At 42.1% G+C, this 63,102-nt stretch overlaps 4 protein-coding genes and 1 long non-coding RNA gene across 6 annotated transcripts; 2 read left to right on the forward strand and 3 right to left on the reverse strand.

Moving 5' to 3' along the window:
* Window positions 1-969: 969 nt before the first annotated feature.
* elf2a (E74-like factor 2a (ets domain transcription factor)) lies at window positions 970-8,835 on the forward strand. Of its 2 annotated transcripts, none has more exons than XM_061079878.1 (9): window positions 970-1,241; window positions 2,473-2,556; window positions 3,399-3,678; window positions 4,894-5,001; window positions 5,532-5,648; window positions 6,085-6,168; window positions 6,839-7,031; window positions 7,130-7,375; window positions 7,637-8,835. In XM_061079878.1, the coding sequence occupies exons 2-9, from the start codon at window positions 2,482-2,484 to the stop codon at window positions 8,217-8,219; spliced, it is 1,686 nt and encodes a 561-aa protein (XP_060935861.1). In that variant the 5' UTR covers window positions 970-1,241; window positions 2,473-2,481; the 3' UTR covers window positions 8,220-8,835. The 2 variants fall into 2 exon arrangements, with proteins under 2 accessions (XP_060935861.1, XP_060935862.1); XM_061079879.1 differs by having other exon boundaries at window positions 5,535-5,648.
* Window positions 8,836-12,392: 3,557 nt separating this feature from the next.
* nocta (nocturnin a) lies at window positions 12,393-22,366 on the reverse strand. The gene is made up of 3 exons (XM_061079518.1): window positions 22,046-22,366; window positions 13,780-14,061; window positions 12,393-13,646 (listed from the first exon to the last, which is right to left on the reverse strand). Exons 1-3 carry the CDS (start codon window positions 22,248-22,250, stop codon window positions 12,781-12,783), a joined length of 1,353 nt encoding a protein of 450 aa, XP_060935501.1. The 5' UTR covers window positions 22,251-22,366; the 3' UTR covers window positions 12,393-12,780.
* An 8,065-nt stretch (window positions 22,367-30,431) lies between these two features.
* Window positions 30,432-33,602, forward strand: LOC133012135 (uncharacterized). Its single transcript, XM_061080109.1, has 4 exons — window positions 30,432-30,558; window positions 31,788-32,023; window positions 32,127-32,311; window positions 32,488-33,602. The coding sequence occupies exons 2-4, from the start codon at window positions 31,922-31,924 to the stop codon at window positions 33,263-33,265; spliced, it is 1,065 nt and encodes a 354-aa protein (XP_060936092.1). The 5' UTR covers window positions 30,432-30,558; window positions 31,788-31,921; the 3' UTR covers window positions 33,266-33,602.
* Window positions 33,603-34,529: 927 nt separating this feature from the next.
* Window positions 34,530-37,312, reverse strand: LOC133012204 (G2/M phase-specific E3 ubiquitin-protein ligase-like). Its single transcript, XM_061080184.1, has 10 exons — window positions 37,291-37,312; window positions 37,161-37,208; window positions 36,954-37,079; window positions 36,693-36,863; window positions 36,218-36,603; window positions 35,710-36,017; window positions 35,388-35,566; window positions 34,936-35,108; window positions 34,635-34,849; window positions 34,530-34,549 (listed from the first exon to the last, which is right to left on the reverse strand). The coding sequence occupies exons 3-10, from the start codon at window positions 36,984-36,986 to the stop codon at window positions 34,530-34,532; spliced, it is 1,485 nt and encodes a 494-aa protein (XP_060936167.1). The 5' UTR covers window positions 36,987-37,079; window positions 37,161-37,208; window positions 37,291-37,312.
* A 211-nt stretch (window positions 37,313-37,523) lies between these two features.
* On the reverse strand, window positions 37,524-38,137 carry LOC133011351 (uncharacterized). Its single transcript, XR_009680747.1, has 3 exons — window positions 38,068-38,137; window positions 37,757-37,867; window positions 37,524-37,585 (listed from the first exon to the last, which is right to left on the reverse strand). It is a non-coding gene; the product is annotated as an uncharacterized LOC133011351 (long non-coding RNA).
* Window positions 38,138-63,102: the final 24,965 nt, after the last annotated feature.

Consider the following 63,102-nt stretch of genomic DNA (forward strand, 5'->3'; position numbering starts at 1 on the left):
ACAGGAAGGATAAGGATAGAGAAATGATCTGTAGCAATCACTTGCAAACCAATCCCTTTTGGGGTCTGTCTTGCTGTTACCGCTACAACCACTTGTTGGTACTTTCAATTAGTACCAAAGCATGTGAAATTGGTCGCGCTTCCTAAATGGAGTTTGCTGTCCGAGAAGTTCAATTGACTTGGTGTTATAATGTGATAAATAAGTATTCCGTTTTCTTTTTTGAGCAGTGTATAACGCAGGGGTATGATCAGTAGGTCAATTTTTTCATGAAACTTTACAATTATGTTAATTGGTGACACTTGCTATTTTGGGTTTCTTGATTTTGTCTTGTCTTGCATTTATGACATTTTATGTATTGTACTTAATTTTTGCTATATATTTATCTTCAGTTATATCTTTTTATTTTATTTTTATGTTTTCATTTTATTATTATCCAGCGTGTATGTGTGTATCTGTGTGTGTGAGTACATGGGTATGCTTATGTTTGTATACGGTAATTACTTTATGTATGTGCTGTTGAATGATGATGATTGTTGTCCTTCAAATCCCAATAAAAATTTGATCACAAAAAAAAATATATATTTATTCAAAAAGCGTCTCCTCTGGGAGTTATTCCCCTTCTCTCATAAATTTTACTGGGTATATGTTTATTGTTGCTTTGAGTGTTCAGATTCCGATAATACCACTTATCATCATTCTCTTCTCAGTACTTGAAGATGAAGATGACTTTTGATTAGATGGGATAAACCAAAAGGAACTGCGTGGCTCATAGTATTATTCCCTGCTTGTTGCAGGAGTAACTAATCATAAGTAAAAAATATACCATCTCAACGGTCACTTACGATAAAAATATTTGTATCCACCCGCTTTTACTTGTCTTCGATGTGATGATGTCACACATACGATGCTTCTGATGGGGTTTGTCCTCATGACGTCACGAACGTCTGCGCTCTGACCCTGTGTTGTAGAGAAGAGGCGGCGCGTCGGAAAGCTACAGGATAGCAAGAAGCTAGCAGGTGTGAACCCAACCTGGAGGTCTGCAGCGACGCTCCCCGGCTCCAGGCGAACGCGTTACGTCTTCAGGTGTCTCTGAAGTGATTCCCGTCGGACGGAGCAGCTGCAAGCGCCTGTTTACACGAGTCAGCGCTCTGGCCTCGACAACTCGGCTAACAGTAGCTAGCATCAGGCCCCGCTAGTGCTAGCCGCGGAGCTTACTTTCCCGTTACCAAAAGCAAAACAAGGTAAGCGGGGGGGAAACTCGTTGTATCGCGTGTCTCCCACAGACTCACAACACACAGGTGAGATTTGCTCTGCTGGCCGGTCAGCCGCTGTGTTCTCCTTCTTTAAAATGTGTTTTCGCTAGCTCTATGCTAACCGATTCGAGCTCAACAACTAACCCTGATGACGGACGTTGAGTTATTTGGTTGTAGTGGGGTGTCTCCTCGTTAAAGAAGTAGGCGGTGTTTGTTTTGTATTTTATTGATTAGCTGGCGGTACTTAAAGTACATTATATATTAGCTACGTTGGTTTCGTTTGGCTAAATATCGGAATTTTTAGCTAACTAGTTAGCAGGAGAGTCTCAGCGAGGCGAGAAAGTAAACATTAGGTGATGTGAGGAGAAAGGTCAGCTCCTGTCATCTCCAACCAACCAGTCGGGTTAGACATTATAGAATCTGTCATGTTTTCGCGCTCACTGTGTTATTGTTGAATCGAGCCGAGCTGACTTCTCCTCTCTGCATCCCGCGCTGCTTGTTTACAGTGGAGGATGAACTGTCAGAGGAAGCCTCTCCGTCCTATAAGCCTAAACCCATACCGGCTGCTGCTTTTAGACATTCAGTTTTTGTCCCAAGTATAAACGATCCTGTACACTAGACCTCTTAGCCCCCAATTTGCATATAAACTTCCGATCAATATTTCACATGTTATATTTGTTAGTTGAATCTATTATGCTCAGTCTTCAACCACCACACTGTGGAAACAGAAGAGAAGCTTTCAGGAATATCTGCTAGTATGCCATGAATTCCCATCACACTTTACAATGCAGCACTTTAGTTCCTTTTTCTTAGCAGGCACTAACTCCGAGAATATAACATAACATATGTATCCATAATTATAAAAGTCATAATTATTATTCGAGTTTAATCAATTATTGATAAATGTCTGTTGTTAGATCACTTGTGAGTTGAATTAAGCATAAGCCTGAGGTTGAAAAATATTGTTTTGACTGGATTATAAATTGTTGTTCTGTAGTCACTAGAAAGAGCATAACATTACTTGTACTAGGTCATGAGGAGAGCAGGCGCCCCTGGAAATTTCACATGACCACTGCTCTGCACACATACACACACAAACAAATTCCAAACTTGTATACATGTGATATTATTTTATTTTTTACTCATAATGTAAATATTTCTTGTTGTTCGTGCTACCTTCTCCATCCTGACCCACTGTGCTGTTTTCTTTTGTTGGTAGGAATGAGTAATGACTTCTGTGGTAGTGTCAGACGGTGGAGGGAACCTAGTGGAGTATGTCACTGTCATAGAGGAGCCCCAGCAGGTGAGTCCACTCCATACATCTGTACAGCTCCAGGCAGAAAAGCACAACACCAGGTTAGAAAGAGTAGTAAGAGGGGAGAAGTTAACATTACAGTGAATGCAGCTCTGTTCTCTTGTGATGTAAGTTGAGGAGTTCTTCAAACCTGTTGTGCTCAATTTAGATGGAGCCTTGAGTAATGTGATTATTTACCTTGTAAATAATAATCTTAATAATAATATTCAATATCAAACTTAAAGCTGTTCACTTGTGATCGAATCGCTCAGCATGGATGTTAATACCCAGTCTGAACTGGGCCTGAGATTGAAATATACGTCTGAAGGAAACCACGTACTGCTCATCACCTGCTCAATACCATCCCATCAGTGAAGGACGGTGGTGGCAGTACTTCACTGTGAAGGGGGTTTTCAGCAGCAGGAACAGGGGCAATGGTCAGGGTTAAGCTTATTGAAGGAAAGTACAGTGATTTCCTTAATGAAAACCTCAGGCAGGGCCCAAGATTCACCTTCCAACAGGACAACTATCCTGAGCTCACGGCAGATAAAACACAGGAGCAGGTTAGAGACAGAGATGTGACTATGATCAAGCGGCACAGCAGGAGCCCTGACATCAAACATCTGTGCAGAAATCTGAAAATAACTGTTTTCAGTCTCCATCCAAACGGACAGAGCCCAAGAGCATCTGCAGAGAAGAATGGCAAAAACAAATCCCCAAATCCAGTGGTTTTAAAGTTTAAAGAGTCATGCTCAAGATTTGAGGCTGGGTTAACTGCAAAAAGTGATATAACTGAGTATTAAATTATATAAAAATATATATTTTTTTGTCTCTTTCCAAACTGTCTTCAGTGTGAGCAGCATCAAGTTGAGGAGGAGGAGGAAGAGGTGGTGCAGCAGGAGATAGAGGCGGTGATCGTGGGGGGTGGCGAGGAGGTGGAGGAAGATGTGGATGAGGAGGAGGGCGTGGTGCTGCAGGATGAGGGCTGTCCAGCTGTGATTGTGGAGGAGGTGCCCAGTGCCCAGGTGGAGGAGTGCTACTCAGCTCAGGTCCTGGTGTACGACGACGAAACCTATTTGATGCAGGATGTGGCTGATGAGCAGGAGGTGGTCACTGAGGTGTCTGAGACTGGTGAGTTGCTTGAATTCTTGTAATGTCAAGTTTGCCTTCTAAATAGTGGGTATAGTGGCAATTAATCGCATTTATGTCATAGTTAACTCAAAATTAATCGCAATTAATCCTGGACCGGTGCGCTATCTGGGAGCACAAACACACACTCGTCCGCTCCCGCTAACAGTTTAAAGTATACTTAACTTAAATATACAAATATGAGTAAGTGCAAAACTCTTTGCAAATGTATAAAAATAAGTTTCAGTGTAATACAGTAATATACTCCATCTCCAAACTCGTTATCAGTTGTCTCTCTACCGTCGTGGCGTGGGGCGGCAACACTACTGATGCTTGTTCCTCCCTTTACACTGAATTGTTTACAAACATTAGATCCACGTGTTGGTGTTGTAATCTTTTGTGTGAAATACAGCCACACTTTTGACCATTAAGCCTTTTTGCATTTTGTTGTTGGTAAGATTTAATGATCTTCCTCAGACACAAACAAACTCAGTTCCTTGCTGCATCATTCATCCGTTTCATTACCATGTTCTGTGTCATATCAACCATCCCATTTAAGAATGCAGATACTATCCAAATTAACAAAAAAGTTTACAGTGAACTTTTTGATATGTTACATAAAGCCTTGTCATATATATATATTTTTTGCTATAAATAATCAATGACAGCATTAGCTGGATCCCATTTTGCAGAAAGTAGTTAACTCTAAAGTCTTGCATAAGCCTTGTCATTAGCTTTAGTTTTTCTAGTATATATTAAATGATAATAATATTAATGCTATATATTAAATTCAGCTCCAGGTCTGAACATAAACTGCATATGACTGTCTGAAATCTGCACAAGCTTAGTCTTGTTTCATACTCATCTACATTTGCAGTGCTTCAAGCAGAGAAATTCTGTCTTTGCACTTCAACTGCTGTTGTTGTGTATTACACATAAAGCAGTAGACTGCCCCCTGCTGGCCAGAATTATGTCTGACCTTTTAGACTAGATCACAGGAAACAGGAAGGGAGGAACACATTGTCACTACAAACCCAAAACAAGGAAGTCAACATTTCAAAGTAGCTGAGGTTGCAGCACTGCATTGCTGGGTGTGTTTGTCTCATTTTCACAGCAGAACCAATATATTTATCTTACAAGCTGTCTCAGGTCTGGTCTTACTGTCTCCTCAGTGAGTGTGCTGTGTGCTAACAAAGGTTTGTGTGTTTCTATTCTCAGTGGAAATGTCAGGTCATGACATGGTGTGTTTTGACAAAACATTTGAAGCAGCAGAAGCTCTTCTTCACATGGAGTCTCCTGGAGGACTCCACAGTGAACGCAACACAGGTAAACAGCCAGTAGCACACAGGAGTCTGTTGATGTATATTATAGGAATGAGGATTTAACAGGTAGATAAGTTCAGTTCTGTTCCAGGGTTTATCTGACACTTCTAATAGGAATCAGGCTGAGTACATCAGGGTTCATCTCTGTACACTGTCTAATGTTCTAATTCATTCAGTTAAGAGATGTCATAGAGATAAAATATGTCTCATTGGCTGTGTGAAATATAAAATTTGTGGACACGTCCATGTGTGCATTTGAACAAGCAATCTGAAAAGAACTCTCTGTTATGGCGAATATCTCAACCAGTAGTATTCTGTGTCTTGCGAGGTAGTAGCTTATGACTATGAAACTTGTGGTGATATTTAATGTGAGGATCTGCTGTCATGGGTCTCTCTCTTATACACACAAACAGAAACAATTCTACATCAGTATTCACAGGTCTCCTGGCTTTTCAGCCATCTTAATAATAATAATAAAAACCCAGATACAATGTCCATATCAGAGGTAATAGTGTGACTGTTGTTTGACCCCAGCAGAGGATGTGATGATGGAGACGGTGGTGGAGGTGTCAACAGAGTGTGGGCCCATAGAGGAGGATTCCTTCCCGATCCCTCCTGACTGTGAACCTGCTGCCAAGAAGAAGAGAGGAAGTCAGTATCCCTGCTACACACAGACCCCATTCGAACCTGCAGTTGTGTTCGGCTCTGAGATTATCACTTTACACCTGACATTAGTCAATGTCTCCACATGAACAAAACAGTGAACACAACTCAGTGGGATAGTTAAATAACATAGATGATGATCATTTGTTGGTCACTGTTAATAGTGTGGCATTGTCCACAGATAATTATTATAATATCTTTTCTTATCCAGAAGTTCTGGATTCAATGTGAGGGGGGACCAAACAGAAATAAAAACAGAATATTGTTTCCCTGTTATTAATAATTATTGTTTAGATAATTCATCGCGTCTGTAATGATTCTACAATAACATTCATGAGTTAAAGACAAATCCATAAATTCATAAACCAGTGTGTTATAATTTCTGGCTATTGTTTTTGTCACTGTGTGTTTGTTTTGAATGTAGGTGGACGTAAGCCAAAGTCACACCAGCCTGCCTCCAATGGCTCCTTTGACCTGGGAATCAAGAAGAGACAGAGGGAGGGCAAAGGTTTGTATCAGATCTGTGTGTGAAGTTGACAGCCTGTGGCATTCTGACTGCTGGTCTTAGTTCTCTCAGGAGATGTCTGTGTTATAAAATGGAGTGGGATATAAAAGAACGTGTGAGAAACATTGAGTAAACACAATTCCATTCAATCTGTCCTGGCAGCTTATGGGGTTGTGCATCATTTCGTTGTCATGCACTACAGACTCAAAGTGACAGGTATACAGAGATGGCCAGTGCCCACCTACTAAGGACTGCATGCCTCTCGCAGAAACGTGCACAGCTAAAATCATGACGAAGACCAGAAAGATGGATTTTTTGCTGCTTTTAGAGAGAGAGACAGAGGGGGAGAAGGAGAAAATGAGTGTGAGTGAGTGAAAATATCACCTGTGGTTGTTGCAGTGCGTTCAGTCTGTCCCTATGTACAGCTCACACCTGGATTTTCTCTTTTATTGGTGATAGTGTGATGTAACCAGGCCTGGAAACCAACTCAAGGAGAACATTTTTTCCCTTTAATTCACTTGTTACTAATCATTGAAAGCATCTTTAAGGTGCAGTTGACGTGTGTGAGTCTTTTTCTACAGTTGGCCCCTGACCATCAATGCAGTGATAATAACTACAGTATAGGTTGTGGAGCTTCAGAAGTTTATCTGTTTCTGTGCTTTGTGTCCCCCAGGCAACACCACCTATCTGTGGGAGTTCCTGCTGGAGCTGCTGCAGGATAAAAACACCTGTCCCCGCTACATCAAGTGGATGCAGAGAGAGAAGGGCATCTTCAAGCTGGTCGACTCCAAGGCCGTGTCCAAACTTTGGGGGAAACACAAGAACAAGCCCGACATGAACTACGAGACCATGGGCCGAGCCCTTAGGTCACACTTTCTTCTACACAAATGCCTCATAGTGCTGAATGCTGTCTCTCCTGTCACTCGTAATAACTCAGCTTTGGTGTGCGTCTGTATGTGTTTAGGTATTACTACCAGCGTGGCATCCTGGCAAAGGTGGAGGGTCAGCGTCTGGCCTACCAGTTCAAAGACATGCCTAAGAACATTCGTGTGATCGACGAGGAGGAGGGCGAGGAGTTGGAAGACAGCGAGGGCGTGGCCCAGCACCCGGCTCACCAGCAGGGCCCTGCCAGCTTGGGCACCCACTCCACTGCTGCCATCCCGACTCAGCAGACCTACGTCACTGTCATCCCCAGCAATGCCACCACAAGGTCTGAGAAGTCTATTTGGCATTCCCATGTGTTCATAACCACATATTGAATCTGATGTGCTCAGTGTTGATCTGCAAAACTGGTTTATTTAGTTTCTGCTACTCAAACTACAATTCAATTTTAAATATTCAGAAGGAAATGCTTAACATGATTGTGTTTAAAGTTCAGCCATGAGATTATTGATCTTTTCATTTAACCGATAAGAAATGTACTGATGAGGGATATGGTGTACTCTTGTCTGCCCTGTGCCTCCTCCTCCAGACCTTTCCGTACCATGCCAATGGTCATGACCAACTCTCTAGGTCAGGTGACGTTAAACTCCTCGTCCATTCTCACCACCACCACAGGAGTCCCGGTAAGTGTAGCAAACACCTCCGCCAGCACTCCCCCCAAACTGGTGATCCAGGCTCTTCCCACAATGCTGTCCACCGGCTCCAAAGCAGGAGAGAAGATCACCATCATCACCATCCCGGCAAACCAGCTGGCATCGCTCTTGCAGGCCAACTCTTCGGGCCAGCTCACGCAGCTCATCCAGGCCAAACATCTGGCCACGCAGCTGACGCAGCAGGTCACCACTAAGCCTGCAGCCGGCACTGCACCTACGATCCAGGTAATCGCTGGCCGCTCAGCACCACAGCTCATCCTTGCCAAACCAGCGGCTGTGGCTCAGCGATTGCCTCAGCTCCAGGTGAGCCAGCCTCACCCCACCCTGGTGAAAATCCCCACGCAGCCCCTGAAGCCCACCGACTGTCAGCCTGAGGCAGCACAATCAGAAGTAATAGTGGTAGAGGTGCCGCGCCCCTCCAGCCCACCAACAGCATCAGGGAAGACCCCGTCATCCTGAGGGTGGGGGTAGTACAGAAAATGACTGTGGACGCTGCCGTGGAGGTGTAGGGCACAGCCCACACCTCCCCCGCCTCAGAGCAGAGCTGCTCTCTCATTGGCTCTCAGACTCTCAGCCTATTGTTGGTTTCCAAGGAGACTGAAGCCACACAAAGGATCAAAGGGACTGTTGTAAACACACACTCACACAGGTGGTTCAGAGCTCAGAAAACATGGGCAGCCTTAGATTGTACATGAAAAGCTCCTTTTGTAATCAAACCTAATATAAAAGCCCAATGAGACTTTGTTGTAAACAAAAATTTAAAAAACATTTTTTGATACTCAGCAGGTATGTAACAGTACAGGCGTAGTTTGACTTCATCTCTTTCTTTCCTCTTTTTTCAGTCTAATTGTTTGTCTGCAGAGTTCTGTTACTCCACAGCACTGTCACCTTCTCCCAACGTACAGCATCTTTTTCTACTGGTCATCAAAAGAGAGTAAAAAGGATGTCTGCATGGAGATGGAAGAACTTAATGGTGTGCTCCACATTAGAAGTATGATATACTATTTTTCTTGTACTATCAATGTATTGAAGTAGATTTTACTTAATGTGTATTATAAAAGAAGACAAATGTTAATTGTAACTGTCTGAAGTTGTTTTATTGAGCCATCTGAAAAGTGACATGTTCTCAAGTCTATTTAAAGAAACTTTGCAGCTGTATGAACACAGTACCATGCACTGGTCAGTTCACACAGAGGCACTGTGCTGCTGGGAATGAGCAGGTCTCAAGTCACTTCTATGGCCCTTCAAGCCTGGTATTAGCATCTGTCCTGAGACCTCAGATCAGTGTTTAGCTGACTTTGTCCGTTTACACCTATGTGTTTCTAGTGACCACTGTGATTAGACCTCACTTCCCCGCGCTATATTCAAATAGAGATGCACATCATATCTGTTCACAAAGAACGCATGATGTTTTTAGCCAGTCTGAGGATACAGATATATAAGCGCTGATCATCATCCTGTGGTGGTCAGTGTTAAATATTGGGGTCACAAGCAAATCAGTCTGCCAAACAATTAGGTGTGAAAATACTTTTGGTTCATTGTGAAACTCCAGCAGGTCAGAGAGCGTTAGACGAGTAGGTGGTGGTTGTGACGCAGGACAATTTGATGTTCACCCAGCTAATAGAATGTGTCCTAATGTGGTCTGACTGACCAGATATTAAATGTGTCCTAGGTGCATCTTGGGTTTGTTTAAACTTTAAACTTAGAGCAGTCCACTGGCGATGGGATGGATGTTAATACCAGGTCTGAGCAGGGTCTCTGTGAGACCCCCGGTCTCAGTGTGTCCACCAGCTCTGCTGGGAGATAATTACTGTTTACTTGTTTAACTTAAAAAGCAGCAACTTCATCAAAAAGTCATCATTTTACATCCTGAGCATTCAGCACTGCCCCTAAAATCTGAAGGGACCACAAATATTTACCTTTACTAATCAGAACAGAAAAACGTAAAATAAAAACATCTGAAGATGCTTGTTGTGGACAGTAGATCTACATGTGGAGAGTACCGTTTAGAAGTGTAAACACACTTATACTTACAACTGATGTTCCACAATGAAAAAGGTTGAAATGTCACAGTAGCATCAGTGAGTTCACTGCATACTGTGCCCCCAAGCTCAGTTACACTGAACCTGCAAAAAGACCAAACACAAACCCATGAAGATCTTCAACACCATGACAGAACACGTAACACACAGAAACATGGATGCAGCATTCTGTTGGGAGCACACTTTGATATACACTCTCTTTAAAAACATATCTCCTAAAAATACCCAAATCTCTTTTGGTTATACTAAACAAAAGAAGATATCTGTTCACGGCTGGTAGGAATGACTTGCGTACGTATGCATGTTTACGTTGGCAAGAATCCAATCAAAGGATGTGTGATGGAGGAGCTGGAAGAGAACAAAGTAGAGGTTTCAAATGAAATTTAAGCAACAATTATAATCAATGTCTTCGATCATGGCATGTCGTATATAGAGGCCCGACAAAGTACAACCAGGAATGACAAAATGTAAGTTAATGTGACTGTATACCATGCTGTATGATTGCTGTACAGGGGTATGCACTGGATCTGAGTTTGAATCCTGGCTCAGCCGGGGGTCTTTCTGTGAGAGGTTTGTGTGTTCTCCCCCTGTCCGGGTGGGTGTTTATCCGGGTACTCCAGCTCCCTCCCATAGTCCACAGACATGCAGACTGGGGTTAGATGAATTGTCAGACCATGTCAGACACTGTGTACACATAGTGGTGTCCTGAGGTAACTGGGTCGGTGGGCTAACAGGAGAGGCAGCCGGGGGGGTCTACCTTCAGGTTGCGTTCTGTAATGCACAGAAAAGCCCAGGTGTAAAGAGTGGTAATCTGAGTTACCATAGTTTTTCTGACCAGCTCCAACCAGTTTAACCTCTGACCTCCCATCTACACAGAACTGCTACTCACTGGTTTTGGTTCCATTAAGTAAAAACTCTCAGGAAATCAACTGTTTCAGAAAAACTCAAACCAGAAATCATCTCACAGTCAAAGTCAGTGAGATGAGGTTTATTCATCATACTGAGGAGTTTGAATTGAGCATTAAATACTTCAGTTACAGGAGACGTCCTCTTAGGAACAAACTTGATGAATTATTAGCAAATGTTTTCTGTCTTTAGGATGACAGACATTTGTATCATATCATTCACAGTTTAGCTCACAGAGCAGGACTCGTGCTACCTGCCCTCTGACTGTCCGACTGTCAGCTCACCTGATGTTGGTGGACTATGATTACATCAAGACTGCTTGATATACATTATGCCTACTCACATATTCTACCATTACTGGTAATAACTCCTCCATTTCAATTGTCATTGCTGCTCCCTTAATCTCTATCAGATATTTTCTTATGTATAAATACTGTAAACAGACACATTTTTATTATGTTACAGTTTCTTCTAATCTATGTTGTAAATATTGTAATACTGTTGATGTGTTCAGCTACACGTGGTTGTACTGTAAAGTGTTAGAAAAGCGGGGCAGCTGAAGGGTAGAGTGGTCGTCCTCCAACCTGAAGGTCGGCAGTTCGATCCCCAGTCTGACCCATCTGCATGCCGAAGTGTCCTTGGGCAAGATGCTGAGCCCTGAATTGCCCTCATAGAACAACAAAGTGCTGCTAATAGATGCACTGTATGAATGTGTGTGTGAATGGGTGAATGTAAAACTGTACTGTAAAGCACTTCGAGTGGTCATAAAGACTAGAAAAGCACTATATACTATAACTATGTACTTGTGGCACTCTGAGATCCTCGGATGAAGAGTGCCTTACAAATAAAATGAATTATTATTATTATTATATAAATACAAAACCAACCAAACCAAAAGCGCCATGTGAAAACACACCATTAACCCTGTGAATGCACACAGTGTATATTCTTCCCAATTCCAATCCTGCCCATGCCATGAGCACTGTACTTCTACTGCTGTTATCTCACCAGGCAGGATAAGTCCTCAGATCTCTGCTGTGATACAGTGAAAGGAACATATGAATCAGTCTCCTATCCTCTCACGCTCTGCCAACAACTGGGTCCTCTCAATCAAGGGAGGAATGATGCAAACCATCCCCTGCTCGTCTATAGGACTGTTTTTAAATGCACCCACTCGAAGATGTTGTGATGAACTCACCCACACATCTGTTCCAATGTGGCTTTTAGAGAGGGGCTTCTGAAATAGATGCTGCAAAACAGGAGCCGGAAGCCCCAACCCCTACTACTAAACAATTATTTGTGCTCGTATTTGTTGCCTTCTTAGGACTTTTCTGGTATAAACACTCACCTTGTCAGGACCAGTAGACAGAGGTGTGGCAACCGTGGCTCAAGAGATAGGGTCGTACATTAGCCGGAAGGTCGGTGGTTTGATCCCCATCTCCCTCAGTCTGCATGCCGAAGTGTTCTTGGGCAAGATACTGAGCCACATAGGGCCCCATGAAGAAAATGGGGCCTTATGAGGCAAAACATAGTTTCCTGGTTGATGTTAGGATTAAGATGCGAGTTGTGGTACGGTTCATTTTAGGGATTATTTTTTCACGAGGCTTTTCACAATGAATGGTAGTCAATGGTGAGTGCAAACCTGTGTGTATGTTGACAAAAAAGAACTAGATCACGAACAAGGCACAGTAAAATACATTTCTTTATTTATATTTTAAAATGTAACACTTCTGCTCATGTCGTCATGATGTTGTCACAGCAACAACACTGTCATGATTACCATTGTAAAACTGAAGAACCACCTCAGATTACTTAAGTGCAAAGTAAATAATTTAAAGACACTGTACTACAATCTGTTGATTATGGTAAAACCAAATGAAAGTATAAATAATAATTAAATAAAAATTAAGTTAAGATTCTTATGTGCGTGTTGGAGACAAACAACTGCAGTTGTCTTCCAGTCGTCAAACCCGTTAGCTACTAAGAAACCGATCATGTTATTTAAGTTAAGCGCTCATTATACATTCTGGATCAGCATTCTCTCACTCGCCTCTCCTATTGGTCAAGGGCTGCTATGATGTAAGCCTATAGGGTTCCTCCCTGAAGCTGATGTCACAAAGCAGTGATAAATGGTCAGAAGGATAGTGGTAGGAGGGGAGGCGGTCAGGGCCGATCTGCTCTTCAGTGGGAATGTCCAACAGGCAGTTCACACTCAAAGCATTATGGGTATACCAGATGTAGTCAAGCGTATTGCAGCTCTCTCCAGAGGGGCGGATTTTCCATGTGGTATAGGCTGGCTCCGTCTGCCCTTCAGAGCTCAGCAGCTTGTACGCAGAGTTCAGGCCGAGGGAGGAAGAGCTGAAGCGTCTGTAAACATCCTCTGAGGGCTCTGCATTAAAGTCCCCACACACTATTAAAGGGACGATGGTGGATGCTGACTCGCTTTGACTACCAGCCCGGGATGTTATGCTGCGTAGGCTCTGCAGCAGGTCAGCACCCTGCGCACTCCGCAGCCTCTCCCATCCACTGCGAGCTTTCAGATGAGTTACAGCCACACACAGCTGCCGACCCGTTACCCTGCAACTCAGGGTCTGAACAATGGCTACCTGGTTGGTGGGCAGCATCATGGCTGACAGCCGCAGGTGAGCTGCAGACTGGAGGGAGAAGCGTGAGTGGCGATAAAATAGAGCACAGCCATCAGGACCGTTATTCTGCTCTACATCCAGGCAGGGAGACCAGGGTTTTGGCAGGAAGCTTCCGTGGTAACCAAGGCTGGTCAAGATTGGTTGGAAAGTGTCATAGTAGTGGTCCACTTCCTGTAGACAGAGGATGTCTGGTCTGTAGGTGAGAATCTCTTCCAGGATCAGGTACTTCCTTTCCTGCCAGTTGAGAGCATCCAGTGGACAGCGGATGAAGCCGTCCTTCCCCTCACCAAGAGCTGGAAACAGAATCACTGACGTTATAATGCATGCTAACACTGTTAACTGGCACTAAACAGTGTGCAGTTGAGTATGACAAATACTGTATCATTATATTTTCGGGTATTTGATCATTAACCAAGTTAGATGTACCTTGTGCCAGTATGTTCCACTGCATGACCCGTATGGAAGGGTTGTGCTCGTGGTGGTAGGGCGCTGTGCCGCTGGGATGGACCAGATCCCGTTGTGGCCGGGCTGGTCGGCTCTGCAGGGCATCCTCACACTCTCTGAGCAGCTGGTCCGGGTCTACCTCGGCCAGGTCCTGGTCTGGGCTCTCCTCCGGGTACAGCTCTGGTTGGGCCAAGGATGAGTTGTTCAGTGACTGGGTCAGAGTACTAAACAACCTGCTGCTGCTGCTGGCCCCCATTGGACTAACTGGTGGAAAGGAACCAAGAAAGGAAAATGTATTGTCAGTAAGGGTCATCTATGGTGCTGTGAACCTTGTACTTGTTGCTAACATTAGACACCATCAGCTACTGGTCATACAAGACCCAAAGAAAAAATAATCCACAAAACCAAACCCAGAGTGTTAAGACTCGAGTCTCGTTTCAGTGCCAACATTTTTTGTCACTACTGGTTTCCATATTATTCCAGACTTTATGCAGAGCCTACTCCATAAATTACCTTCAATCAATCCAAATACCATGAAGATCTTAGAATGACCTCTCTCAGTTCATGTTATGGCAGAGTGAGGGTTAGCCATGCTGCGTTCAGCTGACAGGACTGTCCCCTATCACTGCCAACTTAAACAAAGACATGTAACAGTACAAAGGTTCTGTTGCTCTTTTAGAGCATAGTGACTTAACGTTTGTTCAGACCCCACAGTGAACCGCTGAGAAAACAAACAGTTCATTATGTTAAGAAGAAGCTGACTGGTCTGATGTAATGAATGCATACGATAAGAATAACATACAGACAGTGGCTACAGTCATACAGTACACTGAACTGCTTTTAGTTTAGTGTAGGATGCTCATTCCTCTTTCTATCAAAAGGAGATCAGAGCATCTCAGACTAAGAGAGAGACGTGTTAAATGTGAGACTAAGTGAAAATGTTAACATTGTAAAGGCAAATTTATAGTGTGCATGTTCGCAGGTCTGCTTGGGTCTACTATGGTCCTTGTGATGTAAATGATTGATAGGCTACGCATGGGCCCCTGTTCAAATGTTCATGTGCAGCCCAAAATGTGTGACGTGCTGACTTTACGCTCCAGGTGCAACCATTCCTGTATCTACCCTGGTTAAAAACGCTATACGCCTCGTACTGATGTCCACAATCACTTTATTCTTTGAAGATATGGAACACCATGAAAACTGCAACAACATAAACACATTTCACATACATTATTTTCACGGACGTTTCTAATTCAATACACAATACTTACATACAATATTATGAATAAGTACCGTTTCGCCTGCTTAGCCAGTAGTAGATAGTCCTATCTCAACTCTTTCTGTCTCTTTCTCTCTCGACGTACTTGGGTAAGCAAAGTGCGTCACTTCCAGCCTCAGACTTCACTGACTATTTCCGGTGGCGTTTGACTTTGACCATTAATCATTTAGATTGACAGCAGAACCATGAACTAGACTCAATTTACTTTCCATCATTAACTTATTTAACGTAATAAAATAAACATAATAAATAACAAATCAAATGACAATTGTACTTGTACTTCCGGTGTTGTCACAATAACACATTGCCGTAGCCATAGCGACAGCTACAATTCCACCTGCTGGAATGGAATCTGGGATCAGGTATGGATGTGTTACATGCCAGACAGCGCCCTTCTTTATGTAAAAATTAAAGTGTGGGAACAGATGAGCAACTCTCAGTGGACACAGTGATTAACTCTTAACAGCTGGAGGACCTGGGCCGACACCCAACTAGACCCTCCCACAGACAGGTCACAGGGCTGGGGGGGGGGGGGGGGGCCGGGGGGGTAGTGACTATACACATCTCTTCAGACCTCTGTGCCATACTATCCCCTGAAATGTATGTTCTTCATAGACATCAGATGTTTATTTGTTTACACAAATGTTACACAATTTATTTACAAGTAGACCATTGTTGCTAAAGAAAGTGCTAATTCTTTCCCTTAAGACTCATGTTAGTTTTTGATTATTTTGGATTATTAATTTTTGTTTAAGCATTATTGTTAGACGTATTGTCCTTCAATAATTAACAACAATAATAACTCTGGTCAGGTGCAGTGAGAGCACGGGCAGGGTGTGCAGACAGGCAGGTGTGTTAGTGACAGACAGACATACAGTAAATGCCAGCCAATCATTTCCCTGGGTCCAAATGACAGGATTGGTTGTGTTTATTACAGACCTGCGCGGGCCACATACAAAGGTTTTAAATTAAACTACTTTTATTTGTTGATGGCTATCAGGATGTGAAGAGAATTTCAACAAACAAGATAATCCATGTAAAAGGGTAATGAAAAATGTATGGTGATTGCCTTCTTTAACTCAACAGTGTATGTATAGTTTAGTAATATTCTAGGATAATAACAGAGTAGCAGATATGAAATATCAAATCTTGTAATCGTATTTAAATTAAATTCGAACACTATAACATGGTTAGAACAGCCTGTGTGTGACTTAATGAGGAACCTGCACATTGTGAAGCCGATATCTGCTTTGGCCAGGTATAATAAAATAAATAAGTGCCAAATCAAGGTCATTTATCAATCAATCAAATTGTATTTAATGTAGCCCATATTCACAAATCCCAATTTGTCTCATAGGGCTTAACAAGGTGTGACAACAGGGTAAAATAAACTTAGAAAGCTCAGAGAGAGCCACATGTGAGGGATCCCTCTCCCAGGACGAACAGAAGTTTAATCACTGATACAAATATCGAACCCCATCTTTTGTCCTGCTTGCTGACTTTAAGACAGTAAGTTATTGTAAATAAACGTTTTACCTATGGTCTCCATATCAGCTCGAATGCTTTCTTCCCTGTTCTCACTAGGTGTAATGAGTGAATTTCTCTGTCATTCACTGCTGCCCTCTTCCCTTTATCCTCTTTCATTACCTGAGCATCATGCTCTCTCTGTACTTATACAAAGTGACTCATCCCTTATCCGTCTTATCCTTCATTATACACCGGTCTCCCTCTCTCTCTGAATCATCACTTCTTAACCCTTCCTGCCTCCTTCTCGCTCGCTGTTAGACAGAATGACACCTCTATGTCTCAGAGTCACCATAGTGATGATAGATGCTCATTGTGAAGAACAGGATGCATCCTAAGATGGGGATGGCAGGACTATCCAGTTTGTGCACGCACCCACACAAACACTCTCACACTAACACAATGGACTTGTTCTCTGGTAAACTTGGGACAGATGAGGGACGGAGAAGACAGTACGTGGGTTGTTCTCTTCGTCACTGACATATTTCCTGCACATGATTTACTTGGACACATACCGTGGACATAACCTTGTAAATTCACTAATCTGATTTCAGTGTTCGCAATTTTCTGTCAGTACTTTCTGGACCTGAGTTGCAAAAATAGTCCATAAAGTGCAGGAGAAAGCTGGTACTGGAGTAATGGGCTGATAAGTCCGAAGAAAGCAAAGAAGTGGTGGTTAGGATATCTCCTTCCCTTTTTCGTCAACACTGTGAGAGTAAAACTGATTCAAATGTTCACCATGCTCACAATGACAATGTTAATGTGAGCAAAATGCTAAGTTCAACTTGAGTGTGTTGTCATGCTAATATTTAGCACTAAACACAACTGAGGATGATAGGAATGTCCATTATGCAGCTAATCCATTTGAAGCTTAAGTACTGAACAACTTATAATTTACAATCTACGAGTAAAGGATGAAACAAAGTTTTTCGATTATGTCTCATGGATTATGAATGTCTTGAGGGGCAGCCAATTTGTTGAAATATTTAAGTTAAAATCCAAAACGATCAACCTCCAGCAAGATCACTGTCATCCCAACACTTTTCTCATGGGAGCAAAAGAAGACAGTAAAAAACAGCCCCTCTAACTTCAGCCTAAAACAGGATCCAGACCCTCTGTTAGGGGATATGAGCTCACAGAAGCAAAGATTTTTCTCCAGATTAATGATAAATAATGGTAGCCTTAACATGAACACAAATATACGTGTACTTACATGAAACAAAACGGAAACCGGAAGCACAAACACTAGTTTTCAGCCTGTCTGCGGCTATATACACAACATAATTCTCTCCTGCCTCAGTCATCCCCCTCTCTTCCTGCTTCCAGCTGAGCTGAGTGGGAGCAGGCAGTCATCTGGACGTGGGTACAGAGGCACAGTTTGACTACCAGTCCCAGTAAATGCTGATGCAGCAGAAGGAGTGACTCCGTCATTGACTGGCCCATTCAACAATGGTATCAGCCTCTCACACTCTCACTCTCTGTTACTCTCTCTCTCTCTCTAACCAAGGGTCCCACACATTTCCCCCACACTGCTAATATTAAAGCTCTATCAGCAAAGCTCACATGCAATACAGAATCTCTCTCAAATCCAAACAAAGTTTATAATGGCCATGAATTATCTAAATTTTAGCTCAGGATGTCTCACACTTACTAGATATACTTTTTGACCAGGCAGCATAAAGACAGCTGGTGGGCTGTTGACTAATGGTGAAAGTGAAGGAGCACAATGTTACCATGTACTGACGCAATGTGGAAGATTACTGTTACATTTTGTAATTTATTTTATTACATACAAAAAAATGTAACCCCATTACTTTTCCAAAGCTTTTGACTTTAGTCTATATATTCTAGGCCTTGAAAAACCTCATCTCTCTCTTTCTCATGCACACACACTGTGCGGTATAGCCAGAGGAACCTCAGTAAACTGGAATGTCACTGTCAGACAAGCTAGGACGTCACACACATTGTATTTGTGCATTCAATGTGCACCATATGTTCCAAGATAGAACTGACACACCACCTCATTTTTTAAATCTCTTACTAATAATATTATGATCATAGGTAAATATTTAATCACCGAAGCTTTATTTTTAATTCGATCAAATTTTTTCCTTGTTTCTAATTCTTTGTTGACACAGACAAATGGAAAGAGACACATTTAATGGTTAAATTCCAGCTGTTTCTTGCAGTGCTCAGGGCCCTACCACAGCTGGTTCACTAGAAACGTTTCCAGAGACACTGAACTGGAACCTCCACTTATCGAATTACTTCCACTTCCTACAGTAACAAGTGAAAATGTTCACTGGGGAAAGGCGTGTTGGAACACATGCTGGTTGTGGATTCCCAGACTTTTGATTCGGTCATTACAGAATGAACTCAGATGCACTGAACTTCTTGAGTTGGCGAGTTGATCTGAAAAAATTAGGTTGAGTGTCTTGCATAAGAACACATGGCCTTTTGGGTTGAACGAGCTGGGGAACAAACCGCCGACCTTCCTCTCAGTGAATGACCTGCTGTACCTCCTGAGCCAAAGCCGCTCAACAACAAGTACTCAAGAAGTACAAACAGACATTAAAAAGCCCGTCGTCACAAACATCTATGTTTAGGTGACAACTCACCATTAGCATGTTGGTTATATTAACACATCAAAACAGACAAGCCTAGTAAAAAATATACTGAAAGCTAAAAACCTACGAACAAGGGTAGTGTCACGCTGAGCGGCTCCTTTTCCCAGTCTTCACTTAAACAGAGTCCAAGCTGCTGTTGAGTAATAAGCCAGAATGTGCTGCTGGTTACACACAGACCAAATTTTAGGTCATATTGTCATGTGCTCTGGAAACCACATGACAATTAACTTCATTACAACTGTGACATATTAGATTAAAAGTTAAGCAGTGAATGATCGACTGTCCTCTGCAAATGTCATGTTAATCAGACACTGAGCTGAAATTGCTGAATTCCACTGAAACCAAGACACAACCACTATTTGACTTATAACCACCATCACTACTAAAATGTCAGTAAAATGTTTTTATACTGACAAATATTGATGGGTTTTCTATAGATTTACATTTCAATAAATGCATTAGATGAAAATCCCATGATTTTATACCTGTACACATCTAACATCAAGGTCATCAGATACGGTTTAGGATACACTTGACTACAGACCAACTACTGGGTCTAGAAAAGGTCATTCATCTTTTTTAGGTTACCTGAAAACCATCATACCTTTTCCTACAGGCTGAGGGGAGGGGAGTTCAGATCATTTATATGTGCAACCTACCCACTAGATGCCACTGAATCCTCCATACTGAACCTTTAACCCAAGACATAAAAACAAAGAGAAGGTAAAATAGGCCTGACTCATTGCTGTAACCATGGTACGTGACCCATGACCTCTTTACTGGATGGTTATGTAACTGAGCCTGACAGATCCCATTACAGGTGGAGGCCAGTAAAGATCGGCATGGAGTTAGATTAAGAGTTTTAGCCTCCAGAGGACTGAAACAGAGGAACAATTACAGCGGCTAATTTAAGGCACCATTTTCCAGTTGACCCAGGCCATGAGGGAATGCCTACGATTATGTATGTGCTGGTGTTTGGGTGGGGGTGACCTGACTCCAGGCTGAGACCCGACCTGTTTCCTTGTGACAATACCTAAAATAGACAACCTGGTTAGAACTGCTTAAAGACTTAAACACCGCTGGTTCCTGAATAGCTTGTGCTAGACAAGCTAGAGTTTTTCAAAACGGATATTTGTTAAGTTAAGTTTTCCGACAGTTACACTTAAGATTACAACAATTCTGTTTGTCACATACACTTTTACTGTCTGTCAATACAGTCAATAAAATACATTCATAGGGTTGGGTTTTGATCAAATATTTTTGCTGAATGTGTCACAGAAAAGGGTAACCCAGATGTATACAGCACCATAATGTATCTAAAATTTAGGTTTGACTTCTAAACAGATCGGATCAAGTGACATAAGGTGTGCACATATGTAGGGTACTGCTATTTGAATGTGACAATGGGATACATGTAAACTTAAATTTCACATCTTCCGCTGTTCAAGGTATCCACAGGTTGTGCATAGGGCTAGGTAAAATTGCCAAGTATATTACCAATTAAATGAGTTTTATATAAAATTTAGCATGTTTTTTTGACCTCGTGGACATAGTTTGTTTAGGTGAGTAACACTGTATCTAAACATAAAGATTGTTTAGCGGTCAAATTCACAGGTCCCTTTTAATTTATGTTTGAGGGGTATATTCAATTTAAGTGAGGACTTTGTCGGAATTTCACAAGACGTACTAAGAGTATTTGCAAAACATGTTTTTAATAAAAGATGTCAGCACGGGGTTATTGTTTTCCTCTTCAACGTGTGTAGTTGTGTAGGATTTCTTTAGTGAAGGCGGAAAACGTGTTTTGTGAGAAATCGAATCGGTTCATGTTCAAATCCAACTGAACATCTGTACCAACTTTGAAGAAATTCCTTCAAGGCATTCCTGAGATATTGTATTGAAAAAACTAGGACAGACAGACGGCCAATGCTGAAACACAACGCCTCCAAGCCACAGCTGCTGCAAGCACAGAGGCATAGAAACTTACATACCACATGTATGGTATTCACCTCATGTCTTTGTTGGATTGGTTTTTATTTAAGGATTGTAAGTTTGTAAATTTCCCATTGTGGGACAAATAGAGGATTTCTTATTGTACAAATCTTCTGAAAAGTGGACTCAACACAGGATATGTCAGCATGTATGCTGTTGTGATAGGTCGAGAAGGGGGGTGGGGGGTCTGTTACATCATCAGCTTCACATGTGGACCACACTCACATGGTCATTCTGACATGTCTGTCTGATTTACAGGAGTGTTTGGAACCTGAGTAAAACTTACAATGACAAATGTAGTAAAACGTTGACAGTGAAACAGCCATGGTGATGGTGTTAGACATGTATGAGGATGAGCATCTTTTTCTTTAAATGAAAACATCTTTCTCTGTACTGTAGAGGTCTGTATATCTATATATAAATACAGAGCATTTACCACCTCTGTAGCTCAATGAACAACATGATCAGTGTAAAAAGATAAAAGTCATACTTCAACATGACATCAATACACAGAAACAAGTTTTAAATTCTTCTGGATGATCATTGATTGAAGTATGTGAGTGTGTTGTCTCAATCTAAAGTTTCTCTCGTGTCTCATTTCCTTTCCACTCGCTCATCAGACAGACGCTGTTATCAGGAGAACAGCTGAGGAGGAGGAGGGTTGTGATGATCTATGATCGACACAATCGATGAGATGGCTACACAAACCAGGTTTTGGCTCATGGAATATGACACGTCACATACGAATCAGTGAACTCGTTTCAACTGTCGGAACATGATGTTCTATGGTCCCATATTACACTAGGCAGTAACCGGAGGTGAACAGTACCTGGTGCGGCACTCGAGGGGGGTGTTCCGCTCGGCTTCAGCTGGGGACCGGTCCCCTTGACTCCCATTTCACTGCCGCCAACCCCGGAGCAGCGTCGTCCCGCCGGGTTGGAGGCTGGTCCCGCTGGGAACCGTCCTCTGGCTGCCGGTGCCCCCCGCGAGCACAGCTGGTTCAACAGAGCCGAGCAGCGACGCGCTGGATTCATGTTGGGCTGAATCTACCAGAGACACACGCGAAAGGCAGCACTGACTAAAACATGGACCCAACAAGAAGTGGCAACGTGACGCCTCACGTCTCTTTGTACTTGTCACTGTAACAGAAGCCGGTTAAAGTTACATCAGTTTCCTGGTGACTCACGGAACACCGGTTACGGAGGGGCTGTAACCTAATGGTATAGTCCGTGTCGGTTTAAAGAGGGAATAAAAATACGTTGAAATCAACCATATAATAAACACATTAATATGACTCTTGGAAATGTATGATACTATTTTATCTTCTGCTGGATACGGAAAAAAGTCTAGATCTAAACTAAGCTACATTCAGGAATCCCCCCTCCTGACTAGTGGTTCGAGCCGGACTGTTGACGCATACCAAAGAGGCGGGTATAAGGTGTTAACCTCTCATAAACCAGCCAATCAACGTCCAGTAGCGTGTGAGATGTGAATGACGTACACTATACCGCCATCCGCGTCGTTTCTGACGCTATTTACGCAGAGTTCTCCCGAACAAAAGGAACAGTCTGGACTGGTCTGTCAACCTAAAGAATAAACAAGAATAACTAGAGCAGGATCAGTTCCCCATCTCTAATCATTATTCTTATCTTAATAAGCATTACTTCTATTCTTATTCTTAGTAGTAGTAGAATTATTATTAGTAATATGTATCTCTTACAAGATGTCAGAAACTGTATTGTCTGAATACCGGTTAACCAGAAATACGTACATTTACTCATGCATACTACTGTTACCACCTAGCTCAAAGATGGCAACAAGAAGGGAGGCCACACACAAACCTCTCAAGCCAAAAGTAAATTTATTTAACTCCAAATCAAGATAGCTCTAACTACGTAGTGGGATGTGTAAAATATGTTACGCGTCAGTGGTGTTAACAGTGTTTGGATGTGTGAAAATAAGGTGTGATGTATGTTGTAAGGTGCAGAAGCAAAGAAAAACAAAGGCTGAGGGCCCCATGCCCCTGGAAGCAGCCTTTAGATCTGCAGCAGAAGCCCAGCCCAAAGGGGCAGGCCCAGGGTGACTTGAGTAAAAGTCTTAAAGTAGCTCATATTAAAAGTACTTAAGTATCTGGTGTTGAAATGTACTTAAGTATCAAAAGTAAAAGTACAAGTACTAAAATTAAAAATGCAAAGTGCTTTTTATAGTAGGCCTATACAGACACAAAACAACCCAAAATGTTTCTCCTCAAGATTTATCTCAACTGACTGACTGACAACCAACTGATTACAACAACAATATGCATATAATGTATAATTTTACCAATTTTGAACCCTAGATGCTGAGGTTCAAATAGTAATGGACCAGTGCATCTAGAGACAACAAAGAATTAACTATAAACAAGTGCCTCTTGTGTCTGCCCAAGAACATTAATAAACCACAGTATAACCACTAAAACATTCTGTAAATATCACTAAACATGGACCTCTCATCAGTAGCAAGAGTGATACACAATGCCCCTTATGATAACTCAGCAAAGGGAAACCAGATCTAGGCACACAAAATAAGACACTATCTCTTATCCTATTCTAGAGGAAGTAAAAGTCGTAACAAGATTTCTGAAGGTGAACCTGCGGAGGGATAGACCAACCTCTCGCGCTGCCCCCCCCCGACGGCAAACACGCCACCGGGACCTGCACATCTCAGGAGGGAGGGGGCAGCGAGTGAGAGAGAGAGAGAGTATGGCAAGCCGAATTGTCATTTATCAACTACGTTTGACTATCCGGAATTAACATTTGTTGCGGGTGGAAATCAAAGGCAGGAGGCGTCGTTCTCAAGTTAAAATTAAGCAGGTTTATTCAGAGGTCACAGGTCAGGAAACTGCGGTGTCTAGCAAATGATCATGCATGGTCCACTGATCCTGTACAGGAAAAATGGCGTTTAGTCAGAGTGCGTACAAAGCTTATATAACGATACTGGGCTTGACAGAGGTTCTTCTTGGATTGGGATTGGTCGGATCTCGTCGGGTCGTCCTCCTGGCGTCGTTTGGTCCTCCTTCCTGGCGTTGCGTGATGACGTGCAAGCCATGTCGCGGTTACTAAAGTTCATGAGCATATTGCCTCGCGTGTGCGCTTATTTTATGTTTGTGTGAAGTGAAGTGAGGTCATAGAAAACTGTGAGAAAGGCATGAAAACCTCTAGTCTAATCTGTCCGCTGTGTGTGTGTGAGGGAGTCTCAGAACTAATATAATGAAGTGATTCATGAAGCCAGAGGTTTGAAAACCTGTTATCTGTCCGCTATGCCAGACTCCCTTTTTAAGGAGTATGAAACATTCTGAGGTTGAGAAGCAGGAGAAGAACTATGTGTTATGTTTGTGTGTTTACGCTATGTGTATCTGACTACACGTTAAAGTGTGTGTATGTGTGTGAACAGTGGTGTATTGTCAACAAATCCCCCTTTCCGCACCTGATAGGTGCGGACAACACTGGGAAGGCAAAGGGCACAAAAGGGCAAGGCAGAAAAACAAACCCAACTTAATATTCAGTAAAACACAAAAACAAAAACGTCAAAACATAGCTGTGATTCAAAGAATCACAGCCAGCAAACAAAAAATCTCAAAACAAACCTGACTGTAAACATTCGGAACAAACTGAACCCAAACAATGTCAGACTGACTTTGCCCCAGGAGAGGCAGCTCCTGTAACTCTGTTTGATGTCTAATGTAGCCAAGGAAATTATGCTTTAATACAGAACGAGAAGTGAGAACAGGTGAAAGATTCATTATTATCACTAAGCAGCAACAGTTATTGAAATCATTTGTATGAAGTATAATATCTAGCTAAAACTGTTTCTATCTTTATTGCTTAAGAGTTCAATCAGACACAGACTATAGTTAAAAAGTTGAAATCCCTCCAGACTCTCTTTTAATCCCCCTTTAGGGTGTGACCACTTACTGGCGAGTTCATGTTCCCCTCAACCTTTATCCCATCCAGTGCAAACCCGTCCCCCTCCTCATCATCATCGTCGCGTCGTCATCTCCATCTTCCTCAGCTTCAGCTTCACAGCATCAGTTTCCCCTTCAGCATCCACAGCAACCACAGCATCCACAGCACCCATAGCACCCATCCCCAGTTCAGCATCCACAGAACAGCTGGGGATGAGGCACGTTTTCCTTCATCAGTGCAGAGTCTACAGCTATGTCATGTCATGGTGCATAGAGGTGGAGAGGGCACTGGTCACCCAGCCATCAGGGGCAGTTTGGAAAAAATGTCTTTCAATCACTTCCTATCAGTACACACATAACCCTCCCTGCCAGTAGAAGGGGCCAGGGCCATTCGTTTCTGTGTGACCATAGGAGCAGGAGCGAGCTGTTCAGATATCAGCTTTTTTCAGATCTGCTCCAAGAACAAAATTATCAAGAATTGTCAGTGAGGCTTTTTCAGTCTTTAAGAGTCAATGATCTGGATCTTAGCCTTGTAAAGATCCTTTCGTGGAATTAATACTTGCCAACAGGCCATGTGTTTGAGCTTGCACTGTACCAAGCCAGGCGCAGGGCGTATTGTCGGTCGTGGTGGAGGAGGTGGAGTTAACACCGGATGGGAGTGAGTTGTGGAATTCATGAAGCCCAGTTCCCAGAGTTTGAAAGGAAGACAAACAGAAAATTATTAATTTACTGCGATGCGTAATTGAGATTAAAGTAGATTATATAAATTTATAATTAAAAGAAACAAACAAAATAATCGAATCAAAACATACATACCCTCTTTTGGTATTCAACAATTTCATAAAACCTTTGAGGTGTGGTCGGCCAAATCAGTGGACATTAAAAATAAAAGGTTAAACAAGTTGAATTTCAATGAGCAGCAGATATGACAGCGTTTGAGTATTTGAGTTCAAACCATTTTCCAAAATTCATTTGACTGCTCCATAACACGATAATTCAGAAGCTTTGACGTCAAACTGTCCTGTGATAGAACAGGAATCACATACAAAGGACAAATGTGTGAGACAAACGTTTCAGAGTTGACAGCTGAAACCAAACAAAACAATTTAAAGTTATTCTGCCACAATTTCCTTCATGATGAAATAAAAACAATAATTGGAGCTTAACATCACCTTTCAAATTAAGAGCCTTAGATGTTAAGATAACTGGTGAAACAAAACAACAAAATAAAAACCTTCTTTCCAGAGTTTGAAAGTTAAAGGGTCCAAAATAAATTTAAATCTAATTATAGATATGACATTCAAATAAGTGTGTAACCAGAGGGCCTTGTATTATGGTTTCTGCATTTCATTTAAAATGAAACCGGCTATGAGTTAAAGTGTATTTGACCTCTGACCTTTAACTGGATTTTAATTTATTCTTCTTCAATGGTGAAACATATTTATTTTAGGACTCTCCAGAGTTACATGGGGGTTTATCAAACTTCTAGTTTAAATTCCAACTGTAAATAGATTTGACATGTCTTGACTATTGAATTCTTAATGGATGATTTGAATATGGAATTAAAGCAACTACAGGTGAAAACAAAGAAATATGTAATTCTAGGCAGCACAAAATTTAGTTTAAAGTTAAGTTAGAATTTCTCATCCTAATATGATTGAGACAGCTCATATAGAAAGCACATTATTCAGCTCTAAGAAAATAAAAGTCAATGAAACAGCATTTCAACAACCAACTACCTGTGTCAGGTAGAAACTAAATAAGATATTTAAATGATTGGATTTTATGTAGAACTTTAGAGGCCAAAACCTTTCTCCTTTCCTCTTATAGATATATTGGAAATATCTGAAAGAACAAATTTGTGCCAAAAAGTGTAATTTTAACAATTCCCTCTGGAATTCTTTACTTCTGAATGAAGCAATAGTAAAAAACAAACAAACAAACAACATAGAAACAAACAACCAAGCCTCTTTGTGATCTTAACGCCAGTTGTAAGCTGTAAGGCTGCTGGCCTTCCACAGATGGCTTTCCCGACTCCCAAACATTCTTATCTCCCCCTTTTCATCCTCTGCTGTGCACATACTAAATCTTTCTATTCCCACTTCTCTTCCCTACTTTCTTAACCACTCAAGCTTTACATTCTATTATCCATCTCAGAGCAAGATATCACTGGCCAGATTCAGCTCACTCCTAAAGATCTTTCTTCCTCCTAAACTTTAACTTTCTTGTCTTACTTCATCTCTCAAACCTTCAGTCAACATCCTTAATCTTTCTCTGGCAAGTCCTAAACACATTTACCCCTCCCACCCATACATACAACATATATCAGATGGCAAGCGTAAATACCACCTCTAGTTTTTCAGTCAGTTTGTCGCTCCGTCAGTTTTTTCTGTGTCTTCAGTCAGCCAGCTGACCTTGACACATATTTTCTCTCGTTTCCACACACACAAACACTCCTACTCCCACACACATCTTGGAGTTATCTCCCTGCACACAAGCACACGAACATTCACAGCCAAGCGTGCTGTCTGCCACGTTTTTTTTATAATTTCGGGCAGAGACCGCACTCCCTCTTTTGAGATACAACGGGCCGCGACCCAACGTTTTCTACCAGTCACTCAGTCCAACTGCCACACACTTCCATTCATACTAGTTACTTCACATCCTCTCTATATTATATAATCTAAAGTAGTATAATAATTTTTATATAAGTAATTTCCTCTTTCAAATCCTTATTCGTAACAGCCTTCCGTTATTTGTGCGCAATTGAAACAATGGTGTGTCTGGTTTGTAAAGCTCCTGTTGCATTATTCAAATCAGTTCTTATTTCAGCCAAAGGGCGGGAAGGTGAAGGTGCTGGGGTACAATGTGTCAGGTGGTGCCAAGGTGCGCCTGATTTACCTTTGACCTGGGCCGAGTGTGAAGTAACCTCCTTCACTTCGTACGGTCCAGTCCACCTGGGTTCTGGCCACTTTCTCTTGTGAACCTTGACTCTTACCCAGTCACCAACTTTTACCTAGAGTTCTGCAGCTTCCTCCGGATCAGTCGCCAGGGCCCTGGTGACCTGATTGGAGAGAGCTGCAGTAAGAGCAGTTAAAATCTTCATATAACTTGACATTTCAATCTCAAAACATCCACAGGTGGCACGTGACCTCCATCCCTGGGTGGTGTCAGGGCTCCAACACTGATTGTCATATATATTGTCTTTTTTAAGTGGGATACCGAATTTGAGTTAGCTACTGCTCACACAACAAACCTGCAGATCAGGCATAGTTATTTACAGTGTGTGTGTAAAATTTGAACTACTACTCAAACACAAACCTGGAGATCAGGCATATGTATTTACAGTGTTTTGTCTTCGTTTCTATTTTTGAAGTGGGAGACCTGATTTGTGTAAAATTTGAACTACTACTCAAACACAGACCTGGAGATCAGGCACAGTTATTTACAGTGTTTGTATTCTATTTTTATTTTAGAGTGAGAGACCTTATTGGTGTGAAAATTGAAACTACTACTTAAACACAGACCTGGAAATCAGGCACAGTTATTTACAGTGTTTGTGTAAAATTTGAACTACTACTCAAACACAGACCTGGAGATCAGGCACAGTTATTTACAGTGTTTGTGTAAAATTTGAACTACTACTCAAACACAGACCTGGAGATCAGGCACAGTTATTTACAGTGTTTGTGTAAAATTTGATTTTAGAGTGAGAGACCTTATTGGTGTGAAAATTGAAACTACTACTCAAACACAGACCTGGAGATCAGGCACAGTTATTTACAGTGTTTGTGTAAAATTTGAACTAAAATACAACCGTCACCATTGCATAATACACAGCATTTTCAGACCATTTTAATTACTTTGTTAAATTTATCATATGTACTTGTATACACCTCAGTACTACTGATCAAAAATTTGGGTTTTCTCTATCACGACAATATGCAGATTTCAATTAAATAGGCTCTGCTCACCTTTTAATAGTACAGCGCTGTTTGATCAGTTTCCCAAGGCGATACAAGTCACTTCAGGACGGTTCTTTCCCGTCCGAGAGACGGCCTCCTCCCCAACCTGTTGTTTCCACTCCGCTCTTCCAATCGTCTTAAACCATCCTCTGCTACCATTTTGTTGCGGGTGGAAATCAAAGGCAGGAGGCGTCGTTCTCAAGTTAAAATTAAGCAGGTTTATTCAGAGGTCACAGGTCAGGAAACTGCGGTGTCTAGCAAATGATCATGCATGGTCCACTGATCCTGTACAGGAAAGATGGCGTTTAGTCAGAGTGCGTACAAAGTTTATATAACGATACTGGGCTTGACAGAGGTTCTTCTTGGATTGGGATTGGTCGTATCTCGTCGGGTCGTCCTCCTGGCGTCGTTTGGTCCTCCTTCCTGGCGTTGCGTGATGACGTGCAAGCCATGTCGCGGTTACTAAAGTTCATGAGCATATTGCCTCGCGTGTGCGCTTATTTTATGTGTGTGTGAAGTGAAGTGAGGTCATAGAAAACTGTGAGAAAGGCATGAAAACCTCTAGTCTAATCTGTCCGCTGTGTGTGTGTGAGGGAGTCTCAGAACTAATATAATGAAGTGATTCATGAAGCCAGAGGTTTGAAAACCTGTTATCTGTCCGCTATGCCAGACTCCCTTTTTAAGGAGTATGAAACATTCTGAGGTTGAGAAGCAGGAGAAGAACTATGTGTTATGTTTGTGTGTTTACGCTATGTGTATCTGACTACACGTTAAAGTGTGTGTATGTGTGTGAACAGTGGTGTATTGTCAACACATTGTAGATATCAACAACTTCTTTCTGACTAGTCGTAATTACATTTTGAATAGTTGGAATTTTCATTCAAGATATCTGTAATGTAATTGTGATTAGTCGAAACGACAGATAAAGATATCTGTAATTCAGTTTTGACTAGGCGAAACTGAATTACAGATATCTGCAATGACGTCACAGAAAACGACATTCAACTCGTCACACATCTTAAATGACAATTGCAGATATCTGTAATTCAGTTTTGACTAGGCAGAATTAAAGTTAAAGATATCTCAAACGTCATTTGAGTGCGAATTATTGGGCATGACGTTTTAGATATCCAGAAATACGTAATTTCCGTTTGCCGCCATAATCAAAGAAGAAGTGGGAATAAGAAAGGAGCAGTCATGGCGTTGGCTGTAATCGAAAAAATCACCAGAAAATGCCATGAAATTGAACGAGCCCTCACACAGGGGATTTGTGGAGAGAAAGCTGTGAAAGAAATCTCGGAAGAATTGAAGATTTGCTATCACCAGAGACCAACAACGAACTCAAAAGCAGTTTGGCTGAACTGAAAAATCTAGTAGGCACACATTTCCAGGCTGGGGAAGACCGAAGTTTCTCTGTCGGGCGCATTCGTTCAGGTATGTCCGTTTATCACTGCATTCATATATTAGGCTATAATATGCATTAGTTCGCTAAGTAAAATAGTTGTGGCGACATAGTGGCGATAGTGTTTCCTACGGACATGCAGGTGCACGGTTCAGACCACGTCTGATTGTTTGTGAAAATACAAAAACAAGTTGCATGGGTCAGAGCCATGGAGTTTGCTCTATCGCTCCTGCATGGGTGACCCGATAACCGAGTGGTTATGGATTTTGTACATTGGTCAATAAAAAATAAACAAACAAAAAAACAAGTGGCATAGCCTACCACATGGAGTGTGCGAAATACGGGGGGGTTGGGGGGGCTGGGCACCCCCTACTATCCCCTATCCCATGAGACCCCCTGAAAGCCTCAAAAGCAAAATTTGAGAGGGGTCTCAAATTTCGTATATATATATATATATATATATATATATATATGTATATTATTGTCACTAATGGTAATTTCAATGTGTTTAAGCTCACCATGTCCAGTATTCAGAATTTTAAACATTTATTCACAAATATGTTCTATTTTTTGCCAAGCGGAGCCAGCCAGTCCTGTGCGCGCGTATGCAAATTAGCCATGTGCGCCAAACAGAAGACGTAATGTTGAGAAGTCACACTAAAGAAATAAAAAACAATTGCTACTGGACAAAAATAACTATCAAAATGAAAAAGAGTGGAAAGTCCGCACACTTGCTCCCGTTCAGTGTTTTTAATGATTTTTCACCGTTGTAAAATGATGTTTTGTCAAATGTTTATTTCAGTTTGCAAAATTGCAAAATTGTTAAGTGTGTGCATGTGTTTGTCATGTAGCCTATTAGACTGACTATCTTGGCTTGCATCCATGAAATATTGTAATGTATTGGCCTACTGCATGAGAAAGTTTAGATCGATATGGCGCAACAATCGGGGGAGATGGGGACCCCCCGAATATTGATGGGTATTTCGCACACTGATCCATGTGCTTATTTCAGCAATCATTAAATGTATTGGTCTTACTGTTATGTCCACTGACTGGTCACAGCAATAAATACAGTATTTTTGCAAATCCTCAAGCCTCTCCACACCCAGGGTAGCCTATTGGCCTATTCGTTAACAATATGCAATTTCAATGCATGTTTGAGAATTGGTATGCTGATATATAGGCCTACTTTAAATTATAATTAATAAACAGTCCAATGCTGCCTCAACACTTAAACCTTGTTGACTTTTTCTTTTTGTAGGGAGAACAGGCCGACCAGCTATTGATGTTACCAGAGAACAGATAGAATTTCTGCTGGCGCAAGGCAATACAATTGCAAAAACTGCTGAAATACTTGGATGTTCCTCATCATTTCTGTACAAGAAGTCAAAGTTGATGGGTATACCTGTCAGAAGTATGCGGCCTGCAATAGATGATGGTGAACTAGAACAACATGTGAGGCAACTTCAGGGCCAATATCCTAATTCTGGAAATGAGGTAATTGGTGGTCTTTATTTTTAGCCTGTATTTAATTCCCATTTGTGTGCCATTGTTTTTTGAATATCAAGAAAATGTAGATCTTTTCTTAAATGTGTTTCAGATTATTCGAGCCCTGTTGCGCACACGGGGTGTCTTTGTTACACGGTCCAGAGTGCGTGAGATGTTGACACGGGTGAATCCTACTGCTGCTGCAAGGAGATGGAGCCGGACAGTTGCAAGACGTGTTTATCATGTACCTTACCCCAACAGTTTGTGGCACATTGATGGGAACATGCGTCTGATAAGGTTATTATTACCAGACTTGTCATACTTACTACCAGACTTGTCAATATATTCTTTTATATTTTGAAGAGAACTTCAGCAAGTGAAAAACTGGAGTTCACAGCTATATTGTTTCAAGACTACTGTCAATAGTATTATAATTTCAAGTAATCATTTTATTTGTTTTTCAACCTTTCTAGATGGGGCTTTGTCACTCATGGTGCAATTGATGGATACTCCCGTCTGATTACTTACCTCAGCTGCAGCACAGACAATCGTTCCACAACAGTGCTTTCTCAGTTTTTGAAAGCAACCTGCCTCTACGCCCTACCATCAAGAGTTAGATCTGACCATGGTGGTGAAAACATCCTTGTGGCTTTATTCATGCATCTAGTTCAAGGACTTGAACACAGAGGTTACATAACCGGACGATCAGTTCACAATCAGAGAATTGAACGCCTTTGGCGTGATGTATTTTTGCATGTGTTGCAGCACTTTTACCATATGTTCTACTCCTTAGAGGATTCAGAGGTTCTAAACCCAGATAATGATGTCCACAGACTATCACTGCATATTGTTTATCTTCCGGAGATCCAGAAAAGACTGGAGCAGTTTAGACAGGCCTGGAACCTCCATCCGTTGAGAACAGAAAATAATCGCACACCAACTCAACTCTGGACAGAGGGCATGCTCAGAAATATTGCCACAGACAGCACAGCTGTCAACAATGTGTTTGGGGAAAATCCCTACAGCGACCAAAACATTGAGGCCATCCTAGCGCAGTACGGAATTCAAACACTGCCTACACTTGACGAGGAAGAGTTCCCAGCTGTAAGGGTAGAGCCACCTCAACTCATCCTCACTCGGCAACAACAGACATCTGTGCACAATGCAATCCAACACTTTTCTGATCTGAAGATTAAATATCAGGCTTGCTGTACTGCAATTGTCAGTATTTTGCAAACTGATCAGGTATAGTCCAATTCCAAGCCCAGAGACATTTTATTGGTTGCATACATTATCCAGGATGTAGCTAATGCCGGGTGTGCCAGTCAAGACATTGGAAGTAGCAACAAGTGTTGTCATATGTCATATTGTAGGCCTATTGTTGGTTGACAAGCGCCGACACGCCCTGCCTGACTCTGTTTAGGCTACTCTGTGTAGGGGGATGGGCTGTATAGTTGCGTTACTGCTCCCATTGTGCTTGGTCAACATTGTACAATAAATAAATATACATTTGATGTCTAACTAATTTGCATGTCCTGCCCACAGGTGCCCAAGAGGCTGGCATCATGCATGGTCATACGTCTTCAAAACAAACGGAACAAATGTGTATTATTGCAAACGCTTGATCTAAAGTGATAAAGACTTGTTACTCCGAGTATTGATCAAAAGTCCATGTTTGTGTGAGAATGTTTCCATTCTGCCTAGAAGCCATTTATTCTTATGTCTATTAGGCCTTCTGCTATTGGGATGCTGATTTAAAGGATTTGTTAAATTATAGGCCCTGCATATAAATACACTCAACAATGCATCATTGTAGCACTGACCACTTTATTGAGAGTGCAGCAAGTGGGGATGACCACAGTAAAGAGAACAACAAGTGCCACAGAGGCAAGGAGCACTTGTAAGATTTGGACATAGAAAATATTTAAAAGTGCATGAAATTGGACATAACATTAACAGAGTACCACATCATTAAAAGTGAAGGTGCAAGTGCACTTGGCACTTGATGGCAGCTGTGGTTGATGCCCAACTAACAGGCATTGTGGCCTGTGTCGTGGGCCCAGCATTGGCAGAGTGGCAGAGGGTGGGCACAAATCTGGTGATGGGGTTGTGATTAGAACAACAAGTGCCAAGTTTAAGAGCACTTGTAAAACTAGAATGTAGAAAACTATTGGGAACAATAGAGGCATGCCCTCTAACAACCTGCACTGAACAATTTTAAAAACAAACACGGTAACATTATGCAAGACCAAAGGTCGGCGCTTGCAAAATTCCCTCCATCATATGTTTTTTAAACCATTCATAAGAAGAGTGCAGCGGCAGGCATAGTGTAACAATACACGTGTTTGCTTCAGGGAAGATTCGGTTCTCTTCATGAATGAACTGTATGTGAGGAGGGTGTGGAAATCCCAGTGGAGGGACTACAGAGGCTCCAGACGAAAATTCCAAAACCCTCTCAAGGGTGACTGGACTGCATTCTCCTTCTGTAACACAAGAAAGTGGTGTGAAACGGTGATTAAGTGATGCCTTTCACACCTTGATAGAATTGGAGAAAAGTTAATTTAAAATAAATCAAATGTTTTCACATACAATATTGTTACTGGTAGAATAATTAGTATACCTTCTATGTCAATCAACAAGTCACGCCAGAAGCAGATTGTCATATTTTCTCGGTTTCTCCGGTTGCTGCCCTGCGCTGAGAAGTCTGGAACAAATAACTTGCACAGGTCCTTCGCCTGAAGGGGAATTTCCTCATTGACAAAGAAGTTGAAGAACACGGCCGGATTCTCCCTCATCTCTTTGAGTAATCCAAGGGTTTTTAACCCATCAGCAAACCTATGAAAACATGTGACAGTGTGAGTTGTCCTGGGCTAGTGAGTTTAATTTCTCGGACAGACAAGACAGGTGAGGCAATTACTTACTGGTCCAGGGCAGTCGCCAATCTGCCGTTGACAAAGAAGTCAGCAGCTGACTGGACAAGGGAGTCCTTCTCTTCCAGGCTGGACACATGTCTCAAGGCACCTATAATACTGAGACTATCTGCTGCCTCTGTTATTGCATTGTTTGCCTCTCTGACTGTTGTTGCATCCTGTATCTAAAAAGAAAAGACAAATCGACAGAAAGAAAGACAAAAAGAAAGAAAAGACAGAATGAAAGATAGTGAGTGGCACATAAAGACAAGGATAATTAAAATGTGCAGGAGTCTACAATCCAAACTTGGCTTACAAGGACACCTATCCTATATAAATTACATGTCAATAGTTGTACACTATGAAAGGAAGCATTTCATAAATAGAAAGTTAATAGAAAGCAACTGGAGGGCTGTGTCACAGTAGACTGTACATTCAATGTATAACACCTTTCTCCTTCTTACTTTCATCAACTGCTCCCTAAAAGTATGGTCGCCAACTTCATCGACCGTGGCCGGGGTCGTTTCTATTCCACAGATTTGCCGGAAAAGCCTTTCCGAGAAGAAATGCGGACCAACTCCTCCATGAATGATGCACACAGCTATCATTTTCCCCACCCAGGTGTACAGTTTACTCTGTAAAGCTAAAATGAACACGTAAAAAAACCACAATAAATCAAGACAGGAGAAATAAGGGAGTGCAATAATTTAAATAGGTTTCCGTGTATACATTTCTAGAATTATGCCAGTTGAATGAAGACAGCCCCAAGAATTTGGGCTTCCTTACCTTGCGTATCAAGACTCAACTGCCGGTCTTTCTCATGTCCATCGAAGATGTTTGATTGGTGGACGGCCCTCATCAACAGCCTTAGGTACTCTCTGGTCGGGCCGCCTTCGTCAACTGCCCCTTCACCATTGTCATCTTCATCCACAAAGACAACATCCAGTCTTGCTTCAGGGTCGAAGGACTTCCGTTTAAACGCCCGCAGGCTACATGGAAAAACATTGTCCCTGCACACATTTATTTGGTTGCTTGTTGGAGAGAAGCAGTCATCTACTTTGCTGACCAGTTTTTTCAATGTCTGTAGATCAATCCTGCAACCAAAGAAGTTCATACATTTTATTCATATGCCAAATATGTACCATGTTTTCTAAGTTTTAACCACCTGCTTAAATGTTACAGGATATAAGCATCACACTGACTTTGGTTTAGTGCTAGTCCTTTTTATGGTATAGAAAATGTAATATTTACATACACCAAAAACATCAATGTCAAGTTAATGAGAAACACATACTCATCCACAGGTCCTCTAAGGTGATGTGTTGATACAGGAGACTGATTTTGTGAAACCGTCTCCTCTTGTTCATCAAGATCAATGATTGGTTCCTGGACAGGTGAAGGAGGGAGTGATGGTTCTTCATCAGTCAGGATTTCTTGCGGTTGTGAGATCAGAGTGAGCGATGGCTGGATAGAGTTCTCAGATGGCAGAGGCTGGAGAGAGGGCTCAAACAGCAGTGAGTGGGTGGAGGTCACAGAGAGACTTGGCTGGGTTGAGGGCTCAGACTGGAGAGAGGGCACAGAGAGACTTTGCTGGGTTGAGGGCTCAGACAGCGACGACTGACCAGGAGATGTATGGTTTAGGGCATGAGCTCCATCATTTTGTTGACCTGAGAGAATTTCCTGAAGACAAACATACACAATACATGAGCTTGCACAAAACAAAACAATTTTTCATTTGAGACAGGAAATACAATGCAATATACATTTACCTGTACATGGTGATTTGAAAACCAAAGTACGTAAAGAGTTGAGGATGGTTTTATGCCATGATCAATTATTGACCCGGCGGAACTGCTCTCAATTGATCTTGATGATGTGGCTTCTTGTACCACAAAGATTTCACTGGCACCATCATCTTGTCCCACAAAGTCAAACAAGGTCTAAAAATATGTGAAACAGTGTTACACCAGTGACGTTTGACAACCCACTGTGACGACACTTGATATTTTCTCAAGCTGAACACACATCACCTGAATTGGCTCACACAAGCTGAATTTCCTCATGTTGAGGTGTCCATCTGGATATTTAAATTTGATCAACACCCCATCAGAGGGTACCTCACATGCAGATAGACGCTGATGTCTTGCTTCAATAGCCTGAAATGTTATTGCTCTCATTAAAAAGAAAATTCAAATTAATCTTCGGCTAGTTCATTCAAACGAATATTACAAACAAACCTTTTGACGCCTTTCCTCACAGGCCTGATAGGCTAGTTTCTTCCTCTCCTATTAAAAGACCACATTAAAATTATTTATGCATTCTGTAATATCACGTAAAACATACAAAATAACAACTTGGAAATTTTACCTTCTCCTGATCCACCAACAAATTGTCATTATATTCCTTGTCTTGCTGGGCACGTATTGCTTGCCATTCTTGAAGAGCCTAAAGTAAAACATCAAAAATGGCATTTCTCACCAATCACCATCAAATAGGCCTACACATACTTAAAATAATAGATTCTTTAATGTTTTTTTACCCGATTTGCAACCACACTTTGAGCTTGGGTACTCTCAGCCAAAGGGGCGGTCTCATCTTGTACTGGAGCAATTGAGAGTGGTGGGAATGAAACCATGGATATGGCAGAGGATGTGGATGCCACCTGGCAGTACACAGAAAATCAAAACGTACAAAAACTGTTTGCCTGGGGAATGTAACTGCTCAGACATCACAGTATAATAAATACATATTAGAAAAAGACAAAAACACCGTTTATATCTGCCACTCATCAAGTGCATACTGATCTTAGATGTGCAATCATTTCAATATGGACCTGATCTGAAACCACATTTTCCTTAGCCACCTGTGAGGTCTCATCTGCTGCTGGAGCTGCAGAGAGTGGTGGGAATGAATTCTGGGACATGGCTGAGGGTGGTGAGGTTTCCTGAGGTCAGAGAGGGTAACTTCAGTTACAGGCAGACATTACAGTTAACACATTTGATTGTAGTACATTATTATTATTATAACTGTCAAGGTAAAAAAACATAAACAGCCTATTTCTAAGAACCTCAAAATAGGTTACAAAGGTGAAACTAACTTCAGCACTGTAGTATGATATAAATCCCTGTGTATATAATTCCATACCTGCAAGACAGTGGCTCGTGGCACGATGTAAAGTCTGCTTTTGCCAACAGCTGTTTTTAGTTCCCTCACAGAACTAACATTCAATATCTGGATTTTGCGTCCTTTGCCTGTTCTTGCCAATTCAAACCCAACCAAATTTAAGCTTATGTGAGAGTAGCTGTGACAAACAAAGCTGTTTAATTCCGCTAGACTCCAGTTCAACCCAATCTTCGAGTTTGTGCGGCTGTCTGCTGAATCTTGCACAGGTTTTCCTAAAAATGGAAATGTAAACATCAGTATAATCTGCTTCTAGTGGCAAAGTAACTCAGCCATTAGTTGCTAATACTATATTCCCGATATTTCAGGAATCCTCGCAAACTGTCCTTAGAGATCTTGCCCAGACTCCTACAATGTTCGCGAAGACAGTTTCAAAGACGATAAATTCCACAAATCAAGGCTTCCAAACTGTTGTCATATTTTCAGAGATAATCAGTGTTGCCAACCACTAAAGTAGACCTGTATGACTGCCACAGCTAACCTATGATAAGTTGTGCTTCTGCAAAGTTTAAAGCTAAACAAAATTTGTATATGACTGAGATGAGGGAGCCTGGTTTCACTCCCAAGGGCATCACACAGTTGAGCCTCTGAGCATAATATGTGAAAGAACATTAACATATGATATATGGTGTAGCTGAGCCTCCGAATGCACCACCTAGAACCCACACTAACCATAACAACCATTGACTAACTTTAGATAGCTGATGCAAAATGATTCATTGGGAGATATTCCTCAACACTTTCAAAATGATGCCTTGGCATGAGAAAGTGTTGGAAGGGCATAGGTGTATTTATTAAAATGGCTACATGGAAACTTTTATGAAAATGCATTAAAGAGTAAACAGCTCTACAATATTTCTTTAAAACAAATGCTAAATGTATTTTAACATAATTAAATGTCTCCCAATACACAGTTTTACAAATGGGACCAGACAGGCTCAAGTTAGAATTAAAAAAGCTTGTTCCATAGTTTTCTTGGCAAGAAGGTTGGATAATAAGGTGTAAAAGTAAATAACACTCAATTCTTATGTGCTTCAATCTCACATTACCTAATCCAAGTTTAGCAAGTTCATCAAGTGTTTTTGTTGGGGGCAGAAAATCACTATCTGGCCCTGGAAGGAGGAAAAGCTTTGCTTGACAAATAAGGTTTTCCCTGCGGCCACCAGATCCTCCTGTAAACACAAATACATAACTGTCAGTCACTCTTCGCTAAAATCTATATGAATAATATGGACAATAAGATACTAAATAAAACAAATAAAAAGTTCACATGAATGTACTGAGGGGTGTATGGCATGCAGGCAGAGAGGGACTGACCCTGTGATTCAGTGGGTGGTAAGGTGCTCTATTATAAAGTGCGTCATGGTTAGGCCATGTTTATACATAGCAGCAGGGTATTCTGAAAAACGGCGATATTGAAAAAAATTCTGGTCACACCAATGATAAAAACAACCAGGGAATTAGGGATGGGAATTTCGGCTCTTTTTAGTGAGCCGGATCTCTTGGAACGGCTCACCATATTACTGCTTACTGTAGTGTATACCTTTTATAATAGTGCCATGCCGTAATTCCGATTCCGATAACGAAGCACGATAGTCGACCCGGAAAAACAAGATAGGTTAACATATTTAACAGCTAACGTTACCCCGAACTTCTGCTAGCACATTCTGCCAGCTAGCAAATGGCCAAACTTACCCCGAACTCGTGGAACTTCCCGGCGAAATAGTCTTCTCGTTGAAGAAAGTAATCGGGAATCCTCATTGCTCGTTGCCAGCTCCTGCCTGGCACGGGCTGCAGCATTAAAAAGACGGTTAAAAACCCCGACCCCCTCGACTGCTGGCTGCTGTGACATTGTACTAAACTGATCCGTGGACCGATGTAATCAGTGAACACAGGTATATTGTGTGAATGATGATGAACGACAACGACCTGCTCCGCTCCCGTCTAAAGTGGGAGGCGGTCCTATAATTTGTCATTACAGATATCTGAAACGTAATTTCGCCTAGTCAAAACTCTAATTTAAGATATCTGTAATTCAATTTTGACTAGGCGGAATGAAAGTTACAGATATCTACAACTTTAGATATCTCTAATCAAAATTAATTTCAAGATATCTATAACCTGATAATAGATATCTACAATTAAATTATGACTATCCCTAACTCCAGTTTGAGATATCTACAACGTCGTTTTGACTAGTCTTAACTCCAGTTAGAGATATCTACAATGTAATTTCGCCTAGTCAAAACTTAATTTAAGATATCTGAAAAGGGACATGTAGATATCTTGAATTGAGGTGAATTAAAGATATCTTGAACTGGAATTATGACTAGTCAGAATCAAATTGCAGATATCTCCAACTGGAATTACAGATATCTACAATTCAGTTGCAGATATCCGTAATTCACATAGTGGATATCCGCAATTGAATTGTAGATATCTGTAATGAGAAACCCCATAGACATGAATGGCAAAAATGACGTCATTTCTCCTAGGAGGAATGTCTTTGTGGATATCTGAAATGACAGTTGTGGATAGGAAGAATGTAGTTGCGGATATCCAAAATGTTCTCTTTGACTAGGCGAAACTGAATTGCAGATATCTGCAACACATATCCATTCTAGCGAATTTATGTCAAATCGGCTTGCCATAGTGAGAGAGGTGCGCCGTGGGTAGAGGCGTGCGACACCAACCTCCGCTGCTCAAGTAAAGAGCCAGTTTGGAGAATGTATTGAAAATTGAAAATGCGCGCTCACATGTCTGCCTCCACTCGCTCATCATTGTCGAGTCCTCCTCGCTCGTCTCCCGGCGCACCTGCTGCTGCTGGGCTGGTGAACCCGGCACCACATAGGTCCGTCAGTTTGGCACATTTAGCAGCCTCCACCTCCAGAGACTTCAGCTTTTTTTCCCGATGCGTTTTTTACTCTTATTATCCATTTTAAGTTTCTGTCTCAGCAGCAGCCCGTCCCGCGACTCCCCCCGCCAATGCCATGAGGTCCCGCCCCACCCTGGTTTGTGTTGTGATTGACTGCACTGTCAGGGCTCTCTGAGCCTGTCAGCCCATGATTGATTGACAATGACAAACAATAGACCAATAATATGTGTCGATGCTGGCAACACACTGCTAGCCCTCTGTAGCCAATTGGCCGGCCCAATTGGAGGGAATTTAGAGAGGAAGAAAAAAAAAAAAACAACAACATAGCGGACCAGACCGGCCCACATTGGGTCAACAGCCCACCGGGAAGATGCCCGGTATGCCAGATGGCCAGTCCACCCCTGGTCACAACACTGAAAAGCACAAGCAAAGAAAAACAAAGAAAGCAGAAAGCACAGGTGTATTTACACTTGTCAGGATTGTGACTTCAGGGTCAAATCAAGAAAATGGCTATTGGTTATTTAACAGGGGAAACAAGTATGTTCTTTTTGATCATAAACAAAATGTGCGCAAGGTTTTCAGAAAAATTATGAATTATAATAAAATATAAAAAATTTTAAGACAATGACAACTAGTGACATAATAATGGAGGTACTTTAAATTTTTCTTGACACATTAATGTTCATTGGTAAACAAAGAATTGTATAAATTCACCCATTTACCATCACACTATCTGATGCCAGGATCTTGTTATTCTCACTGTCAGGGTCCATATAGGAAGTCCCATGAACGCATCTTGAATTTGCCATGCAAATTTTGTTTTTCTCGCCATTTATTAACCCCGTCTGTCTGCACAGTTATGCAATCTATTTGGTTCACACACACACACGCGCAATTATATTGTATTTTACATCTATTATTTACATAAAGTGGTGTAAAACATTGATACTTTATAATATTTGGTCAAGCATGACTCCTTTATGTATAAAAAACTAATGTACACAAACTACATCACATATCCATGTCTTCTGTCCACGGCAATTACATCAACTACATTTTGTTAGTTTGTGAGTGGCCGTTTGTTTGAAAAAAACCCTCAGCAAGATAAAGTGGCATTCCTTCATACCTGTTTTATTCATAAAGCTGTATGATGACCTGTGTAATATGGAGACCATGCACAAAATGGTCCTTTGTAAACAACAATCTTAAGAAGTACAATATGGTATAATTAAAATAATAATATAATATTTAATGTATGGATAACTGTAACTTCTTTTTGTGAGTATCTCCAAGAAAAAGTAAGAAATGAGCCTCTGATTGAAAGATTAAACAGAACTGATTTTCATGATGGGATGGGTTCTATTGAAGAAAGACTGCCATCTCCTGGTGGAACAGTGCAACACCCTACCCTCTCTCCAGTTTTCTCTGATCCATAAAACAAACTAATGTTGCTGTCCGTTGCGAGATTTAATTTATTTGTCAGAATAAAGCATATACCTTAATTCCAACACTTCTATCTATATATCTATTTATCTATGTATATGATAGACATCTATGGTGACTCTGATTGGTCGAGCATGTGTATGTATGAGCATGTGACAAATTTAATAAGCTATTTGTCATTTGTCAATGTTTTAATATTTAAGGTGACAAATTTACACTGTATAAAATTATCAATGTGGTCCAAATTAAAAAGTTAAATTGCTGCCTTAAAAACTTCAAGATGAGCTTTCCTTTTAACACACAGCCATCATCTGTCGAATACATGTTTGGCTGATGACTGATTAGACTCAAGTGATTAAGCGAATGTTAATGAACGTATTTATTTCCAAGACCTACACAAGTTAATAGATGTGTCAAAGTGAGGTATTATAGAATATATAATATATAATAGACGGAGCCTTCTGTCCTCACACATTTATCTGTATTTGTGCACATCTTCTATTGGACACTATTAAGACATTTCAACCATGGCATAAGTCTTTGAGAAGAGTCTCCACCATTGCCATGTTTGTTATTGTCAGGAACTCTTGATTCTGCTGTGCCCTCTAGTGGATGTATTGCTTAACAACTATGACAACATAAAGCACAAATTTTGTATGGGGGCAGTGAAAGTTACATAGTTTGAAACGGACATTTCTCTTTTCGTGGATGAAGGCAATATAATTGAGCCTCAAGTTGAGAAAAGTTAAATCAGTCAATCAGTCAATAAAAATGAAATACTGAGACAGTGATGGTGGTTTGCAGAAGTGCATTTAACATAAAATGAAAAATGAAAATCATCTGCCTGGGCAGAAACCAATCAAGACTTTTAGTTCTAATGAGTCCAAAATGATGTGAATAAACAGTGCTTTAAATCCTGAAACTGCTGAACTGTTGTGGAAAATCTGCTAGTTAATGGTCAACTCATCAGTGAAGGAAGTGTTCAGGAGTCCCTTGATGTCTTATGCTGAAATATTTGTTGAAGCTTGGCCAAGTAGAAAATCAGAAGCCATCAATACAACAACCCTGCATGATGTCCTCTCATATTCTGAAGTCTCATTCCCTGTGGTCACACTTTAAACCCCTACAGATAATTTAATCTATGGGTCTGCTCGGTCCTAATCACATGTATTTTTAATAGTTCTGGAGACAGTACTGCCTGCTTACGCAGTCTCATATCTGTGTTGTCCAGAGAGTGAAGCCTTTGACCTCGGTCAAGCTCTCGCACTTCCCCAAACACGACAGTCAGCTGCACTATGCCCCTGAGAGAGGAGAGGAGACAGTGTCTCTGAAAATTACATAACGTGATGTTTGCATCTAACATTCATTAACCGTATGTGTTAAATATAAATAGTCTGCCTGAGAAGAGAAAAAGAAGAAATACATAACAAAGTACGCAGATTTTCCATTTGTATTTTATGATGGTCTACTTGACAACAACTGCCACATTGAAGACGTTGTGCATAAAGGCTTCAAAATCAACATCAGTAGACTTTGGATGAAGGGGATGCAACTTGATGGCTTCCTTGAAACAAGCCAGCTAGCTCAAGCTCATTTAACCTTTTATAGGTTTTACAATAAAAACCCTAAAACGTCTTGTCACATAACACAGTAACACTATTGGATTCCAACATCATACCATGCTAACATTTTTATTAATTAGCATTATAGCTGTTTATTGTTTCTATCTGATAACCTGTTTTATCTCTTCAATTGAACACTGGTTTGCCTTACAATTATGATTGATGACATGAAGCTGAACAAATAAGATCCATTTAATTATTTAGTGTTGTTTGTATATCATAGCAGGTTGGCGCAGGGAAGAATATTCAAAACAAACAAAAGTAGGATACAAAAAACTGAAAACTCAGCCAGCTAAAGATGAAAGTCAGCAGGAGCAAAGCTGACAAATTAATTTACAGGAGACTGGTAGCACAGACAATAAATGCACAAAGGAACCCATTGCTGTCACACAAGAAATTATCACATTACAAATAAAAAGTTGAATGTTATAACATGAAAAGAATCTGATTATGATTAGGTCTGGAATGGAGATAGACTCCCCATTACATGCACTGCGGCTGGCTCAAAACATGGATGCTCCACTGTTAATTCCAGCTGATTCCAGCCTCCAGATGGTCGGACTGATTCTTCCTTCTTTAAAGCCCCATGCATTTTACAATTCTCCTTAGAGTATGCATTTATCACGTTGTCATACACTGTGCTCACTAACAGCAAAATCTCATGATGTCTAAACCCAAGCATATCGTTTGCATTTGACATTTTCCTATTTTTCACGGCTCGCAACACACGTTTCCTCATTTCATCATGTCACGTAAAGTGTAATAAAAAAAACCCTAAACCTTTCACATCATAATGTTAAACTTTTCACGTTTTAACAGGACGCAACCTTACTATGGCGAGTGCCTTGAGATATTGTATGTTATCTTGAGATATTCTACTCCATAGAGTATCACTGGGTTCAGTTAAAACACATAAAACACATAATAGAGTGAGACAGACAATCACAAACACAGGAAACCAGACAAAAACAAAATAAGTTAGAGAAACAAAAGGTAAAAAAAAACACACCTTCAAAGTAAAGCGGCAAATAACAAAACAGTCCAATCAAAAGGGGAAAATAAGCACAACCCCAACTCCCCAAAGTCATATTAAATCCCAAACAACTATAACTAAAGGCTTAAACGGGTGGATAGTAATCTATTATCTATTCCAACATATGATAAATACACAACACACAGGGACAAGGGAGGAAGAGGAGATTCAATAAGCTCATGGGTCCTCTGCCCTTTGATTTATAAATAGCACATTGTCACTGAATCTAATCTAGAAGTCCAACATTTCATTTCAACAAGCACCTACACTTTCTTACAGGTATCAATCAAGAATGGACTCCTCAGTCAAACATGAGATTCTCCTGCAGAGGGCAATGTTACCACAGGTAACATTGTTTGCCAATACCCAGAGAGTAATCACACACACACACACACACACGCACACACACGCACACACACGCACACACACGCACACACACGCACACACACGCACACACACGCACACACACGCACACACAGGCACACACAGGCACCCACACACCCACAGGCACACACACACACACACATACACACACACACACACACACACACACACACACACACACACACAGTCAAACAAAGTGTTGTTGATAGTCATTTAGAAGCATTCCGGTATGACCAATAATTTTACCATCTATAATTAAACAAAAATGATTCAGATCAACACAAAGAAAAGGTTGCAACACCAGTTTCCACATGCATGTACACACACACTTGAAGCAGCTCTTCCTGCCTGGTTTGGTGAATGCACATATTACACGGAGGGTTGATCTTACATGCACACACACACATCATCTCAGTCGAAGACAGTGGTTGTTGTTTTGTCTCCTTAGAGATGACACATTTGGAGTACAATTGCTACGGTAACCCCACAGGCCTCCGTGAGTCACCACAGTCATATTTTGATTCATTAACCCCTCGTGGCAGAGTCCTGTCACCTGATCGCTCTGTTGTACAGGTGGATGAGGTCGGCACAGAAGAGACCTGTGGGAGCGGAAGGGGTCGCAGCCATTGTTATGGATCAGTCTGGACAGCAAAATAAACAATGCTTATTTTTCTGTTTCCTCTGACCTCAGCAGTTACTCTCAATAGAGCTGGTAGAACCACAAACAGTGCTAGTGGTAGCTCTTGAACATGAGCAGTTAAGCTGCAGTGACACAGGTCAAGGTTTCCAATGGGCCATATAGCAAGGAAATTTGTTTTAGACAAATGAAGTTCTGCTAACACTTTGATAATCTCACTGCATTTCCTATAACTACTTCACAGGAAATCCCAGAGCTTTATCGATGAAATGCTTTTAATGTGAAGCAGCAAGATTAGGAAAGGTTGGGTTTGCATCAGCTCTAACTCCACATAGCTCTGATACAGCTGAAAGCAACCAGTATCTGACAGAATGAGCAGAAACACATAAGTGAAGCTTAGCTGCAAAAAACTCATATTCAGGACAAAGCTACAAAAACACTGAGCCTAATGTTAAAAGTTTAGCTGCTGAGAACACGACTGAGGGTTATGTGATGATGTGTGCCTGTAACACTGACAAGAACAATGTTTGCTAAGTTATATCCTGCTGTGGTTCAGGGGTAAGAGTGGGTCGTCCTCTAACCAGTAGGTTGGCAGTACGATCCCATTCCTTCTTCTCCTAGTGTCCTTGGGCAAGATACTGAACCCCAAAATGCCCCTGATGACTGTGCCGTTCGCCCAGGAATAGTGCTGCCCATAGATGCACTGTATACATGTGGGTGTGATGCCATCCCCCCCTTTTTTGAATAAAATTGTACTGTAAAGCGTTTTGAGTGATCATTCAGACTAGTTCACCAATAGTTATTATTATTCCTATACACCATTAAACATTTGTCAATATTTTGTCCCAGTCACTGTGTGATTTTTGTACCTCTCTGGCTTTTGTGATGATTGTTTTACTGCCATGTCTGTTTAGAGTCCTCTACCAGCATTCAGAGCAGCTATTATTTAGACGTAAAATGGATGATAGGAAACTAACTAATTAACAAGTTGGCTTAAAGAATTCGGAAAACCTTTAGCTTTTGGGCTGCAGATTGGGTAGGATTTGTGTGTCAGATTTCATGTCACTCATCTCATGAGGGGCGAGGCCATCCAAAATGACATTTTTGGGACTCAACAACAACTATTTGATTTGGGAATCACTTGTAGATCCATTTCCTGTTATGTTTCATGCTCAGCTCATTCCAACCAAAAGTAATTTTAGCTGCAGTGGCAGGCAATAAATAAATGTAGCTTTCTGTATAAAATGCATGCTGCCATTGCTGATGTTAAGTTGAAAATGTGAGAAAAAAAATCATGGGCTCAAAAATCACGACAAAAAACTTGAAGTGACACAAGGAAATTACCTGATTCTATTTTATGAATTGGTCATAAAATGTGATATTAATAAACCTTGGTTAATAACTCACAAAAGATTATAATCCGTCAAGTCTTTATTGAACACACTCATTCAGCATATTGGCAGCAGATCTGGTGTGAACCGCTCTCTGAGCCCATCCCACAGCTGAGCTCATTCTCTGTTGGGTTAAAGTTTGAGCTCTGACTGGTCCACTGTGGATTTTCTCTGTTTGAAGTCATTCTGTGCTACATTTATTAACGCGTCATTGTTCTTCTGCATCACCAGCTTCTACTAAGCTGCAGCTGGCAGACAACCACTCCGACATTATTCTTTAGACAGATGAACAGAGATGTTAAACAGCTCTTCTGATTCCTTTAGACCTTTTGCCCTTGACTCTGGGCTTTTTTTCACCTCAATGATTATTCTGTATTGTGTCTTTGGACTCATCAGTGCTGGTCAGCTTTATGATTCACAGACTGTAATTATATAGAATTACACTTTTCAGTACAAGACACATTCACCTTTTCCCTCTCAAAGACCATTCACACACTGCCAGAAGAGGGACAATTTGGGGTTCTCTGTATTGCCCAAGGACACTTCGACATGCGGACTGGAGGAGTCTGGTATCAAATCACAGACCTTCTGGTTAGTGGACAACTCACTCTACCTTTTGAGCACACGCTTTGCTTTATGCAATCAGTAATCATGATTATATGCGATTATATTATTAGGAAAGTATCTAAACTGCTGCAGCGCCTGTGCTCCTGCAGGTTTCAATATTTCAATTCAATTTTATTTGTATAGCGCCAAAACATACATGCCAAGGCACTTTACATGTTAAGGTCAAGACCTTAAAGTTATAGAAAAACAAACAGTTCCCACAATGGGTGTGTAGAGAGAGAGAGAGAGAGAGAGAGAGAGAGAGAGAGAGAGAGAGAGAGAGAGAGAGAGAGAGAGAGAGAGGGAGGGAGGGAGGGAGGGAGGAACAGTTTTTTAACCATCACAATCATATCTACAGGTATGCAACTCTTATTGACATGCTGATTTGTGGCTGTGCAAATGCTGTCCATCACTTCATATGCTTTGTTACAGGTGTGTGCACTTTATTGGCTGCAGGTACTGTAACAAAACATTTGAGAGCAGGAGTTACTCTCCAAACAGAATGTTCTTTATTAATGAACTACCATCACAAACAGGATTCCAACAGTGCAAAGAATAATGTTTTCCTTGTGTTACTCTTGATAGAATCATGTCTAAATTAGAATGGCTGGTCATAATCTGGCTTTAACAATTTGCTCATTACTGGCTGATAAATTAGAGAGAGGAAATTGGAGTGTTTACAACTCCACAGCATGGCCAGAAAGGTGTTGGCAGTTCTTGGCAACTTAAGGTTAAGAAAATAACTGTAAGATTACACAAAGTTCTCCGTAAGATTACACAATGTTCTGCGTAAGATTACACAACGTTCTGCGTAAGATTACACAAAGTTCTGCGTAGGCAAAGTGAAGAGGCATGTTCTAAAGTTGTGCATCACATTGAGCAAGAAACAAGGCGAGTTTACACATAGTTCCGATTGTGTACAGGAAGTTTCAATGGGGAGTCATGTCTTTTGGGAAACGATGGATCTGTTTTGTATATGGCCACAGAGTCCAAGCATTAAGTAGTGATAATTGTAAATGATCAGATACTGTTTAGTAGATTGTTTACATAGAGTAACATTTGTTCAAGTTTGATACAGAGACGGTGGCAGGAACAACAGAGAGGGTGAGAAGGAGTAGGGCAGGACTATTCAACCTCTACATCAAGTTGGCCCAATAGGAAAATCACAGGGGGTTTGTGGGCCACACAGAACATTTGTCAGCTAATGTCTACAGATAACTCTCTCATCAGTAGATACAACTTGGATTAAAGCAGTCAATTCCACAAAGCAGCCAGTTCATATAGAAAAGTATATAAGCCATCGTGGCTTATCTACTTTAACAAGGCTTGGTACAAAAGTGCAAAAGGTTTTATTGCATCCCCCAAAACACACACTATTTTTATCTGACAGGTCTATATCCCCTAATGTAGAAATCAAAATGAATATAATTTAACAGTATCCACCAGATTGTTGTCCCTTTGAGACTCAATAGCTGTCATTGAAGTAGCTGAGACAGGGCTTTCCAACCACAATGATATGGAGAGACAAGCACCCCCCCCCCCCCCCCCCTTTCTCCGCTCGGATCATGTGATGAGTGCAAGTTGAAACATCACACACACATGCCAGGCGTATTTGCAGGTATAGTCTTGAGGGCCATACAACATTTAAAAGGCGCAACCAGCCTGCAGGCCAGTAGTTGAATCAGCTCTAAGTAGGGTGAGAAACACACAAGCCACCACTTGTTTGAGCTCACAATCAAAATAAAACCCAACAGACTCAGTGTTGTCAATGATCCTGCTATGATTACCAAAGAAGACCGGACAGCGTCTTGCCAATCAGTATCTGATATTGCCATTGTGTTTATATTCCACATTCATATTTTTTATTATGTATTTTTTTTTTTGTGCTTTTGATCTGTAAGTACAGAATCTTTCCTTTTACATCGCTACCATGGAGTACAATGGCGCCAAATATACAAGGCAACCAGAATTTTAGATGACCTTAAACACAGAGTCAAATAGTGAAAGAGAGACAGAATATGTCTCTGAGCTTAGTGCTGTAATACACCATGAGGTACATCAGATACCCTGACCCAGGCAACCCAGCCATGGATTATCATGGTCCTGACTTGTGTCAAGGTAGCACACTACTCCACTAATGTCACCGCTTCAACCACAGCCAGCGGCAGGACCTCACTGTGGATTTTAGGATGTTTCTAATGGGTCTCTTCCGTTGCAGCCCACAGACACCGAGGAGCCCCAGGACCTGATGTAGAGACTGACCCTCAAAGCTCCTACATTCACTGGTTAACAACAAGCTTTCCACCCGTTCCTCTGGCACTCAGCTATGAGGTTGGCATACTTGGCTCGTTTACTTTCTCGGACTTCCTCCAGCTTGTCTTCCTAAGAGACAGTCAGCTCAAGCAACACCACATTCTTGGTTAACCTTGGCATCAGGGCCATGTCTGGCCTAAGTGTGGTGACTGCAATGACGCCATGGAACTTCAGCTGCTCCCCTAGCAGTTACCAATCCACCCTGGTTATTTGGCTGAGGCAAAAGCTTCAACCCTGCTCGCACAAAGGTGATGGCACGGTTATTTGGGAGCTGCTCCTTACTGTTGTTGATGCCACTGCAAATGGAGTCAGCATTAGCTTGCAGAACTTGGTCATATTGCCACCTATACCTTCTGTCTCCTGAGCCCTTCATCTGGCAGAGTTGACAAGCAGGCGAATCCACCAGGCCCAGATTAGCTGGACTCAGGAGGACATCACACACTAACTGGAACAAGTACTTGAATCAGTGCATCCGGTCGGAACACCCGCTGAAACACTTGAATACTTTTATGTGGCCTCTTTCGCTTATAAGTGTAGTGATGGAGAATAGTCAGAGAAGGGTAATTTGCTCCAAAATAGTAAAAAAAAAGTATGACAGATATAATGAAACCGGGCAAAAGGAATTTCAGAATGGTATTATCGTGTACATCGAAATGAGACAGATTGGGGGACTTGAAAGAGTCTTTTTCCAGACCGTCTGAGGAGATTAAAAGACCACAAAGACATGATAAAGCTTTGTGGTCCCAGACTGACCTTAATGTACAAAGGTCCTCAATAGAAGCAATGGTTTTTACAAGTGCCTGCAAGAATAGTACGCAAAATAGGCAGAGAAGTATGTATGTGTATGGGCTGTGTGTAGCTGAAGTGATCACAGGTTCTCTGAGACAGAGCTTTGTCCTTTTGATCCAATAAAGGGAATTCAGTCTGGGATTTCAGATACATTAGAGAATGTATGATTTGCTAGTGGAACTTAAGAAATATCAAGTAAAATTAAGTATTCAGATCCTTTAGGTAACTACACTGACTATAAAAGTATCATTACAACAATGATACATACTCAATAATCAATGTAAACTGTAAAAGTCTGTGTATATACAGATAAATGAAAGATGAATCCCACTCACATCACATGTAGGTGTTAAAGAGAGCTAAATGCCAGCACTTCCAGGCTCAAAAACATTATATCCCAGAGCCATCATTGAACTGAACTCCATTATGACATGACTCACTGCGGTTACATGTGTCCGATTGAAACCCGATTTCTGGCGTTGTCTGGTTTCAATCGAAGATCCATTTCATGTAACTCCACAAATCTAGATTTCTTGTGTCCGACTGAAGTCGGATAACCACCCCCAGATAAGTAGATCGGATTTGGCCGTATATCGGACAACGCGCGCATGTAACTCTGGAGGCTAGACAACAACTGGAGAAGACGTCTTTGCGCATGCTTGAGATCCTGCCCCCCCTCCCTCCCTGGCCGTGACCCGGAAGTCGACACGTAGATAAAATGTCGCTGCCCGGTGCCGGCCGGCACTCGCCAAGGCTGTTGTTGATTATGGTTGCTAGTGGTGACGAGGTCAAGCGGAAATGGCTGTATCACCACTAGCTGTAATGAAAACAGCGCCACCTATCGTAGCGGGGTATGAAATGCTTTCGGACAAGAGTCGGATTTCTCAGTGCCATGTACCCTGAGATAGAGCAGTTAACCCCCCATGGATAGAGAAACCCGATTTCGGCCGAAATCGGGTTTCTGCCATCATGTAAACGTAGTGACTCTGTCTACAGATCTGGATCTAAATGAAAACTAATTCTAGTGTAAACATTTAGTACACTATAAAGGTGAAAGATTTCTGTCTTTTTGTGTGTAGCCAAGGTTTGGATGGGACTGTGTCTTTACCTGTTAATTGTATATTTGGGTCTGCGAGTCAAGTGGACATGTGCCAAGTTCCATCAAAATGGTGGAGTTCCAAAGCAGAGAGGTTAAGCAGTTTGAGTTTGGCAACATGGAGCTTTTTTTGTGCTGTTTTCATGGTCCTGTGCACTGCATTCAAGTTCGGAAATTCACCTGGGGTGTTAACCACCAAGTGTATGTAACATGCAGTACAACACAAGCCAACAGGTTAGAAGACAGACAATGTATAGTCCAGGCAATGTAGAGTCTGTTTGTTTGTTTGTTTGACATTAGACATGTAAAGATTGTATATATTTATTCAAAGCCTTGCAGATTTCTTCCATTAGCTGAGTAAGTGTTCTTGCCAGCTGAACTGGGAGGAAAGGGCTCTCATGTACTCCTGTACAGTATTGTCAGGCATTGGGATCACATTCAACCTAACAGCAGCAGCCTAGCTCAACATCAGTGAACAAATATGCTTTGGTTCTTTTCATATTAACACTGCTGAATGTCACTGTTTTATTCTGTGAACACACTTTACTTTTTAATCAACAAACTTCTGTGACTTGGTCTCATACTGAAGTAACACACCAAACCTTGAAAATTCAACCTTTAAATAATAATTGTCATACATCCTTAGTTTTCTGCTCGCCCACCCCCTACCCCATACTCCCACATACATAGATGGACTTTACTAACCAGATGTTTACAGTTATTTGTTTTTCATGCTGCACCTCCTTGAAGTTCTCGGCCCAACCCCCCCTCCCCCCCCCCAACACACACTCACACTTTGTTTATGAGCAGTTTGTTTATGAGCAGTCCATTAAATCTCCTTTCCTAACCACTAGTCCTAGACCCAGATATAAAACGTCACAAGGTCAAGAAAAGATGTGACGGAGGAAGCTGTAAGGAGTTAGAAAAGGAGACATAACAGACGATACACAGACTGTACTGTGCTGTGCATCAAGCATTATAATAAAATGGTTACAGAGGGAATATTTAATCATTAGTTACTCACAGGAAAAAACAACAAAACTGACTTAATTTGAAATAAAAAAAGACAGAAATGTTGAAATATTATAAAATAAAGACCAGAGAAAAAACTTATTTTATTGTAGAGAATTTGTTGTGTGCATTCCACAATCAGGGGATTGTATTTATTTCAATGAGCTTGGTGTTAACTGTGATTCCTGACTGAACAGATGTGACGAGAATAAAACAGCTGTTCTGTTTTTATTTGCGTGGGTCTGCCCAGATCATCTATAAGGTTGCGTTGCTTTAAATGTTGCTGCCGCAAAATAATTATGGGGTGGCATTTTCTTCAGTGGTCCAGTGTTTCAGGAGATAAAGAAGGGAAGCAACGAAGCTCCTGCTGAAAAACGTCAGGGTTTTTTCATTTAGTTAGGAAGGTTCCTTTGCTTTTTAATGACTTCATTATGTGTTACAAACATTTTATCCTATAATTATATTTTAGACACATTATAATGAAATACATTGAGTGTACTGATGCTATGCTGAAAGTATGACATTTAAAAAATGTACTATATTTGTGGCAAACAACTTCAACCTTTAATGATGAACAATAGTTTACCCACAATTTGCTTACCATGTCCTATTACCCAGGCAAAAAACTGCTCTGCTAAAGTTCAGCCACTGCTCCCATTTGGAAAAAGAACATCGAACAAGGGGACACAAGAGGCTGCTTTAATTAAGAACAGACTTCCAGTGTGTGAGACCCAATAGAGAGGAGAACAAATATTGTTTCCTTGGCTGTAGTTTAAAGTAAGAGAATTATCTTATGAGAAAACATGTGAAAACATCTCTCACCTCTTTCATTCCGAAGGAAAATAATGCTAATTGTGTTTCAACGTGCCAAGTTGACTGAATTGTATGACTGTGTTGGCTGAAAACTCTGTTGCCTCATTCTAGATCAAAGCCATGGTCTTCCCTCCTGCTTGGCCGTGGAGCAAATTAAGCCAGGCCTCTGTGTGAAACCAACAGCACTGATCTATATTTCATAGCCCCTCTTCATGAATAGGGGAAAGTATGGTAGAAAGTGAAAGTGGTGCCAGCAGGCCTCACCTCAGGAATAAGCACACCCTTAACAGAGAGTGTTGAATTAATAGCCAATAATACAAAAGGGGGCCCGATGCTGGCAGCAAACAAGCTGCAGGCTTGAACATTCTCACATTTGTTTTCTTGTTTCCTTTCTTGTCCCGTCAATCTACTGATGTGGCAGGTTAATAGATTTTGAATCCCCACTGATTAGAGAATAAAAACAAGAGGCCAGTTGTTAAGAGTGCTGTCTTTTTGATTTAACAGAGAGACCTTTGATGTGGATATTAGACCAGTACGTGTGGTATTGCACTGACCTTTAATCACAGTCATTGCCCAGGCACTGTCTCAATTTGGCTATAATACAGTTGCTTCTGTGGCGCCTGTTACTCAGTGTTTTGAGCAGTCGTCCTCTAAGCAGTCGGTAGTTCAATCCCAGTCGTCCCTGTAAGGCCCCTTCAAATAGAGAAAGTGCTGAACATAGAGACACTCTGTGAAGTGTATCTGAATGGGTTAATGTAAAAATGTACTGTTAAGCACTTCAAGTGGTTATCAGGACTAGAAAAGCTTGATATAAATAAAGATCATTTAACATTTATTCATTTCTTTATTAATTATTTATATTATTCATTATTAATAATATAAATTAAGCTCCACAAAAGTCAAACTGTCTTGTTGTGCATGCCTCATAAGTCACAAGTATTGTCTCCTGTAATTGCTCAGCTTCATCAGCTCCTTTCTGACCTGCTTGTCTTTATCCAATAGCTTGTGAGCTGTGAAACTTTAAAATTCTTCTTTCGTCATTCAGCATTGGACATTGCATGAAGCTGTGTTGCCTTTTGCATGGCATCTGCTTATCTCCCCCTATTCTGCTGCATCCGCATTGCTCACCAAATCCCACCTCTAAAGGATTTTGACTGAAGTGGTGAGCCCCGGGCGCTCACCCTAATTCTCTGACCTTTGATATCCCTGCACCTCTGCTTGGTAAGCCTTACATTCCTTCAGCAACATTTCACCCAGGTTAAAATGCAAATCTAAATGGTTTGGATCTTGATTATCCAGATATGTGATCTCTGCAAGGTGACTTTGCAAGAATTCTCCTGTTCAACCTGTGGTAATTGAGGCCATTGTGACTCCCTTTGCCTTCAGCTGTCTAACTTATCGACAATACTACAGCATTTCCAAAACAACCCCCCTCCATGATTTACTGCCATGGCTGAAAGCTGTTGTTCAACATTATGCCCATCTGCAATAAAAGTACTGACCCAAGATTCATTTTTCTTCACATTTGTAGCGAAGTCAAGGAAGCCCACCCAAGATTCCTGTGCCCCCGCCGGCTAATTCCTGCTCTCGCCTAACTTACCGGGAGAGCTAGGGTTGCTCATCTTAAGACTCCATCATTCCATTCCAATGGATAATTTGCTCACAGGTCTCTATCAGGGATCCTAGGTATATATCTGTTACGTGTGGCCAGGAGGTGGGGCTCTGTGTGAGAATGTGTGTGTGTTTGTGCCTCTCTCCACCTTTCTCTCTCTCTCCACGCAACCAGTCCTCAGGTGAGACTCATCACCTCGTCAGCTGGAGCTGACTTAAGGAGGCTGTGAATTTCTTTCTCTCTCTCTATTCTTCCATGCAGGTGAACGGGTGAGGAGACCGAGGCTCCGTTTTCCCCCATGCCAGAAGTCCTTTTGAGCTTTTGTTATGTTGGTAGTTGGTTCGGGGGTTCCCGGTAGTCCTGTTTTCGGATAACCTTTTTCTTTCATTTAGGTAGTGGGTTATTTAGGCAGACTTAGTTCGGGGGTGAACACTGACTTCGACGGCCGATGGCTGGCTCAGTGATCCCCTCTCTTTTGTTTGTTTTGGCCGGGAACCTCCAACCCTTTTTGGTTTGTTGCCTTTCTAAATATTTGTTTGTTTCAACCAATAAACATTTGTTATTATTTAGTGGCAACAGTTGTTTCTGATTCGTTTATTTGATGTGTTCCGGGCCTCACGAGCCATTTCTTATAGGTCCGTAACATATTTGGGGGCTCGTCCGAGATCACATGTTGGGTCTTCAGTGTTTCTGTTGATTCCAACTGTGAGTGCCGTGTCTATTGTGATAGGCCGTGTCTAGTTGATTTTGTGGTGTGACTTGGTCGTCACTGACAGAGTTTGTTGGCTTGGACTTCCTAGTGTGGTTGCCAGTGTTTTTTCGGCCGGCACGTTTGTGCACCATGGTTTTCTTTTTGGTGCTGCTGTGTTTTGCCCTCTTGGGTAGTATTTTTGAGGGAGTAGGTTGGTGAGCGGTCTGTTTTTTTTCCTCTCGCCCTGGTCTGATCAGTGTGGCCAGTCTCGTCATGGCGTTTAGTGCTGAGGAGTTTGTTGCTCATCCGACGATGGAGCAGTTCTGTTCTTGCACTAAAGAGCAGTTAATTTCTCTGGCCAGTTTTCTTAAAGTTACGGTGACTAAGCAGATGAAGAAGCAGGCTATAAAAACTGAGCTGCTGTCTGTGTTGTATAAAGAGGGTCTTTTGAGTGAAGCGGTCATGAAGGGGGTGGAGTCACGGTCAGATGTGGATGAAGCGGCTCGTCTCAGGGGATTGGAGCTGCAGATTGAGTTGCGCCGTCTGGATCTGAGGGAGAAGGAGCTGTTGGGTGAACTGGAGGTGCGGAAGCTGGAGGAAGAGACAAAGAGGCAGGTGCATCTGAAGGAGCTGGAGTTACAGCATGCACCTCCTTCTCCTCCCCCTCCTGCCGCCAGTGGTTTTGATATAGGTAGATGCATCCGTTTCGTTCCGTCTTTTAATGATAAAGATGTTGACAAATATTTCACCCTGTTTGAACGTGTAGCTGAGACCCTGGAGTGGCCTAGGCAGTTTTGGCCGTTGCTTTTACAATGTGTGTTCACGGGAAAGGCCCAGGATGCCTACGCGTCTTTGGAGTCTGGTATGAGCCTGAATTATGATCATGTCAAAGAGGCGGTGCTGAGGGCCTACGAGTTAGTGCCCGAGGCATATCGCCAGAGGTACCGTCGTCTCAAGAAGTCGTATGAGAAGACATACGTGGAGTTTGGTCATGAGAAGGGAGTGTTATTTGATCGTTGGTGTCGCTCTATGAAGGTTTCTGATTTCGCTGGCTTGCGTGAGTTGATGTTGCTGGAAGACTTTAAGAATTGTTTGCCTGAACGAATTGTGACACACATTAACGACCGTAACGTGCTAGAAATTTCTAGGGCTGCGGTACTTGCTGATGAATACGTTTTGACTCATAGGGACAGTTATGATAAGCCACAGTCCTCCCTGGGTCGCAGCTTCTCTGCGCCCAGGCCCCCTGTGACGCGTAGGGAGAGTGGAGGGGGTAAGGAGAGTGACAGGGTTTGTTCCTTTTGCAAGAAGTGTGGCCATACAGTTAATTACTGTTTTGCTTTGAACAAAAGGGACAAGCCTCCTAAAGCTGTTAATTTGTTAAAAACCGAAAGCTCATTGAGTCAGTCTCCTAGTGCTCCCAGTTCATCTCTCTCACGCTCTCATCCTGGGCAGTCTCCGGAGCTTGATGGTGTGTTTTTGCCTTTCGTCATGAAGGGGGCGGTCTCGCTGACTGCGGGAGGCCCGAAAGTCCCTGTCGTTATTCTGAGGGACAGTGCAGCCTCTCAGTCGGTCATTTTGAGTGGAGTGTTGCCTCTGTCTGAGAAATCTTCAACCGACTCGGCTGCGTTATTCCGTGGGTTTGGGATGCAGTTTGTGGGGATTCCTTTGCACACCATTCACCTGGACTCGGAGTTGGTTACGGGGCCTGTTATTGTCGGTGTCAGTGATGAGTTTCCTGTCGGGGGGGTGTCTTTCATCCTGGGGAACGATTTAGCGGGGGGGAAGGTCCTGCTTAATCCTGAAGTAACAGCTGTTCCCCGGTCTGGGTGTTCAGATGAGTTGGTGAGAAAGTTCCCAGGGGTGTTTTCTGTCTGCGCCATTACCCGTGCCATGGCAGCAAAGCAACGTCAGCTGCAGCCTGAGTCCGGTGATGAGGAAGTAGAATTGAGTGACAGTTTTATGGCTGGGGACGGTTCGTCGGTGTTGCCAGCCCTTCCCTCCCCAGACCCGGTTTCTCTTCCTTCCCCAGACCCGGTTTCTCTTCCCTCCCCAGGCCCGGTTCCTTTTCCCCCGCCATCTCCCCTTTCTATATTGGACAGTTCAGATGTTAAATTGTCCATGTCACGTGAACAGCTTATTATCGAACAGCAGCGTGATCCCACGCTGGTTTCTCTTTTTGCGGCTGTGGGTTTGAATGATGATGATGGGGGTGGGTCTCCCAGGTATTTCTTGAAGGACGGGGTGCTGATGCGTGCGTGGCTGCCACCACGTTTGGGTTTCCAAGAGGATTGGGGGGTTGTGAAGCAAGTTGTAGTTCCACAGCTGTTTCGACCAGAAGTTTTGAAGCTGGCCCATGATAATCCTCTGGCTGGCCATCTTGGGGTAAATAAGACATATGATAGAGTGTTGCGTTGTTTTTTTTGGCCGGGTCTTAAAGCCGATGTGCGTCAGCACTGTAGGACCTGCCATGTCTGTCAACTCTCTGGTAAGCCCAATCAAACCATTCCCCCGTTTCCACTCTATCCGATTCCTGTTGTAGGGGAGCCTTTCGAACGTGTTATCGTAGACTGTGTAGGGCCTCTTCCCCGTACAAAGGCGGGTCATCAGTTTCTCCTGACCATTATGTGCGTTAACACTCGTTTTCCTGAGGCTATTCCTCTGCGGAGGATCACCGCCCCTGCAGTCATTAAAGCGTTGACTAAGTTTTTTTCCTTGTTTGGTTTGCCACGGGTGGTGCAGACGGACCAGGGGTCAAATTTTATGTCTAAGGTTTTTGCACAGGTGGTGAAGCAGCTTGACATTTCTCATTGTCATTCCAGCGCGTACCATCCAGAGAGTCAGGGTGCGCTTGAGCGGTTTCACCAGACCCTAAAATCTATGCTGCGCACTTACTGCCTCGAGTATGGTAAGGATTGGGATGAGGGTGTCCACCTGCTTCTCTTTGCTGTGCGTGAGGTGGTACAGGAGTCGCTGGGTTTCAGTCCTGCTGAGCTTGTGTTTGCCCATACGGTGCGCGGTCCGCTTAAATTGCTACATGAAAAATGGGTTGGTAGTGCAGAACCACAGAATCTGCTGGACTATGTGTGTGATTTTCGTTCAAAACTTCATCGTGCTTGTGAGCTGGCTAAACAGAGCATGGTTGTTGCCCAGGGCAAGATGAAGCGTTGGTTCGACAAAGATGCGCAGAGCCGTAGCTTCAGCCCAGGGGACAAAGTGTTGGTGCTGTTGCCCATTCCTGGCTCATCGTTACAGGCACGTTACAGTGGGCCATATGTTGTCCGGGAGAAGGTTGGCGCTCGTGACTATGTGGTCGCGACCCCGGACCGCAGGAGGCGAAGTCGGCTTTGTCATATCAACATGTTGAAGCCCTATCTGGAGCGAGGGTCTGTTTCACCCTCCCCTGTTGTATTGAAATCTGTTGTGGCGCTGTCCGGTGCTGAAGTGATTGATCAGGGTGAGGCGGCTGTGGCGCTGTCCGGTGCCGATTTGCCGGAGTCTGAGGAGTTGGATTTTGATGGTGATGTCGTTGCCTTGTCCAGTGCTGTTGTTCATGGGCGTTTGAAGAACTCTGAACTGCTGGTTAATCTTGATGGTTGTGTTTCACATCTGCCTCCGTCTCAGGGTGAGGATGTGGTCCGTTTGATTGGTTCACATATGTCACTGTTCTCTGATGTGCCCTCTCAGACCCAGGTGCTGCAACATGATGTTGAAGTAGGAGATTCGTTTCCGATTAAACAACATGCCTACAGAGTTAATCCAGAAAAACGTGCACGCTTGCAGAAGCAGGTGGACTACATGTTGGGCCACGGTATTGCTGAACCCAGCTGTAGTCCCTGGAGTTCTCCCTGTCTGCTGGCTATGAAATCTGATGGTTCAGACCGGTTCTGTACTGACTTTAGGAAAGTGAATGGAGTCACTAGGCCTGATTGTTATTCTCTTCCCCGAGTTGAGGATTGTGTGGATAATGTTGGCGGTGCCAAGTATGTAACCAAACTTGACCTGTTAAAGGGATATTGGCAGGTGCCACTGACTCCTCGGGCGAAAGAAATTTCTGCTTTTGTGACTCCAGACGCTTTCCTTCAGTACACTGTGATGCCGTTTGGCATGCGTAATGCACCAGCAACTTTTCAGCGGCTGGTGAATATTGTGTTGTCTGGTCTTTCTGGTTGTGAGGCATATTTGGACGACATTGTTGTGTATTCTGGGTCCTGGGACGAGCACATTCAGCAGCTGTATTCTGTGTTTGGGCGTTTGCGTGACGCCAATCTTACTTTAAACCTTGTTAAGTGCGAGTTTGGCCAGGCGACAGTGACCTATTTGGGCAAAGTGGTTGGTCGGGGCCAAGTCAGGCCGGTGCACTCCAAGGTGGAGGCTATTCTTTCTTTCCCTGTCCCTCGTTCACGGCGGGAATTGCGCCGGTTTCTGGGGATGGCGGGCTACTACCGTAGTTTTTGTAAGAACTTTTCTGCGGTAGCTGCTTCCCTCACTGACTTGTTGAGCCCGAAGGTGTGTTTTCGCTGGACTGAGGGCTGTCAGCGTGCTTTTGACTGTATTAAGGCTTTGTTGACTACGGCCCCAGTCCTGTGTGCCCCTGTGTTTGATCGTCCATTTAAACTGTCTGTTGATGCCAGTGATGCGGGTGCGGGTGCTGTTCTGCTTCAGGAGGGGGGGGACGGGGTTGAACATCCCGTCTCTTACTTCTCCAAGAAGTTCAACAAACACCAGCGCGTGTACTCTACTATTGAGAAGGAGGCGTTGGCCTTGGTCCTGGCGCTGAGCCACTTTGAAGTTTATGTGGGTTCCGCGAGTTCGCCAACTGTTGTGTATACGGACCACAATCCTTTAGTTTTTGTGAATCAGATGCGGAACACTAACCAGAGGTTAATGCGCTGGGCGCTCTTCCTGCAGTCCTTTAACGTGGTCATTCGGCATGTGAAGGGGCGGGACAACGTCCTGGCCGACATGTTGTCACGGTGTTAGGTCTTGTGAATGTGTTGTTTTTTTTTCCTTCCTCCCTGGTCTTCACGTTTGCCCCCGGCTATTCACAAGCTCTGGGTGGGGGTGTTACGTGTGGCCAGGAGGTGGGGCTCTGTGTGAGAATGTGTGTGTGTTTGTGCCTCTCTCCACCTTTCTCTCTCTCTCCACGCAGCCAGTCCTCAGGTGAGACTCATCACCTCGTCAGCTGGAGCTGACTTAAGGAGGCTGTGAATTTCTTTCTCTCTCTCTATTCTTCCATGCAGGTGAACGGGTGAGGAGACCGAGGCTCCGTTTTCCCCCATGCCAGAAGTCCTTTTGAGCTTTTGTTATGTTGGTAGTTGGTTCGGGGGTTCCCGGTAGTCCTGTTTTCGGATAACCTTTTTCTTTCATTTAGGTAGTGGGTTATTTAGGCAGACTTAGTTCGGGGGTGAACACTGACTTCGACGGCCGATGGCTGGCTCAGTGTTCCCCTCTCTTTTGTTTGTTTTGGCCGGGAACCTCCAACCCTTTTTGGTTTGTTGCCTTTCTAAATATTTGTTTGTTTCAACCAATAAACATTTGTTATTATTTAGTGGCAACAGTTGTTTCTGATTTGTTTATTTGATGTGTTCCGGGCCTCACGAGCCATTTCTTATAGGTCCGTAACAATATCTCTTTCTTAATATCCCGGATTTTACTTATGTGGCAAAAAAACTACCAGTCCAGATTCTGAGATTGTGTCCCAGTTACTTAATTATCAAAAATAAAGCCTTAACAAACTTCTCCTTTTCCAGTGTTTTTAGTATCACTCCTGTAGGCATTGTTGACACCAAATAGTCTTATCTGAGGAATTTAAGGAAATATTCAGAATAGACAAAAGATTCATCATCATGGCTAGCGTTAACATTCTCCTCCCTCCTGTCCCCTTTTCTCTTCATATTGGTACAGTGAATATTGCAATCAATTGATGGAATGCAGGTCATGTAGATATTTCAGAGGCCTTCAAAATTGTCCACATTGATCCGTCTTGATGACATCTCTTTGGCATAGATTTTACTTAACTGTCTAATTTTGGCTGTGGAAGAAGTGCATATATATTTTGCACTGTGACAGAAGCTTCACATATTTTCCTTGAAGATTTTGTTCTTGACCCTCACAATGAAGCACATGTTTCTTTTAGGTAAATTTAATGAATACTTCAAAAGGTATGCAAACTAAATACTCAATTTGAAGTCAATCTGATTAATTCCGTCGGTTTTACAAGTACAATGCCTCTAATGGTTAAATTGAACGATGACTTTTTGTCTACCTAAATATGATACACATCAGTTTTTGTACATCCAGGTGAAATGTACTTGGTGACTTTGTTGAAACAGGATAAACGTAATATAATAAGCATAAAACTTCCAATATGTTGTGCTGAAGGTGCCATATCAATCATTTACTTTACAGCCCTAACCCTAACCCTGGAAATCAAAATGTAATCAAAGCATGATTATTCTACAACTTCGTAATTTCTGTTACAGTGGCTAACCTCCAGCTCTTTCGGCAAAACACTGGCATTAGCATGAGCTAGTAGAAAGCACCTAGTCCTTGTTCTTGTGTTACTTAGTGTCAATAGTTATCCTCCACTACATGACAGTAGTGTTGTCCCATTTCTGTATGTGATGTAGGGGTAGTGACCGTCTAGCCTGTCAAACACACCTTAAACCGTAGTAGATTCA

This window comes from Limanda limanda, chromosome 10 (genome assembly GCF_963576545.1).
Source record: "Limanda limanda chromosome 10, fLimLim1.1, whole genome shotgun sequence".
NCBI classification, from domain to species: Eukaryota; Metazoa; Chordata; class Actinopteri; order Pleuronectiformes; family Pleuronectidae; genus Limanda; species Limanda limanda.

Excerpts from the sequence above, each read along its gene's own strand:
- elf2a (XM_061079878.1), top strand. The coding sequence starts at position 2,482 with ATGACTTCTGTGGTAGTGTCAGACGGTGGAGGGAACCTAGTGGAGTAT. Across the intron at positions 6,169-6,838 it reads GAGACAGAGGGAGGGCAAAG|GCAACACCACCTATCTGTGG; the intron begins GTTTGTATCAGA and ends TGTGTCCCCCAG. Across the intron at positions 7,032-7,129 it reads ACCATGGGCCGAGCCCTTAG|GTATTACTACCAGCGTGGCA; the intron begins GTCACACTTTCT and ends GTATGTGTTTAG.
- nocta (XM_061079518.1), bottom strand. The coding sequence starts at position 22,250 with ATGAATCCAGCGCGTCGCTGCTCGGCTCTGTTGAACCAGCTGTGCTCG. Across the intron at positions 14,062-22,045 it reads CCCCTCGAGTGCCGCACCAG|TTAGTCCAATGGGGGCCAGC; the intron begins GTACTGTTCACC and ends CCTTTCCACCAG. Across the intron at positions 13,647-13,779 it reads GTGGAACATACTGGCACAAG|CTCTTGGTGAGGGGAAGGAC; the intron begins GTACATCTAACT and ends TTCTGTTTCCAG.
- LOC133012135 (XM_061080109.1), top strand. The coding sequence starts at position 31,922 with ATGGGTATACCTGTCAGAAGTATGCGGCCTGCAATAGATGATGGTGAA. Across the intron at positions 32,024-32,126 it reads ATCCTAATTCTGGAAATGAG|ATTATTCGAGCCCTGTTGCG; the intron begins GTAATTGGTGGT and ends AATGTGTTTCAG. Across the intron at positions 32,312-32,487 it reads GGGAACATGCGTCTGATAAG|ATGGGGCTTTGTCACTCATG; the intron begins GTTATTATTACC and ends CAACCTTTCTAG.
- LOC133012204 (XM_061080184.1), bottom strand. The coding sequence starts at position 36,986 with ATGAGGAAATTCAGCTTGTGTGAGCCAATTCAG. Across the intron at positions 36,018-36,217 it reads CTTAGAGGACCTGTGGATGA|GATTGATCTACAGACATTGA; the intron begins GTATGTGTTTCT and ends CTTTGGTTGCAG. Across the intron at positions 35,109-35,387 it reads TTAGGGAGCAGTTGATGAAA|ATACAGGATGCAACAACAGT; the intron begins GTAAGAAGGAGA and ends TTTTCTTTTTAG.